This window comes from Thermobia domestica, chromosome 15 (genome assembly GCF_964235325.1).
Source record: "Thermobia domestica chromosome 15, izTheDome1.hap1.1, whole genome shotgun sequence".
Taxonomy (NCBI): domain Eukaryota; kingdom Metazoa; phylum Arthropoda; class Insecta; order Zygentoma; family Lepismatidae; genus Thermobia; species Thermobia domestica.
The window spans coordinates 101,409,851-101,481,939 of record NC_137468.1 but is presented as its reverse complement, the minus strand read 5'-3'; positions in this window follow the sequence as shown (position 1 = coordinate 101,481,939).

Genomic DNA, 72,089 nt, shown 5'->3' with positions numbered 1-72,089 from the left:
TCATAGTACCGCACTAAAACAGGCATGAGTTTGGTTGCTTTACAATTGGAAGCATCACAAGCAACAACAACGAAAGGAGCCTTTTTAACAATATTACTTAAAATATTTTTTGACCACACTCCCACCACATTTGTTAACAAAGCCTCCGTTTCCATTCTTGCAGATGCAAATTTTTTATTCACTGTTGATTTCAAAAGTTTGCTAGTGCAGTCCATGCTTCTAAAAGAGTGGTTATGTATAACATTACGGTATGACCACACAAATTTTAGTCGAATTAAATCTAAAAAAACTAACTAACTCTATGGCCTATGGAACCCGGAGGTTCAGTGCCGCGTTCACAAAAGCTCTCCACTGACTTCTATCCTTAGCTAATTGGATCCAGTTTCTACTTTGTATTCCTATCTCTGCGAGATCCATCTTAATATTATCCTCCCATCTGCGCCTAGGTCTTCCTAATGGTCGTTTTCCTATGGGTCTACCAGTCAAGACTTTGAAAGCGTTTCTACTTTCTTCCATTCTAGCTACATGACCTGCCCACCTAAGCCTCCTAGACTTGATGACCCTAACAATGTTGGGTAAACCGTATAAACTATGTAGTTCCTCGTTATGAAGCTTCCGCCATTCCCCATTCTCGTTCCTCTTGGGTCCGAATATTCTTCTCAGGATCCTGTTCTCAAATACTTTCAGTCTATGTTCTTCCCTCAGAGTAAGCGACCATGTTTCGCAACCATACAGAACAACATGCATGATTATCGTTTTATATATTTTAAGCTTCAAATTCCTCGACAGAATTCGCGACGACAAGAGATTTTGAACCGAATAGTAACACGAATTCCCTGCTTTTAGTCGACATTTAATTTCTTCGTGAATATGATTTTCGTCTGTTAATATTGATCCTAAATATTTGAAAGTATCCACTTTTATCAAAAGTAGTATTTAATATTTTAACGCATCCACAATTTGCCGTATTACGGTCCCGACGCACTTCCATGTATTTAGTTTTCTCTGCATTTACTTGTAAATCTAACTCATCTGAAAATTCTGTGATGAAAAAACTATCCAACTTACCTGCTTCGGAAGTTGATGGGCATGCAGTGTGCGACTTAGATCTTATATGCTGTTCTATATCATATTTCCCTTCATTTTATATATATATATAACTCCTTCTTGCACACCGTGCACTATGCTTTATAAACATCGTTACTGCGGGCCCTTTTAATGCAAGGATAGCTTATTTCAAACGCTTGATTATACTGACATTTTCCTCACGACATTGTTAATAAAATAAATCCTTCCAATCCCTCGAATAATATAATTGATTGAGTGTACGTACGCATGTTAGTTAGAATAATAATCACTGCGTGATTCCCACTACCAAGAACTGACTCACTTTGAAGGGAAACCAAAACCCCGTGCCATGAACTGTAGGAATACTAGATATAAATTCCGAAAATATAAATCATTCCAGGTACTCAATGAATTTAATTAACAATTTAATAATTAAAACGTTTTAAGTTTGGATAAATCTATCACTTTAATTTTGCCGTCTTTACTATAGTTTTAGTACTAACTAATAAAAACAGTTTTTTTTTTTTTAAAAAAAAAAAAAAAATCTGGCAGCCCTAGAATGCAACGAGGACGAGAAACGCAGCACAGCGCAGCGGGTCTGCTGCTACGAAGTATTAAACAGTGTTGTCTACGTCCAAGTTTTTACAGGGGAAAAAATGCGATTTTCAATGGGAAAATGCATTAAACGTTAAATGAAATTGAAAATACCACAAAAGAGTGTAATTCGATATTTTTGGGAAGAAAAAAGAGTATAGAGTATATGAACCTCGAAAAGAGTATAATACTCTTAAAAAGAGCATGTCTGGTCACCCTACCTCTCAGTAGCAGTGACGTACGTATGTACATCATGATGCTTGCAGCAACTAATATCAGTGACGTACCTGCGTGTGTCACGAATTCTCTCCAAGAATCCACTTTAGTTCTTACTTGGTATTGCAAAGCGAATGTGTCTCTAACACTTGGTATTACTGGACATCTTGATATGATAGTTCGTCATATTTAATATATTAACACCAAAAGAACGTGAATTTACGTTAAAAATGTTTGTTCTCATGATGTTGAAGCTCTTGTATTTCGGGCAAAAGTAGTGAATAAGAGCCTGGAGCTTAAAGGGTTAATGGTAGGTCCAGTGGTCGAAGTGAGACGGTATGCGGTGGTAAGCCATACCGCCTCTGGTTTTTCAGTAATGAGGACATAGTCTAAAGTCTCTGTTTTTTCAGTGATCAAGACAATATTTAAATAGCCGGTATGTTGAGTTAAAATCACCATAAAACATACCGCCCTAGCTTTTTTTTTCCACTTCGAACACTGGGTTGGTCTTATTATGGCATAACGACCCATTTCATTGATGAAAGTTGGATTCTTCGCCCTCTTGCCATTGACTTTGCTCTATCGTTTGCTCAGCCGCCTGGAAAGGACATATAGTGCGGTATGGCATGCCATCAAAACCGCTCCTGTAGGATTTCCTTGCTGAAACTGCTTTTTTTGAATGTTTTTCGACATTTTTGGACACCCTGGTCCTAAACCAACCCAAAATATCCGAAACATCAATTTCAGCAAGCAAATTCTACAGGATGACATACCATACCACACTAAGGTGGTCCAAAACAAAACTAACGGTGGTTGGGCGTCCAAAAGGATTATTTGATTCCTTTTGATGTATACAACGAACGAACAAAATTTCAGTACAATTAAGTCATATTTACAGGTCGCTCCATTATGTTATTTTTTTTTTTTTTTTCAGTTGTCAATGTTTTTAGAAAAAATGTCACTATTTGTATTCTCAATTTACAAAAACGCTTTCTCCAAGTAGAGCAGGAAAATTTGTATGATGGTTTTCAACCAATCGAAGAATGATCTGCTTCTGTTCCTCATCTTTTGCCAAGGCTTCATTATACTTTTGGATGAGTCTTATACATCATTCAGCTACATCGTTCACCACAGCCGTTTGTTTTGATAATTCGCAAAATTTTTTGGAAAAAAAAAAAAATATTATCTCGCCGATGTTGTGGAGTTTGTTAGAGAACAGTGTGAGACCTTTCTTTGCCTTTTTCCATTAGGACATCACATATCGACAGTGTTCTCTCTGTTACTAGATCCTCAAAATTAAGTTCTTTGGGTTTCTTTGTCAGCTTTAATTGTCGTGGAATGTTCGGTAACGTTGGCTGTTGCAGGCTTTAGACCATCTTTTCCTTTGTTTTTCTGATACTCTGTCATCAAAAAGTGCTAATCCTTTTAAATGTTCAGACAGAAAGCAGAAATGTCTTGAAAATGATGTACATGTATTACTGGAAGTAGATTCGTCTAGTAAGTTTTCAGAACTGACAAAAAATTAATGCCATTGAGTAAGGCTCGGTTGGCAAGTGGAGCTTCATGAACTATTACTTCTTCTGTCGCCATCTAGTGATCATATTGAAAGCTTCGAACTTATATTTATCCAGTTATTAGCACAGTGACTGTATTAAATTACATTGTAGTATTGACACCTATAATATAGTATACAGGAATATAATGGGGAATATGTCCATTACCCACCTAATACTTTTAGAGTGCAACATACATTTACCGTAAACAACGAATTAACGAGTATATATGGAGGTGGGCATACGCTGTATTTTTGTAAACGGTCTAACGTATACCTTCTATAAACTCGAGCATTAGATCATTCGTAATACTACATGAACAAAAAGTTTTAAAATGGAGCGACCTGTAAATATTGAGCAATATGGCTGAAGTTTAGCAGGTAAGTAGCTTACGACTAGACGAACAAAATAAGCCATGTGAAGGATTATTTTGAACAAGTTGATTTTTTGCATTTGATTTTGAACCACCCTAATATCACACTAATAGCGAAGTTGTTCATTTACTATATTATGCTCTATGGAATAGATTGTAAAGTTCAAGGAATTACTGTGGACAATGCAGCTGTGAACTCTTCTCTTATGCAAAAGCTGAAACTTTTGTTTCCTAACTTTGACAGTGAAAACCTGAATTTTAGATACAAGGCTCACATATTCAACCTCGCGGTGCAAGATTTACTGAGAACTTTGAATCAGAACTATAAAGAAGATTATGAAAGTCCAAGTGGAATGTAGAAGATAACGACATGATTCGGAGTACAGTAATAATTCTTTCTTACTCTGATAGTTCTAATGTCCTTGAACAATCCTGCCGAAAAGTCATGGTCGGCCTTTTTCGATATGAATAGTTGTTAATTTCACAAATATGTTCCTAAGTACCGAAGTTAGCATCATGTGTTGTAGTCAAACTCTAAATACGATGCTAGAAACGACTCTGCATGGAGCCCATAGTGTTTTGTTTGATATTATAGACTTATTTTTGTTGTTTGCGGTTCAAATCAGTGGAAAAGCAGCTAGTGAATTCACCCCATCTTATGAAATTATGTTAATTATACTTTCGTATTAAAAGAACATATGGAACGTTGAGTACGTTTCCTTTTAGAATTTCCAATGGAGTCTATCGCTTTCGGTTGACACCTCTCTCAAGAGTAAGGGGGAAAGAACAAATTCACCTAATATAAAACAAAACATGTGCTCTATTGAAAGCTTAAAAATTATTACTTCTTGCTCTGATTGAAATTAGTGAAAAGCAAGGCGATAAACATATATAATTTAAGAAAAAAGAAAACAAGTAAATTTTTATGCTTATAAACAAATGGATCGAGTTACACTGCAATAAACTTCTGCAAGATAATGTACGGCAGGCATGTTAAACTTCGTATCTCAAGTGGGTCAAATAGTTGGTGTACAATAGTGCTGGCTGCAAGAATAATAGCCATTTTCGTACGTAAGACGTAGGGAAATTAGGGTAGTAGATGGATACCTATTGTTCCTTTCCAGACACTTGACATTTCTTTTTTTCCTCCTATCAGTTATCGGATGTCTGAAAAAATGCTATCTGGAGCGATTTTCAGAACAGAGGTCACATAAATGTCAGTTAACCTGAATCTCGCTGCAGACTTGTTCTTTTTCACACTTTAAATTATATCTATTTTTTTTTGGTTATTTTCTAGGGAAAACGAAGAGCCGTAGAAAAATGATGATGTTGTTGTTGATTTTAGATTAGCGTCCCGTTCAGCAGCGAGGCTATATGAGCCATGGACCTACTGATTAACGTGGATCCGAACCACATGAGCTTCCGCCGGGAATCGAACTTATAAATGTGTTCATGTGTTCGGATTCCACGTTAATCAGTTCATGTGCTATAGAATTACTTTAATACGAGAGATTCGCATTTAAAATCAAAAGGAAAATCAGATAAATCTTTTGATAGTTACTAGTTTCAATTATTTAATTTTCCTTTCAAATCTTACATGATCCATGATAATACATAATTTTTATCCAGCCCATTACTACTGGCCTAGATGTAGTGGATATCTTACATGTCAAATCATACCGTAGAGTTACAGTTCGATCCCGGATGTTGTGAACTTCCAGTGAATAACATATTTGCTATATTTTTTTTCTAAAGAAACATTCTCGTTTCTTCGTGCTAGTTAAAAATCCTTTTAAGTAGTAGCTACGTGCGTAAAGTAGTAATTTATATGTATCACCGATAGGAATACTTCAAGTGTTCAAGCATTTCCGAAAATTCCACGTCAAAGAGGAAAGGGGAAAGTCATGCCTAAATTTTCGACTCTTTATTAAAAAATGACCAACATGCAGTCTCACTTGGGTTAGAGGTATAAATATAAACTTAAGTTAAAAAGAAATGTAAACGTGGTCATCGTCTTTGAAACCAACTTCTAAATGGCAGAATGGTCAGATTCTACAATATTAGAAGTTTCTTTATTCACAAAATGCTCAATGTGAGCATTCGCTCGCAGATACGAAATTCGGTATATTTAAGTGTTAAATAGAAATAAAAATAAGGTAGAAGTGTTTAAGCGTTTCTGTAAATTCTGCTTTTAAAGGAAATAAGATGCATTTCTACAATTTCAAAAATCGGTTTTGTATTTATTAAATTTTGCGATCCTTTCCATGCGATGGGCATTTCTGATAGTAGTAGTATAATTTATTGTGCACTATTTTGCAATACTAATGTTTTGTACTAATACATTGACTTTTACTGTTATGAATGAAGTGGATAACTCGGGTTTGTGTTTGAATGTGAACAGTTAATAGAAATCTATTTTTAGTCGTTTATTTGAAGCTGTACTACTCCGTATGATACAATATTTTGGAGAAGATTGTTATATTTTTTCTTGTGTCGTACTGTACATTCAACTGCAAAAGAATACTGTATATTGCATGAACCATTACCATCGGAAAGCATTTCAGCGTTTCCATTTCGAAACTTCACGATGCAGAAACTGCATATGGGTTAAATTGAGTGTATTGATGTTAATGTAAAGTATTTTCTTCTCGTTACAGGTAAGTGTATGATAAAAGGATCACTATCCTTGACAGGATCTGTTAGAAGATTTTCATGTAGTCATATTAACTATTTTGAAGTACGTTAAGGTGAGTTCTGATTGATGTTTCCTATGTACTTTTAAAGTATCCATTTATTAATTGAGGAGTTTGATGCAATAAGGGCGTAAGTCTGAAATATGCATTTGGAGAAAAATGATGTTGAAAATTTAAGTAGTTTTTTTCTTACATAAAACAATGTAATATGCAGCATTTTATTCCCATATTGAGTTGACATTTTGACAGGAGGCTAAACAAGCATGGTAAAAGCCACTTATGCGTTTGATGTAATAAGGGCGTAAGCGAGTTTACGCCCTTATTACATCAAACTCCTCAACTTCACCCTAATATTGGAACTTATCTACCCATTTTTTACCCATGAAACAGAAATTCATATTCTAAGCGAGATCGTTATTAAATATTCTGTTTTCACTTTAATATTCTAAATAAACTAGTGCTTTTCAATCTTCCTCAGCCCAATGTATATTTATGCAGTCCACACAATAGGTCCCATGAGATTTTGGTGCGTATTAGATTGATCAGTATCTGGATTGTAAAGAGTTTGAAGTATAATATGACAATTCTTGCTTGGTTGCACAACTATTCGTGATATTTTAATACACCAAATAATGCACTTTAAGTCAGGTTACTATATTGCTGCTATTCCAAACCGGGACACTTTGTTGAGAGAAAATTTTTCAAGCCGGAACACATTGGGGAGAAGGTAATTCCAAACCGATACTTTTGGTAGGAGGTAAACCTTTGAAACCGGATACTGTGGTCGGAGATTTGCTTTCACTTCTTCCATCGATAGAAAATACCTAACCAGCAAAAGAGCAATTTTTATTTCATTCCTGTCGAATGGTTTGGAAAGTAACATGCATCTTAGATCAAAATATTGTTCTGTACAGTAGTACATCAACTGTGTGCCGTGACGTAGCACACTTTACTATTATTCGAGTGTATTATATTTTTAAAAAAATAATAAAATGAAATATTTCAGTTTAACGTCCAACGATTATCCATGCTTTTTTAGGTTAGGGTAGGGTGACCAACCGTCCCGTAAAAGCGGGATTGTCCCATTTTTTCACTACCTTTCCCGGTGTCCCGAAAAATTCTCCCGGGACGCCAAAAGGTCCTGTATTTACGTAAATTTACATTGGGTACAAAAAAACCTTTCGAATCGCTAAAATTTCCTAATTTATATTATTATTTTCTAAGCTATGTAATTATCTGGAATATGACTAATTGCTGAGCAACGTCATTACGACGTTTGCGATGTTGGATGTGGTGGCTGCACTGTTTTCTCTCCTAAGCCTCCCCACTCCGCAGACGACAGTGCAAGGTTCTAAAAGTCTTATGAAGAACAAGTCTAACCTGTTTTTACTCTCTGTTTCGGGCGGTGGAAGATTGAGGCGCTGTCATCAATACAGTACAGTGTTTTCGTGATTTGACTAACAAGGAGAAGGCAGACTTCCGTAAATGAACTTCGGAGCCATTTTTTGCGAGGTGGTAGTGCACATTCATAGAATTAATATTACAAACTGGGAGAGTGCAATGCCCAAAAATAACGGAGAAAAATGGTCTTAAAGTTTTCTACTCGCCGCATGTATCGTACGACGCGCATGTTTATCAAGTATATACTGGCATGGCAGAGTGAGGAAAATCTGTGACTCATATGGAAAGAGTCCCGGGTTCGATTCACGTTCGAGTCAGAGTTGTTTTGTTTTTTCTTCAACCAATAAAGTAGCCATTTGTAACTATAAATAAAATATTAATTCAGCATATGTTTATAATGAATAAAACAATAGAAATTTTCAAATCACTTGTAAAATCTTTCAATGTTCAAAAAGGAACAAAATTTAATCTATTCCATAAATATAGGGGTAAAAGTAAAGGAAAATGCGGGGGGACGCCATCCTCCACCTTCAAAAATATGTACCGCGTAACCTCAGTTCCTAAGAAATTACGGTGTGAGGTCATGCGCTACCTACTGCCCCACTACCTTTAGCGATCCACTTTTACCCCTGCGTAAATATACTGATACCACGAGTTATATTATGGTTACGACAGTCGTTTTGTAATAAATGTTCTTGACACTTCGTGTCTACATCTATTGATAGGGTGTGAATTACGAAAGAGTTGAGAGGGAAATCCCCTTTGCTAATGGTGGATATGGATATAACCAAAGAAGATTTTCCCCTCATTTCCCTTGTAATTTGCACAGTGTCAACAGATGTAAAGTGTCAACAAGCGTGAAGAACATTTTTTTTTACACAACGACTGCGGTAACAATAATATTTACGGAATAGATTAAATTTTGTTCCTAGTTAACATGGAACATTGAAAGATTTTACAAGTGATTTGAAAATTTCTATTGTTTTATTCATTATAAACATATGACGAATTTATATTTTCTTATAGTTACAAATGGTTACTTTATTGGTTGAAGCAAAAAAGTAAAACAACTCTAATTCGAACGGGAATCGAACCCGGAACCCTTTGCATATGAGTCGCAAATTCTCTTCACTCTGCCACGCCATCGCTTGATAACGTTGCTCGTCGTACGATATATGAGACGAGTAAAACCCTTTAAGACGGTTTTTCCCCGTTATTTTTGGCCATTGCGCTCTCCCAGTTTGTAATATTAACTCTTTAAATGTGTACTACCACCTCGCAGAAAATGACCCAGAAGTTCATTTACCAAAGTCTGCCTTCTCCTTGTAAGGTGTAACGCCCTACGAAAAGGGAACAAAGGTACAGAACTGTGAAAGTAAAAAGAAAACTAGTTGTAAGTGAAATAATGTTTAAAAGAAAGAAAATCCAAATAAAATGAGTTGGAATCCGATGCTGATAGTAATTATAAATCCTGTTGGTGACAGATTTGAGCGCTCATATATTTTTAGTAATGTTTTCAAATATTTCATTTTTTATTAGCTGCTGATAATTACTTGTTATCTAATTACTTCCACAACCTTTTCAATACGTTTTAAAACGAAAAAGTGTTAATTTGTCCTTTTTTGGTGAGAGAGGCAAAAAAAAAAAAAAAAAAAAAAAAAAAGAGAGAGGGAGAACAGAGAGGCTAAAAAATATATTTAGGGGAGCAACCTATCCAGAAATAAAATTTGTCCCGTTTTTTCTAGTTGACGATTAGGTCACCCTAGGTTAGGAGAGACGAGTGATTAAAGGAAGTAAATCATACTGGAAGAATTTGTGAAATGAGAATGTGAGGGTAAACGGGAGTACCTCTAGAAAACCCACGGACATGATGTTGTCCACCAATAACTTACTTGGCCGGGGATTGAACTACGGATCCCACACACCAGAAATAAGCGCCCTACTACTGACCCACTGTGTCCTCTATATTATAAGTTAAAACGACATTTCGTCACCGCGCCTCGAAGAACCGCTATGTGACATTTTTGTCTAAAATGAGTTATGTTGTGCAAATAAACCTGAAAGCTTCAAGCAGCGTCCCTTATAACGTGATAAATGAATATTCAATTGTTTTGCCACAACAATGAAAAAATAATAGGAGATTAAAGGCTTCAGGTACGTATTGATTAATGTATACAAATACTCTTATGTTCTTATAAAGGTGCAAAAGGTAAACCGACATGTGGTACGTAAACACAGAAATAGTAATATAATATTGTTGAAGCAAACTAACGCAGAAACAATTTTATTATATTTTTCAAGTGTTTTCGTGTATATTCGGCAAAATTTTTAAAAGCTCGAAATGTATTTTGCTTCTCCTGAAAAGTTGTGGTTATAAAACATAGTGATTCTTCGAGACGCAGCGACGATTTGTAGCTGTAATTGTTAAAGTATGTAATTGAAACAAAACGTAAAATGGTGAGACACCAGGACAACAGCCTTCAAATCGAGACAATCCTGGTTATGGCCAGAACCGGTTCCTGGTAAAACCGGTTTCCGGCTCTGAACGGATCCGGTTCTAGAAGATCCGGTTCCGGGACGGTTTTTCGGATCCAGTCCGGAACCGGTTTTCGGATCCATGCCTGGAACCGGTTCCTGAACGGTTCTGAAAACCGGATCAGCAAGAACCGGTTCCGCCGGAATCGGAACTTTGTGGCCATTCCTACGCTAAGCCCGAGCTGCTGGCAGGCTGTGAACAGTGTGCTAGATGAAATGGTGGAAGCGACAAGCAGGCGCTCAAGCGGCGGCCGCTTGTCTCATTTGGCTAAACAAACTGGGTAACTGGCAAACTTGTTTGGCTAAAGACCCACTGGTGGAACAAACTTTTTTTCTGGGGAGCACAAGTGGGTCTGGGAGGGGAGGGCACAAGCGCGTGGTCCTCTTCGCAGTGTTTTGAAGGTGAACTTTGTGCCTCCATTACGGCTCTTGGGGGCTTTCGAATCCAGGTCTGGAACCGGTTCCTAAGATCCGGTTCTGGAAACGGTTCCTAAGATCCGGTTCTAGAACCGGGTTTTCGGATCCAGGTCTGGAACCTGTTCCTAAGATCCGGTTCTGGAACCAGGTTTTTGGATCCAGGTCTGGAACCGGTTCCTAAGACCCGGTTCTAAAAACCGGATCTTCAAGAACCAGTTCCTCGCGGAACCGGTTCCGCCGGAACCGGACCTTTGTGGCCATCCCTAGTCAAAACAGGACGTAACGCGCCAGTGGTGCTATTCAGCCGGTTCGCACCGGTTCTCTAGAACCGGTTGTTAAAATATTTCGAGTTAGCAGAACCGTTTGTTATACCCAGACATAAACACACACACTCATAACCTAACCAAGAGTGTAAGAAAGAAGCCAAACAAATTAGTGAAAACACTTCTGTACTCTTCCCACTCGCTTGTATTGTTGTAAAAACAAACAACTGAGTTGTATCAATTCAACGGGCAAACAGAAATTTCAATGGGCTGATAGAAATTTGAATATGAATTCTGGGACACTGGGATCTCTGAGTGTAGTAAATGTGATACGTATCTAAGGGGTCGTCCACATATTATACCTACGTAACGCGTCAAAAGGGGAGACGGTATCGGCCTCGCGTTACGAAGTATGACACGAAGGAGGAGGGGGTTAATGTCTTCGTTACGTAACGTGCTTTTTCTGTAATCTTCATTTTTATTCCCAGGTGTATACGCAACCTTTTGAACATATAATTTTATTCAGTTCTTTTCATTTCTATAAATAAAATATTTATATTGTTTTGGAAATTGAGAACATACAGTTTGTATAAATTGAATCATGCAGAAGGGATTTGAAGACGCTACTAGACATCAGCATGACTGCTGACGAACCCTGCGTTTATTACAATACAATAAAGCTCTGTTTTGTGGCTATCGCCGCAATGCATTTACGATACACGCTTTTCTGGAGTTAGTTGTCAACGATCGTAACTACCGCTCGAAAATGCCCTCGCGTTCCCACTCGTATCGCTATTTCAGAGAATAGATTTTAAATTTTTGATTTGAATCGTTACGCACTCTATTCTTCCAAGGGGTTTCGCATCTGAAACAGAAGAAACTCTCTTTCGCGAAATAATATTTTCCGCTACAGAACGATCCCAGCAAAATAAGAATTCACCGAATTAAAAAACCGAATTCGTCCGATATTCATCTCATACTGAGTTTTTTACCTTTAGATTTGAGTTTCCCAAGAGAAACCGACTTTATTCGCATTCTGGCACTGATTTAGGACAAGAATAATTTAAAAGGGTGTAAACTGGAGTTCAAAGAAGATGGCCCGAAAACTTGTTCACAAACGAGATCTCTCTGCTCTTTCACATGTACAACCACATCGAGTCTGTGATCTACAGGAAAGAGAACTTTTTTTGTATCTCGGTACTGGGAAACTTCAAATACAGGAGCATCCTGGATTCCAGAAAAAAGCAGTCAATGTCAATTCTCTATACTCTGTTTCACCTCTATCTTCCTCCAGCACTTCCTCATTGCCAATTATCCGTGACCTAAGAGGTTGGGTGCGATCTTCTTGGGAAAACAGTATGAAATTTCAAAAAATTAAGACTGGTTAATAAACAACCTTATGGGGTTAAAATATTACGGTACTATCATTGTCTAATACTTTGATTTGTTGGCGAAAAAACTCTACAAATACATTCAAAATACAAGCATTTTGTAATGAAAAGTTCTGTCATTAAAATTACTTTTTTATTGTGATAACCCCCAAAATAAACAACACTGGTGAAAAAACAAAAATTAAATAGCGTTACGTAACAAAGGGGGAGGGATTCAGCCTTCATTATGAAGTGTGACAGAGGAGAGGGAGGGGTTAAAATTGATCAAAAATAGCGTTTCATAATATGTCAACGGCCCCTAATGCCTGTTACGTGTACTACCTATCTGCAACACGTTTTTAAATGACTCCAATGTTTTCATTAGTTCTCGAGGTATGAAACTTCGAATCAATGTGTACAAAATAAAGTGACTTTTCATCGATTTCGATTGATTACTTATCATGACCAATACTATCATTCTTCAAAATATGACACTTTCCTGGTAGGACACTATATATATATATATATATATATATATATATATATATATATATATATATATATATATGTGTGTGTGTGTGTGTGTGTGTATATATACCGTATATTAGAGAGAGAGAGAGAGAACCGGTTGTTAAAAAATTAGAATAGCACCACTGATGATAACCCTAAGTACATAAAATTCATCAGCTGTTTCAAGGAATAACAACCTTCTATTACCACGGATAATATGATATATTGATATCACGGGTAACGTGATAATTAATTACGGATACAGATGGAGAAAGTGATAATTAATGTTGTTAAAAAATAGTTAATAATATTTTATCCATATTCGTAAATTACCTCAATAGCACAGTAAAAAAGAGTATGATTTTTATTAATCCTCTTTTAACCTATATGCAAAAAAACTAGGGTTAAAATGTTACTTATAAATAAACACAATAACTATACAATTGCCCATGGCTGTCTTATTTTATTATAATAACTATAATACAATGTGAATAAACCCCTCACAATGCTATTTTAAGCCAAATACATCTATTAACAATTATATAGATCATCCACAATAAATAAAATACTCGTGAGTTAAAAACCTTAAATATACTATAGCATATGCATAAACAATAACTAGCTTATTAAAATACAATACCTTAGCCAGTCACATAAAAAACTCATAAGCAATATGCTTGCAACAAAACATTATAACAGCTGTCATTGCAACCTTTGCAATAATTAAAATTAATCGCAATAATTAAAATAATGGTAATAAATTATGCTTATTAAATCATTAAAATACCTGTAAAAATAATTAAAAAACAATTAAAAAGGTAATCGATCCGGGTTAATCATAACCTACGGTTATGAGAATTTAATTGATATGTGCTGCTCTGCCATAATTATATGTAGAAGTCTAATAAAAACCATATAATATGCAACTTACACTTTTAAATTTATTAATGTCACTCAAAAACAATAACAATATGTTTGCGTTTCTACAGTGATCAATACAATTATACCACCTGCCCAATACTGTTCAACTTAATAAAGCGAGTCAAAACAAAACAAAACTCCGACCAAGCGGCCGAGTCTCAATTACTAAATAAAATTAAATACCCTAGTTTAAGAGCCATAAGTTTTTTATATACACCTCATTTGTTATTTTCCTTTCTCATGTCCTTCAAAACCAGTGCATTCTAAACTATAAAATAATAGTTTTCGTAACGTATGCGGGAAAACACTGCTTTTACATTTTTTACAAATATAATGTTTTTGTTATATAATTGTTTGGGTTTTCTGGTGTCCTTCTTCAAGTATGTAACTATACCAATAATAACTTATTTGTATTACTTGGTATTTCCAAGGTAACACTGTTACAAACTAAAATAATATTGCAGTCTAATTTTCGAAATTATAAAAATTTCGATCAAGTCCGTAATACCATAGTAATACAGCATTTTGTATTTTACACTGTAACCTATATTATAGTCAATAGAGCACATTAAGTACGTTAAAGCATATTCTTTCCAAAAACGTACTATTATCAATTAATCCATTGATAAGTTTATATAGAAACATTTGCTGGGCTACAATCCTTCTGTTTGTTAATGTGACATAGTGAAATTCCTTTAATAACCACATATACGAAATTTTTCTCTGATATGATGAAACTGAATTTTTTTTGAAATATAAGTATCTTAAAAATTTATTTTGTGTTGCTTCAATTTCATTTTTTTGTGACTTAATATTTGGTGACCATACTATTGACGCATACTCTAATTTGTTTCAAACTATTGAATTATATAATATTCCAATAACTGGATATTTTGAGTATATCATGAGTATGTCATATGTCATGAGTAGAAGCCAGAATTTCCTCTAAATGTATATTTTCTTTTGTAGCTCAAAATTATTTATCTTAGATGTAATAATCCTTCAAAATTTAGTGTCTATTTCAGCATTTTAAACTTAATAATCATAAAACCTCTGTTTCTCTATGTAGGTTCGAATATCAAGAACGAACAGTAGATTTTAAAGATTCTAAAACATAAAACTAAGTAATTTGGTAAAATCTCTTCTAAAAATTTAATTGAAATCTCTCTTATCTATAACTACAATCAATTACTAAAATAAAGTAAATGAATCTGTAGTAAAGAAGCTAGAGAAAGTGTGACTATTCCAAGAATCCTAATATATAGTGTATAGTCACGGTCAATAGCATGACTAGGCCGACAAACTAACATATTCTGTCAATAAATAAATAATGGATTAGTTTAAAACTTCCCCTTTCTTGTTGTCTTTAAATTTATAACATAAAACCAAACATTTTTGCTTTACATTTACCATGCAAGTTACAAACTGAAGGATAGTTACTCACTAGCGTCGTTTACATAGGGCGGACCGAGGACCGTCAGGGGCTTTGTGCACAGAAGGTTCTTGCTTTTTAGAGTGCTATTCTAATTATTTAAAAACATTTATGTACAAATAATATGTCATTCAATAAAATTCTGAAGTTTAGAAAATCTGAGATTAGTCAAACCGATGACAGTTCTAAGTAGCCCATCTGCAGGACACCAACATCTGCATCATGACTAAAAATGTTGCTTCCATCTGAATGTTCTGTGTAAGGGTTATGGTGGCTTAGTGGTAGAGCACTTACCTCTGGTGTGTGGGCTACCTGGTTCTATCCTTGGCCAAGTAAGTTTGTGGTGGATAACATCGTGTCCGTGGGTTTCCTCAGGGTACTCCAGTTCCCCCCCCACACACATTCTCCTTTCTCCCATTCTTCCATCATCATTCACTTGCCTTAATCATCCGTCTCCATTAGTCTACAAAGCATAATCGTGAAACGTTAAACTGAATGATTTCATTTTTAAAATGTTCTGTGTATTAGTGAGTTCCATTGCCCATTAAATTATCCTGTTGTATTCTTGTAGTTTAGTATCCATCAGCAAAGTTCTCTGTGATGTCTTCAACACTCGTTCTACGCTACGAGGAAAATAGAACATTACGAGGGTTAGCTGCACATTTCAGAGAGGCTCTGTTTCTAGCTTAACACAACTTAGCATTCAGGGGTCATCGCGAAAATTTGAACCATGATTTTACCTCTTCTTTGTCAAATATATTTGATGCAACTTTACGCCAAAAAACAAATAACGAAATTAATGATCTATCTCAGAAAAAATTGTTAAATGAATTTATAAAACTCATGACAAACAAAAACAAGCAAACAAAGAAAAAAAACAACAAGCTGTTAAGAAACAAGTGTTACTCTATTATTTTCGATTGAGATATAACTCGTGTTGAGGCTCTTTGTGATATCGCCATTTGTAAACAAAGACACCACTGAAATGGGGAATAATTCTGCATTAGATTCTCAATATTATCACAAGCGATTTTCTGTTCTCGACACTTTTACTTTTTTATATTGTATCATGCGAAGGTCTCCGTGAGGCTCCCTTGCCCTAGGCTCTGCAAAAGCTACGGTCGCCTATGTATCTTGGATTCTGGTCCAAAATTTATAATAAGAAAAGGGTCATCTGACATTATGTTTTTCGGTAGATTTTTCACTACAAATATACATCTGACGTTATTTCTAACTTATCTCTAATCATTTAATATTTATGACCATCATAATATATGCGTATTAACTTACAACTGTCTTTCCAAACTTACAAGGCACCTTTGTCTCGTATTGTATGTTTTAAATGTATTTAAAACTTGAGGTGGTTTGGGGCTCAATTTAATATTATTTGATTTACCTAACTTTTCTTATGGGTTACCTTGGTCTGATCTGGTATTGTAGGGTGAGACACAAAAAATATCCGAAGTTGAAAAATAAGGAATACTCTACTAAATATACTATGTATTATATATAATATGCGCGCGCGCGTGTGTGTGTGTGTGTGTGTGTGATATGCATACATGGGGAATTAATAATGCTGTTATATTCTGAAACAAGACTGCTATGTAGGAGTCCGGCCTTTCTGAAAAGTCATGGACCCTTAGAAAAACTTGCTGACTACACCACTGCAAATCGTTCACCTACGCCACTTCGGAATATTGATTCAGAATGTTTCTTTCGGGAGCAGCTCTTTCTCGCAAGAACAAAAAAAGGTTAACAGGCATATAACTCGTATCCTTTACATAACCATGTTTGTTTCTCACGAAGTATATGTATTGTTTAACTGCATATGGAAATACCAATAAAATAGTTCCAAGAAGAGCGTTCACTCCTCGTTTTATCCATAATAACGTACCCTTTGATCTATCGGAACATAAATATATGGATACCACACATCGTTGTTACTTCTATATGTAAAAACGTACTCAACGCCTTTAACGTCTTCGATTGACGTTAGCAGGATATCATAACATTTCGAAAGCTTGTTAAGAACAGAAACTTAAAGTAATTGTATTAAGTATGATTCATTGTCTTCTCGTCTAATTAGCATACAATTTCATCATGTCTTAATGTACATCATCATTGAAACTTTTCATTATCATAACTCGTGCACCATATAATTTTAACTTGGCTAACAACCTTTTCAGAAACTCATTAACTTTAAGAAGGCAGGGGGTAACCATAACCGACTGAAGTCGTTTGCTTGCGGTGTAACCATGAAATGGTTCTGCGTCACAGCGGTTCTTTGAAGTGAATCAGTTGGTGCCAGCGTTATTAGGTATTTTTTTTTTCTTTTCAGTTTCTCCTCATCTTCCGCCTGGGTTTCTTTCTACGATTCAAAGGAGAAACAAATGTTCTTGGCAAAGGAAAATCAAATTAAAAAAAAAAAAAGTCGCAGAAAGAAACTTTTACTGAGCTGTTTGAAGAGAACAGGTGAAACTTATCGTGCGTAGGAGTGAAATAACATTTTCTCTCGGAACCATTTGCGTGATAGCGAATTAGTGATCCATAATTGGGAACAGTAGGAAAAAAAAAAAATACGAATTTCCTCCAAGTCAAAACCAACATAAAAACAATAGGGTTCGGGATGTTGATTGAATTTTAAAGCATATTTTCAAAATTTTCAGTATACCGATGGAAAACAGAATGTGCAACGTACATTTTTTAATACATTTCAAATGTTGCAAAAGTTCTGCAAGCTAGTCAAGTGGCTGCCGCGTATGCCTTTAGTGCATATAGTCCCGAGTTTTATTCTCGGTGAGCGAGTACAAGAAATTTAATTTAACGGTGTCGTACCACTTGCGACAGTCCTATTAGCGACAGAAACTGTTAACTGTCCTATGAGCGACCGATTCGATCTTTCAATTGCCCTATGAGTCATCGATTCGTTCATACTAAGACAATGGAAGAAGATAAGGTTCTCTCTTCTTTAACTTGTTTTATGCTGATGTGATTTAGAACCCAACAAAATGTACTATGAAAAATTGCGCTCTACCTGAATTCAACACGTGAGAATGCTCTCATTACATTAACAATATTTTATACGTTTTTCCTAATATTATATTTTTGAATTAATTTCTATAAATACACTGACTATATCAAGGGGAAAACTAACTAAATATTTAGAGTAGCTCTGCCTTTGTCTATGATTCTAATTTAATAAAAAAATTAATGTTAAAATGATACGGAGCATAAGTTTAGACTGAATATGTTTATGGCATAAGCAAGAAAATTTTCTAGGGCGGGGCATCTTCATGGTTGCCGTATCACGTGTGGTATTTAATATACGTGGTTTACTATATTACGTATACATTTTCGTGAGCCAGGGGGGCGATCCCTACCTTCAAATCGGGCGCCCATGGAAAGCGTGTGTTCACAATTTTAGGATATCAAAGAAATCTACAAACACGGTGTATTCGAAGAAATTATTACACAAGTTACAAATCTCTCGCAGGACTTAACAGTTCGTCTAGTTATAAGGCAGTGGCGGCTAATGTTAGTGTTGCAGCGTTGCGCAACGACCAAAGTATTTCAAGAAAAAAATATTATTAGCAATAGTAGTAAAGAACAGAAAAAATACTTTCTAATACTCCATATATACTTTAAATAACATATTTTTTTTTTACTTCTCTAACTGTCAGTTTCGTTAATCCGTTTTAAAAAGCGAAAAATAATCCGTCACAGAGTCTCTAATTTATATTGTGTTGCAGCGAGCATGCAACGACCAGATTCCTTCAGCGCGGGAATTGGAGCAAATGTTAAGTCTCCTTTCCCCTATCTCAGAAGTTAAAGGGTCTGGTCGTTGCAGTGCTTCTGCAACACAGCACGGTTTCCAGTGAACGAGAAGGTTTTTCGCGCTAAATAAGATTTCTAAATTTTATTTCACTAGCAGTTAACAAATGGAATTTGTTTTTATGCATTCATATTTTTATATTACGGTACTTATACTGAAGCAAATCAATATAATGACAATTAAAAAAAAAGTGATAGCAGAATTACAAAATAAAAAAGAAAATATATAGTAGAGCAGAAATCAAATGAAAGTAGATCCGCATTTACAAGTTAATTCTTAGCTTATATAGATAATGAAAATTTCTTCTACAGTAATTTGTGAACAAAATATTAATAAGTCAATATGCAGAATCCCCCCCCCCCTCTGTGGATAGTATTTTAGTATATACATATTTCTTTTATAAAATAAGTATATTTTATACTCTTGATAGAACTGTATGGTGGGGAACGCCACATTGAATTTGGGACTAGTTAGCAATGCTCAGAGGCGTAGCCACGAGGGGGGTCCACCGGGTCCGGACCTCCCCAAAATTTCGAAACTCTACTAGCATTTGTAGACTTTCTTAACGAACTATACTTGTTTAACAGAGAAATGATTGATGTAAGCTAAATATTTTATTTTACGCCTCATCATGTACTCTTTCATTATAGAAATAATCGTTCTATCATTTTTTCTAAAAATGTAGGTGACAGTAATTAAGAATTTACTTATCTTTTCGGGTACAGTAAAAGACAGGTTCGTTATTACGTAGACGTATTGGACCTTCCTCAAATACTTTTGACCCCTCCCAGCTAACAAGTTGTTCCTATATCTGGTGGGTTTCAAGGTTGCTTTCCAGAGCGTTGATAAACATTGTTTCGCCTCATGTGGAAATATATTGTGTTCATCGTGCATTGCGTAACAACCAAGACGGATGATTTGGAATGTAGTTCTTTTTTTCTTTTACGCACAAGTGTGTGTGTTGATATATGAATAGGGTTGCCAACTCTGTAAAATAAAAAAAAAAAAACGACACTTCCTCAAAATTCTCTGTGATATAGGTCTCAGCGTGAAGTATCTCTGTTCGGACCTATCCATGGAAAGGAAATGTACTATCGTGAACGAAAGTGCATTAACACATATATTCTGTATGTCCTTAGAACATTCACTAATAAGCTTTATAGATACATTGTGCTATAAATGAGAAACTGAAATTGATCAATCGGCATTGATCAATTTATTGTATTTACCAGTAACTACCATTCCTTTAAAATTATCGAAACAGATGAACAAAAGTATAATAATCTTTACGTTACAATTTTGGATTTGGAAAATGAAATTCACTCTTTAAACATATAGTCTCTACTTCAACTATAGGAAATTGCTTAAGAAGTCCTTTTCCACTCTGAATAAATGTATAAAATTCCTTGAAAGTAAATTTCAAATTTTCCCTGATACAGTCCCTGTCATCTCTAAAATTTTCTAAACAGGTGAACAAAGTATATTAATCGTTGATACATGGTGAAAGAAAACAGTTTTGAGTTTACAGAATGACACTTTTCAATATCTATACTTCGAACTAGATACAAATTTAAAAAAAAAAAAAAACGGTTATAAAGGGGCTGGTGAGAAGTTTGTACCCGTCACCGGCTTTAATCAAAATAACATCAATTTTTCCGGCCAGGCCAATGAAAAGCCGGCCAGTTTACAGCCCTATGTATGAATATGTGACATTCGCAATTTATATACTAGTATCTCTTTTGTATCAGCTGTTTTAGTTATTAGTTATTAGATTTAATTTTATTGTGTGTGCTTTAATTCTGTACATAACCTACAAATTCTGAATGAATTGCATATCATGACTTCTGTAAATAACTTACAAAAAAAAAAAAAAAAAAAAAAAATGCCCAGCTTTCAACTGAGGAAAAACTAACAATTAAGGCTTAGACAAAACAAACAAAGTGCAATTTAGGAGAGTGTTCAAAAAAAAAAAAAAAGTTTAAGTTTACAGGACACCTTATGGCAGTAATGTTGTATGCACTAGGTACATTTCCACAATTTATTTGAAATTTTCCTAGATAAATTGTGAATAAAGCGTGTTCAATGTACATTTTTTTTTATAACATTAATATCTGCTACGAACTCTCTTTAGTCTACACTGAAGAGGAATTCGGATCACTGTCAGGGACTGAGTTTGCTAGAATGAATTGTTCACAAAAATCTAGAAAAAATATTTAGTGAATCTACAAAGCTTCTGCAATTAATATTAACTGTATCTATGGCGTCAGTAAAAGAAGAAAAGTTCTTTTTCACATCAAAGAGAATTGACACTTTCAAGAAATTGAATGTCCCAAGAAAGGTTATCACCATTGGTTATGCTTTCCATCGAAAAATACCTGACAATAAGAATACTAGAGTTCAACCAGCATGTATTAGGCAGATTTGTTCCAATCAAAGAGAGAAGAATGAACTTACTAATTAAATAAGGTGATTAATCGGATTAAATGTTCTGCATTTTTTAATTTTTAAAAACAGATTTTTATTTAATTTAACATGTCACATAGCATTTGCATCTAAATTTATGCTGATTAGTCAATGAGTCCACTTTATATCTTCTGTCTCCGGTCGTTCGTACTGCAACACCCGAAACCACAAAGCACCGGCCGCCACTGTTATAAGGGATTATTTCAGATTGCTATACGACAAGCTTTTATGTATAAGTCAAAACAAGGGAGGAAAGCAAATTAAGCATTTATTTTACGTTTTAGTAGCTTACAATAGGGGGGAAGGTAGTTTAAAGAGTTTGTTTACTTTTTGGATTGTTTAGAGTGAACTGCATTGTAATTGGTGGGGTTGGTTGGGAATAGCCAATCGGATGTAAGGTACCTCAAAAGCTGTCTTTTATCATTGATTTTTTTTTCATTTTATTCAGTGTCTTTGGAAGTCTAAAAAGTAGATAGTTGGCGAAATTGTTACACGTTTAAGTTTTTCAAAATAAAATATATTACTGTGCTTAGTGAGTAATTAGATTTGAACAGAGAAAACAGAGCTTTGGAAGAAAAGGGATATTCAACTGGATTCTCTATAATTACATATGAATATACTTTTCATGGAAATATCCCTTTTGTCTCGTTAAGTTATTTGATATGTTTTATGTCAAATCTAACTCTAAAATAAGTTTTATTTGCACTCACAGTAGAGGAAAAATATATTTGAAGAACAGTATCACTGGCACGTATATTTTTCATAGCAAGGTTGTTCGGACGCTAATAACGCCAGAGGCAAACATATTTTACGAGAGGGAATCATATCATCTTTCATCGTCTCAATGTAAATGAATCGGTCCCTCATAGGACACATGACAGTTTCTGTCGCTAATAGAACTATCGCTTCTGGGACTAATTCAATTTAACAATCGATCACTTTCATTAATAATTTGATGATGGGCTCTGCAAAGGCTAAGGCCACATGTGTAGTTACTAGAGATGGGCAAAACTGTTTTTTATAAAAAAAAACGGAAACCGGTATCTAGAAATTCGAAAAATCGACATTTCACCGAAACCGGTTTCGGTTTTCTCCAAAAATCGGTTCAGTTTTCCACCGAAACCGGTTTCAGTTTTCTCTAAAACCGGTTCGGTTTTCACCGAAACTGATTTCGGTGAAAACTTTTGAAAAAAAATATTTCTGTCAAAACGGAATCGGTTTCCGGAGAACAACGAAATAGAATTAATTTTCTATTTTTCTAACTCTGGTCAGAAATAGAATTAATTTTGAAGAAAAAAACGAAATCGGTTTTGAAGAAAACCGAAACCGGATCTGATGAGAATTTGGAGAAAACCGGTTTCGGTGAAATACCGTTTCTTTGAAAATTGTCAAAACCTGGTTTGGGTTTTCCTAAAAACCGAAAAACCGGTTTTTGTGCTCACCACTAGTAGTTACTTCAATATTACAGCAAATGTTAAAATTAATTAGCATAAATGGGTCATTCAGAACACAAGGGATTAAAGTTCAATTACCTAAGCTGTGGGAAAACGAGTCATAAGGTTTGCACGTTTCGTTAAAAAGTGGAAATTGAACACTGTTTTTTAAAACATTATAATAGTTATTTACAAAATCTGGTCATGAATCTTTTAAGCTCTGAAAGGATCATCAGGTGGAAATGTTAAATATGTAATATGTCCAAAATGACCAAAAATCGACTTCATTCCTTTGTGTACTGAACTTCCCCAAATGTTTATTTCTTCCAGCATACTAGCAACAACTCTGCAATCAACATTAGGTCTATCTGTCTCCTCCGAATTATTATGTCAGTTATTGTGTTTCTTTCTTTCTTTCTTTTTCTTTCTTTTTTCTTTTTCTTTCTTTCTTTTCTTTTTCTTTTTTCTTTTTTTTTGTATACGAAGTAACAATAATTTTTCGAAATACTATTCATACATTAGTGAAGAATGCAATAACCTTCTGTCGAAACGTTCACAGTCTTTTCTATCTGGAACTCCAGGAATACCATACTATGTAGCATTATTCAAGTCAAAGGAAGCATGTAGTATTATTCAAGCATATATTATTTGCTTGCTCTTGTTTGGTTTTTGCTTGTTTATATATGGCTATATTAGGTCAATAAAAATATGCATTATCTACTTAGAAGACATTGGTCATCAAAATGTCAAGATGTTTTAAAAAATATGTAAGAAATAATTCTGATATACTTTCAGTCGTAAGAGAGTAAACACATCCAAATATTTCCATTCTCTTTTGAATATGGCACTAATCCAACTTTTCTCAAAACTGTGGCCCTCGAAGTGTGTTCTTGCGGTCCTAGTAGATTGAGCATTAGTCTTAAAAAATGGAAGAAAGAAATAAAATGCAAGTGAACTGCGTATCACACATTATATACAGTTGAAAATCTCAAACAGGTATAAATTGAACAAATAATATATTATACAAGTTAGTAAAATAAAAATTTGTACATATTCCATTGCTTATACATATTTATTAGGGTCTATATTTTTGACAGTCTTCAATTATTAAAAACAAATATGTGCAACTTCTTCTATTAGATAATACAAATACAAAACTAAGGAAATTTTAATGATTGCTAGTTTAAAAATGAAAATATACTAGAATAGTGGGATATGGTCAAACCGTTTTAAGAAATGATAAATTTTCTTTTCGAATTTGACAAGAGTAGGATGATCCGTAGAATATTCTGACACTAATAGTGGCCAGCACTTCAAAAATTTTGTGAAATGATGCATAATTCTATGCGTTCGTAGTTGATTTTGAAAGATAGAAAGAACAATCAATAGGAACGCGATAAGAAATGGTAGCTTTGGTTCCTTAACCATAAAGAAATTCTCCATTATCTAGGTATTATCAAATTATTACGTGGTGTACTTTCAGAGACAAGGCTGAAACATGGACATGATTTCGCAAGGTTATACATTATCGTAGAAATCGCTGCAACAAGAAAATTGAAATAATAACAATAAATGAAAGGGTTTTAAGGCTTTTTAACTGTTTCTTCTAAATTAATTTTCAGTCAAAAGAACATACTACTTAAGATTCATCAACGCTGAGCCTCAGTGATGGTGTAACTTTTTATTTTGTGCAACTGACTTTATCTTCTACATCACTTATCTGTCTCGTAATTGGGGAACTTGAGCAATTACATGTATCCCAGTTATAATCTTTCTCAATAAATCTTCCACCAACAGAGAGAGATTTGGTTGAAATCCAGCCTGACGTAACAAAGCTCTTCTCGGCAGAAACTTTTAAGGAACAGTTAACAAGTAGAACTTTAGTTGTTTAGCGAAGCCATCAGTTAATTTGAAATAAACTTATTAGTTGTAGATGCTGTCTGCATTCCATGTCTGATTTTTAATATTTGTTTGTTTATTTATTCAGAAAAACGCAAGAAACTTATATCTAGTTAGAACATTCCTTTAAGGTAATGATCGCCAAACTGTCGATCGCGAGCTACTAGTAGCTCGCGGGGACATTTTCGGTCTCCGCGTAAAGTTGGGGCATTTTCAGTTCCCGCGTAATGTAAGTTTATAAGCAATGTATGATTTTTTAAAATTAAAAAGTTGGTAGTTCTTTTGGTTGGTAGCTCACAGTAGAATTTAAAAACGGTACGGTAGCTCAAAAGCTTCATAAGTTTAGCGACCACTGCTTTAAGGTTATGCAAAGCGAATGGTAGCTCAGTGGTGGAGTGCCCACGCCGCATGTAAGTAGTGACTGCCTCGATCCCAGGGTATGTGATACATGTAAATGTGCTGTTTTTCCTCGAGGTTCTTCCGTTTCATTTCACATTCTCATTCCCCAATTCATTCATACTTATTCACTTTCATTATTCATTATCCGCCTTCTTAGCCTAAAGGAAATAACTATGGGACGTTAAACTAGGAAGTACCGTAGAAAAAGCGGGATAGTGTTGCTACTGTGGTATACTCGAGCAGTCTGACGCTTTAAGCTCACAGTCGTCAGACGAAATACATCGTAGGTTCGAGTCAACCTGGAGTAGTGTTACCCATGAGACGGGAAATAAGACTCTCTCGTCTCATACCGTTAGTGGTGCTATTCAGCCGGTTCGCACCAGTTCGCTAGAACCGGTTGTTAAAATATTTCGAGTTCACAGAACCATTTGTCAACAGTACGAGAGAAACATAACAGTAAATTTTACCTAGTTATACCAATAAATTTTAGTGCAACTATCTTTGTTTTTAGAGATTCTTACAGCTACAGGGTTAAACATAAGATGTCAAGAGCAAGGTATAAGGTATAAGCTCAGAGCAAGGTATAAGCGTTTATGTTTTAATTCAAATCTTTAGATATCAAGAATAAGAAATGAATCACATGAGTGTAGTACTGAGGGTTATTTATATCTCAAACGCAGTGTATATACCGTTATCAGCAATTGCCGATTCATTGCTGGATGAAGACCTTCCCAATACTTTTTGACAACCGTCTACCCTGGATAGTTTGTTTCCCAGATATTCGCAGTGCTGCCTAATTTCGTCACACCACGTTGTATTATGATGCTGTGTAGGTTTCTACTTGACACTTGTGGTATCCATTAAAATTTTGCTTTTATCTATCTTGTATGGTTTGTTTCCTGAGAGAGTTATATCCATCTATCTACCTACCCATCTACTATCTCTCTAAAAAAAAATTAGAATAACACCACTGCGTATCGTAAATTTTTGTTCAATTCTCGTTTCGTTTGGAAGTTTTTCTCGACTCGTCTCGTCTCCTTTTGGAAATGCACATACTAAATTTATGTCCCGATCTTAGTCTTTAGACTAAATTCATGCGTTAATTTTCTCACAATCCTTCCAAGTTACGAAAGGTCCACGAAATATATGATGTAACAACATTTAAATCAAATTTATTATTCGAGTATGTTGTGTAATGACTTACATACTTGTAAAAGTTGATAAAACGTTCTTTATTGTGTTTGTAAAATCATTTTATCAATTTAGAGTTTTCTGTTTTAATAAAAAAACATATAACACTAAAAGAATGTTCGAGATGTAAGACTTGAGTAAACTAGTGAAGCACACGAGACTCGAGAAATTTCTCATCTCGATTTTCGTGTTTTCTCGAATTTGAAAATGCACTTCTCGTCTCGTTTTCGATACAAGATGATAAGTTTCTCGTCTCGTGGTCAACACTGATCTGAAAAGCATGAATTTTTAATCGTTCTCGATGTTTCTATGTTCGTGCCTCTGTCGAGAATGGTAATCAAGAAAAGTACGAGAAAGAGAAATGTAGTAAGAAAAAAATTTAAAAGTATGGTCTTGTATGTTAGGGTTTGGATCATGAGGCTCAATCCATCAGAAGCTCGAGTCCCTCTGAAAAGCATGGTAGTTTTTTTTATAATAACTGACGTCGATGTTTCTGTAAATGAAATCTTTGAGCTTTATGTCAAACGGTTATGCCGTGTGGGCTAAAGGGGACAGAGATGATGAGCAATGTTTGAGAAATGGTAGGATGAAGAAAATGGGAGGAAACTGGAGAACCCGAGACTATCCCATTACACTTTGTCTGTCCACCACAAAGTTCACTTGGGGCGAGCTGGAATCGAATCAGGGACTCCACACACCAGAGGTGAACGCTCTACCACTAAATCACCGCGGTCCCCTCGATTTTTTCTGTGTTCGTGTGTCTGTCGTGTCCGGTAGTCATGAAAATTAAACGAACGTTATATTGGAGTAAGGAAAAAAATTTAAGATTAAAATTAGGATTAAAATTTTAGTGTTGGATAACATCATGTTGGTAGGTTTTTTCGACATTCTCTGGTTTCCTCTCACAATTCCATCCCAGCAATTCTTTCGTATCGTTTACTTTCATTTATCATCTGTCTCCTTTAACCTACAGAGTATAATCATGGAACGTAAAACTAAAAATTTTTGTTTTTTAAGATTATGAAACATGCATTATACAAAGAAAATACGCAAATATAATGTGACGAATACTGCTAAGACAACATTTGAATTATGCATGAACAGGTATTTCTCCCGTCTAATCTCGTGTGTCACAGATGTTACATAATGAGAACATCCAGGAAGAGGTTATCTGGAAAGAAAGGGGGTCATACCCCACTTAAAAATTAATTCTATAATGTTATTGACTTTTAACGAAAAAAATATCCAAAAATTAGACATGTCCAGTTGATAGTTCAAATCGAGAGAAACAAAGTGATAGAAGTAAATGTAAATCCTCATTCGTAGTATCAATATACAAATGTCTATCGTCAATAAAAGAATGCGATACATTACTGGGAGAATATTTTATGTGTACGTGTAATAAGCCTTTATATCTACAATATAATAGGCTTATATCTGTATTATTCAGAGGATGTTCAATAAGTTTTGCACGGTTAGATATAATATTTTTATTGATTGCAATATGATGATGAGAACATACTTTGATCCTTCGGCTTCAAAATGGTAATAATTGTTGGTTCCTAGAGGTGAATAAGAATGGACACTGAAGTAGACATCAGGACCCAATAACGGCCGGGAATGGGATTCCTGTTCAAAACCGGCGATGAATTGAATCAGCCACATCAATTCATAGGAAGTTGCTTCTTGTTTATGGGAATCACACATTGGACCGCACCAGTATCCATCACTAGTTGCAGTGGTTTTAAAAAATACTAGCTTTCCAGATCAGACCAGAAAATTATGGCTTCCTTTTTGTGGATTTTCTTAGACTTCTTGGATCACGGCTTCACAATTAACAAGGAGCATTATTGTTTGTCACCGGATAAGGCACGACATGCTCTACAAATCAAATGACTGAACTGCAAGGTAAGGTCACCAAACTCCATCATGACAATACCAAGCCTCATACAGTCATAATGACAAAGCAGAAAATCATGAAAATGAGATGGGAAGTAGTCCCTCAGCCTTCTCATAGTCCGGACTTGGCTCCATCGGCTTTCTCCTTGTTTGGTCATCTGAAGGCCCACCTGTGAGGTAAAGCATTCGACAGTGACAAGGCTCTCATTTCGTGTGTAAAACAATGGTGTAAAAGTCAGACTTCTAGGGATGCGCACGAGACAAGATTTGTGGCTGTCTCGTCTCGAAAATGTGTCGACTCGAAAAATGTATATTTCACTATTGGAAGAGCACTGTCTCGACTCGAATTTTGTCAGGATAATCCTGTCTCGACTCGTCTCGTGCGCATCCCTACAGACTTCTGAATTTTACCAAAATGCATCCAAGGCATAGAAAGAATGCATCTCAGCAGATGGAGCCTACATTGAGTGATATGGTCTTGTAGCCAAAGAATCAAAGTATGTTCAGTTAAAGTTTCATCATCATATTTCAACATAATAATAATATTATAATCATTTGTGCAAAACTTATTAAACGCCCCTTATATTAGATACATAATCACTGCACATGGAACTGTTGATAATACACTAAATAGAAATGATCTTGAAAATACACACGTATCTCCATTGTTCATAATTGAAATGCCATTGAATAATGAAATGACTTTTTTTTTTTAATTTTAACGTTCCACGGCCCTTTATGCTAAAGGAGACGTATGATTAATGAAAGTAAATGATTGTGAAATTAAATTTTTGCGTTGTAGCACCGGGAATCGAATCCGGGACCACGTATATCAAAGGCACATGCGCTAGCGACTAGACCAGCGGGCAGAGCACCAGTAAAGAATGTGCATAAAATCGTAAAGAACAAGTTCGATCGTATTATGTAAGTCGACCAAACTCTTACGCTGTTAGTGAGTGCATGACAATACAAATGAAAAGAGAGTTAGGCAACTCGGACACTGTTAATAGCCAATGAAACGCAAAACCAAAATACAATAACTCCCATACACGTAGTTTTCGAAAAAGTCGAGAAAAACCTTTTTTGTATACCTAAAAGTTGATGCTGTACGATAACCTGATGTTGAAGAAGCTAGATGAAACGCTTATCAAACTTCATTTTATGACAATATGAAGTATGTAGTCAGATGATTAATGAGACGTATCTCAAAATTATGATTAGCTCTCAAACTTCAGTTTGTTTGTAACATATCGTATCAATCGATAAATAACATCGAACTGAATTCGAGAAAATTGAGATTTTTTTTTTTTTTTATCGTTCTCAATGTTTGCCATAATGATCTATAGGATTAGTCCCAGAATTAATGCGTCACATTATTTTCTGACGAGACTATCCATCATAGAGCCTTTGGGAACACAGCGTGCTGAGCGGCAGTTGAATCCGAGCTCCCAGAAGTCACGGCACGCGATAGAGTGAACTCCTGTTTAAAAGTAACGTCGAAGTCACGATGGAAAAATTCTTGGAGCAGCGGTACGATATCAAATTTTGCGTCAAACTGGACAAGACCTCAGGTGACACTTATCGGATAATTCAAAAGTCCTTTTGTGATGACTCTTTGACCAAACCTCGCTCGAACAGATGGCACAAGATTCTAAAAAAGCCGAGAGAACGTTACCGATGAAGCTCTTCTAGACGCCCAGCTGCAGCACGCGGTTACGATATTGTGGCCTGACTGCTCGAGTTACTGAATAGATTGAGTGTTCTTTTGCTAGGTGACACACTAAACATTTCGAAAAGTGTTATTCACCGGATCCTGACCGAAGAGTTGCAGATGTGGAAATTGTGCGCGAAACTCGTTCCAAGAGTTCTCACGGACGATCAGAAAAACAATCGAATGGTTGTTTGTGAAGAAGTTGTGCAGTATTGTGAAGAAAGCTCTAGTTTCTTGGACAATTTAATAACTGGTGATGAAATATGGATATTTGAATATGACCGTGCAACGAAAAGGCAGAGCGCTGAATGGCAGACAGCGCAGTCCCCTCGGCGGAAAAAGTCAAGAATGAGCAAATCGAAAATCAAACCAACATTCATTTTAATAGCTTGCCTTTTTTGATGCTAAAGAAGTGGTCCGCCCTGAGTTTGTTCCACCTGGGCAGACAATCAACGTCAAATTTTATGTAGAAATCCTCAAAAGACTGAAACAAAATATCAACCGTGTCAGGAGCGAGATCAAGCCTTCGTGGAAGCTTCACTATGACAACGCTCCCAGCCACACCGACTTTGTCATATGCGACTACCTAACATAGGTCGAGGTTCCTCTACCGCTCTACAGTCCGGAGTTGGCCCCGCTAGACTTCTTTCTGTTCCCGAAAATTTTAAAAAAGATAAATCCCTGAAAAGACGTCATTTGGGCACCATTTTCAGCATCAAAACGACTTCAGTAATGCTTTTAAAGGGTATCCTCGTTGAAGACTTCCAGGAAACACAACACATCGAAATCTCACTGGCAAAAACGTATTGACGCAGGAAGGTCAGTCATACTTTGAAGATTTTTAAGTGATTGATTGTACCAATCTAATCAATAAACACTAAAAAAGAAATTCTGACGTATTACTTCTGGGGCAAACCTGTAAAATCAGTGATGACTTAAAGTTTTTATTTTGCGAGTATCGGTTATTTATTTATTTATTATATAACTTAAGTAAAAAAAAAAATAAACTGTTAAGTAGCAGATTGTACCTAATGTTGTTTATCATCTCTAATGTTGTAATACGTATACTTTTAACGATAACACACATACTACTTGTGAAGAACACCCATTTTTCGCCTTTCATTTTGCTTCCTTTCTATTCTTTAGTATAGAGTGGACTGAAGTGGTCAAATTATAGAGGATAAATTAATATTGTGTGAAACAGTAAATTCCACACCTAATGCAATACGACATTTCCTATAACTACAAACTTCCATAATTAAAAATTTAACAACTGATCCCATAATAATAATTATTAAACAGCTTCTAAAAATTCAAATTTGTAATAACCAAAAACGTGAAGAGTTATTAATACAATCAAAAGACAGAAACATACTTCTGCTCAGATATTTATTTATTGAAAAAGTTATACTCAATTTGCTCTTTAATAGAAAATACATCTTCATTTAAAGTCATACTTTGTGTCTGAAGTTTCAGTCTTTATTATCTGTTATTTCTTCAAGTGTTTGTGTGTGTACATATAATTGCGGTATTTTACACCTTCTTTGAATTCAACAACAGAAGAAAAAAAGTTTCCGGAACCAAACTGAACGTGATTATATAGAGATCCAGAGTTCTTGATAGCTGTTCAACCGATTTAGATCGTAGTTTAATTTACCATTGAACCAGAAGTGACATGTGTTCTTCAGAGAAATCCACTTTTAAAAGTCCATTACGAAGAATCTCTTACAGCTGTTGTTCCTCAACTGACCGTTGATTGGCTGTCAATCTCTTCATTGTAAGAAATTGATTCCCGTGGATATCTTTATTGGATTCTAGGGAATAATGGTGTTTCAGATTGATACGACGTTTGAAACAGTGATCTTTAGCAGAAGTTCGTAATTCACTTCCACTGTGTAACTATCGTCACCTATTTTTCAATAATGGAAGTTTCAATAGTAATTTAATTTTATTTGAACAAAATTCAGCATTTGAACATTGAAATACATGATATACAGGGTGGTACGTTAAGGAATGGACGCGATTTCCTAAGAACACAACAAAAAAGTCTATGTTAATATACGCATGATATTTTACGCATGATATATGAGGAAACTTAATGGAATTTACGTTTAGGACCATCTCAAGGCTCTTATTTATTCGCCATCTGACGAGGACGTTCACGATCTGAAAAAATGCAGCATCATAGGAGGCTGAAACTGCAACACTTTTCAATATGCACGCATCTTGATGAGTCATATTCATGCCTGTCTCTTCGTAGACAGTGGCCATTTTGAACACTTTCTCAAACAACCTTGTGCCCAGTGTGAGACCATGTCCTTGCCTCTTTTCGAGAGGTGTGTGTCATTTCCAACGGTGCATTAAATAAATATTACTCTTAGTGTTCGTTGTCATTATTCCATCTGCGCCCTTAAGTATGACGTGGAACAAACTTGATGCCGTCTTAGCTGAGCGAATGAAATTCAGGGTGTGACGCGACGTTGCCATGTGGTAAAGGGACGTGACTAAGCAGACGCACTACATCACGACCAGGTAAGTATCTACCACATAGACTGACAAACAAGTGGCAACGCCGCAGCCCTTTCATTTGCTGACAGCGTTTAAAGAAAACTTAGAGCGTCGCCTTCAAATGCCATCAAATTTGTGTCAAGCTTTAGCCTATAGTATGCTGTTGACTGTTTCCTCAGTTTTCAGCCTCAGGATATCAGTGTGTCTCTCAGGCTCACTGATGGTCTGTTCACCTCTATCTCTACACCCTGCGGCATAGTGATGGAGATTTCATAAGTCTGGGGCTAGAATCCCAATCTCAATCTCGTCTCTATAATCTCAAAATAAATTACGTGAAATTAAAAGTGCAAAGTAATATCATATTATAGCCTAACATTTCCTCTCTTTCTTTTTCTTTCTTTTTTAAACCTCATTCTTGACTAGAATTATTGTAGGCCGCAAACTCTTTCGTAGCTAACTTGCTAAGGGTCATGCTTTCTGTGCATAAGTTCGTAAGTTCAATCCTTATTGGCTGTGTCAAGCCTGAGATGAAATCCGAATAATGATTCAGATCCCACTTTAAGTAATATATTCTCGGTGCTGAATAGAGACATTGAACTCTAATCAATCAACTAACTCTAATACTCTGCATTACATTTCCACAGTTCTAACCAATTCTCTGGCTTAATCTTATGATCTTGCTCTCTCCTATTCTGGAATTCCTGATTTTATTCTCTTCCAACTTGAACATTTGTATCCTTAGTTTCAGAAGGAAGTTGCTACGTAGTAATACCTATACGAGCGATTGCAGTAAAACAATGAAACCTTTTTAAACGTGTTTTTCCCCGAAGAATTCCTTAACTATGTGAAAAAATTGAAACCGTGTATGTTGCTTTACTCAATTCAGTTTTGGAATACGTTCACAACATGGTCTTTGAGTAATTAAAATGAATATAAAGGGAATAAATTTTATTGAATCTCAACTCAAACTATGTGCTGTTTAAAACACTTTCGATATAGCAAGTAATCAGTAAGGCCCGGATTTTTATGTAGTACAAAGTACCGAAATATGTACATAAATATGTAACAAAAATCAATGAAATATGTAAGAAATATGTTAAAAATATGAAAATATGTAAAAATATTTTTTCTTGTTTATTTTGTGTCTGTGTTATTTTCTTAGCTAATAAATATACTGTAACATATTTATGTAATAAAAGCTTAACAAGTGTAAATAACTTCCTACAGATACGTACAAATTTTCAAGAGAAACAAATGAAAATATGTATCAAGGAAGTAAAAAATCACATTATTGAACATAAAAAAATATTGAATTTTTTCTACCTTCTCGCTAAGGTTTTCAATCCACCCGAAATTACTTGCAATGTACGCTAGTGAGCATTGAACAACAGGATTTTTGAACGCACTTTGAGAATCACGCACTGCTGCACTGGATTCTACAGAAAATGTGGTGACAACTGACTACAGCATCAAAATTTTCATTGTAGAAGTTAACAGCCTGTATCCAGGTGCCCCACCGTGTCAGTTCAGGCTGCGGTGGTAGCGACATATTTGGTAGCATATTGTTGTAGCACTGCACACGGCCAGGAGTTTTCACAAAAACTTTGTCAGTAGAAGACACAAGCTTATTGACTTCGGGGAAGTTGATCCGCACTTCCTCTGCTATACAATGTAATCCATGGACCAAGCAGCAAATATGAATGAGGTTTGGGTAGAACACTTTAACAGAACACAGCTCTTAACATGTACGCCGCAGGATCAGAACACATCAGAAGCACTTTTCCTGCAGGAACACTTTCTGGCGACAACACTTTCACTCCATAATTTACGAAACGTGCAACTGTGGAATGGTTTGTTTCGCCCAAAACTTTTGAACAGATCAGAAATGGTCGTGATGGAGAATCAGGGTCAAGCTTTCCTACCACCAGATTAGCAACTAAACATCCTAATACGTCTGTAGTTTCATTCACCGTAAATCATATATGCGAAGCACCAATTTTAGCTCGAATGTGTTTGATGGTATCTTCATAGCACACATCCAAATAATTCTTGCGGATAGTAGATTCGTCAGGAATGTGTCTCTTCCAATATTTTTCCAAAAAGGACGCGAACTGTGGGGCTTGCAATTTGTACCACGGTAGTTCTGCTGGTATGAACGCATTGGCAAGGTCTTTGTAAAATTCACTACTGTTTTCAGATGCTGGCTTTGTTTGGGTTAAAAGTTTTTGCTTTGTGGCACGCTGTAACACCTTGTTTTTCATGTGAATAGCTGTTTTCATGTTCTGATCCAATTGCGACTTCATTGAACAGCCCACTTTCTTATCGAACACTTTACAAAATACAATTTTACCATCTGTGGTATAAGCGTCATCCATAGCTACCCACGATTTCAATTTTGACGCCAAAGAGGAAGCCATCATTGAAAACAAGAAACTGACTCGGTCACAAGCTGCACACTAACAAACCGGTCGCGAAACTGAATCCTTTTTCCCTTTGTTTGAAGGAAGAAGTGGCGGAGTAGCCATCGAGTCATACAAAAGCGATTTTTTAATCGACTTAAGAAACAAGTGATAAAGCATAGCCGCTCCAATCACCCCCTCTCACCGCCTCCCCCACCCCCACCCGTAGACGTTGCACATACAAAAAAAAGTGAGAAAGCCAGCCAACTGTGTGCGTTTTAGTTTATTTTGTCGGCACACATCCGAGTGGCGTCTGCTTGCAAAGGCGATAAGCACAAAAATCCTTATATTGTTTTGGGTTTTCTTTCTTTATATATAAAAAACATTTTTTTCAGGATTGGAAGCGATAACTAACGACGTTTCTTTGCATATTGTAGAGTGTACGATTTGTTTTAACCCAGCTTTCCCGCAATGCAAATCGGTTGAACAAAGTGAGATAAAAAATATACATAATTAAATAAAATACTTTTTGAGTTATTATTCCATATAGAGGCCTATTTTTATTTGCGTATTATTTAAAGAAAATTAGCGAAAAGGAGCAAGGAAACTGAATTTATGTAAAAATATGTACAGTAGAGGGAAAATATGAAAAAATATGTAACGATTCAAAATATGAAAAAATATGTAACGTGATTTTGGTTTATATGGCTCTTTACTTCGTAATTTGCGAATATTTCATATTTTCACCAGCGTACATACAAAGGAAAAAATATGTAAAAACATTAAAATCCGGGCCTTAGTGATCAGTGGTGACATTTGTTCCCTTTCTCCCGTGTATAGCATCCAAAATTCATCGTTCCACTGTCTTATATAAGGCTTAACTTATAATAAATTTTGCGTTTTAAAAAAATCAGTAATTTTTGTTAATATTCGACACGAGACTGAGACTTTCGAGATTAAGCTTATTCTCATCTCGAATTACAAGTGTCTGTTTCGATCTCGTTTCGTCTCAAGTAAGTCTCTGGATATGTTGAATCTCAGACTTGTCTCCATTTATATATGTCCATCTTGATCTCGGTTTAAACTCGAAAATTTCGAGACGAGCAATAGTTGATTGATGTAAACAAAACCTTATGATGTGGGATTCGTGACAATAAGTAAGTAGTTTGTGTAGTATGCCATAAGAAGTGGTTTTATAAATATTTGAAATGCCAGAAGTATTTCCCAGAAGAACCTTTCTTCTTGAGAATAGATTGATTCTTCATTAGTCTTCCATAAAATTAACTGTAGCTCTTTGTGAAATTTACCCTCGTACCAGCAACATAGATTCATTGCTCAACAAACAAGCAACAGCTAAAACCTCTGCTGCCTTGCGAACAGTGCCTTTGTGAACTATAGATCATGTTTAATGTAGGGAATTTCAGTTCAATTCTTGCCTTTTTGTTGTTATTACAGCCCGGATTTATATGCAAAATGCATGTTTATATTAGCATGCAGAAACGTATGGAAAATATTTTTGTCTTTCCGACTGACTTGTAAGGATTCGTTTGAGACGCATATGATAGCACATACAAGTGCATATTTTGAGTGAATTTCAATTTGTATGCATATTTCGTAAACTTTGCAGGATACTGCGTATTTCCGAATTTTATTGCTGCATATTAGCATATTTCAGACTATATCACAAGAAAGTAGGTTACATTTAAAGTGAATTGAATCACTTTGTAAAATAATGTACAATAAAACGTTGTATAGAATAATAGAGACTTATCTTGCACACGGTCTTCATCGTGCAGCAGAAATAATCAGATACCAATATCCGAAAGTAAACGTGCTTGTATCAAATGTAAAGAAAGTATTTGTGAAAGCTCTAACGAGCGTACGTATTTTTCGCGAAGTTGCAAAAAATGTTCCGCTACCTCCGCAACCAGTTTTAACCCGATGTGGTTCGTGGCTAGAAGCTCTGTCGTATTATGCAGAAAACTTAAATTAAATGAAGACAGTTGTAAACTCACTAAACCCTGACGACGCAACCGCTATTTATGTGTTACAAAAATGTTTCTCTACATGTGGAATTGAGAACAAAATTAAGTACATATACAACCACTTCTCGAGAATACCTGAAATTATCAGACCGTTGGAATGCCGTAACAATGCTTTGCAGCATTCACTCTCCTTGTTGGGTGAATTAGCGCAGACTTCGTCCAGTGAATCTCACGGTGCTGCGAAAATAGCGACAAATAAACTTAGCCACGCATTAGGCAAACATCCCGGGTACAAAACAATCTGTGACATTGCAAATATAGTTAATAGTGAAAGCATGGAATTGGAAGATGACCTAACACAGGACATGTGGTATTTCTCACATGCATCAGTGACTTCTGCTAATGTAGAAATGAACTTTCCGATCTACAAAACGGTTTTCACTGATAAACACTGAAAACCTAAGGAATATGGTCATAGGTCAAGCAACAGAGGTCATTAAGGTGATATATTTTTATAAGATATTGAAATTTTATTTTCTTAGTGTATATTTCAGTGCATTATGTTAACATTTTTAATGCATAATTTAGTGCATTTTTTAAAAATATTTTTCGTGCATATTTGCATGCATATTTCGGGGTTTGTTTGTGCATGAAAATCCAGGTTCTAGTTTTTATTAATTATTAATACCTTTACAAGGTGTAAAGGCACTGGGTTCGTTATTTACTTCTTTCACTTCTTTTTCCATTTACTGACGGAACGGCCGGGACACGCCTCTAAAACGGGACGTCTGCCCTATGTAACATATTCTTTGCTTGAAAGATGTAATTTGCGCTTTAAAAACGATAAACACTTGATTTAAGTGACCTAACTAAATGTTCTAATACAGCTTGTAAAATTTCATAGTACAAAATTTATAAAATGCAATTAAATTTTCCTTTCAAATACATTTGTTGTCTAGAACCTTATGCCCCACCCTGTATAGTATTTTTAAAATTCACCTTCTCTTTATGAAAGACTTCGTCGTAGTAGCTCCAGTAAGAAGCGGAGATAATAATTAAGCGCTTTCGAAGTAAACAACATTTACATTGCAAATTTGTGTAAGCTAGTGTTTCATGTGTTTTCATAACAATTTATGCATAAGTAAAGCTCATCGCCTTCAGCTTTGTATTGACACTGAAGAAACGTGACAGTCGAGAGACGCAAATATTTAACGTGTAACATTTTGGTTAGATAGTGAAGAACATCAACCATTTCACATTTCAATTCATTTATGTATTTCTTTAACAGCTACTCGAGGATAAACTTAGTAACGCGGTGATTTTTAGTAGTACTTTATCATCGTCATTCTCACATCTTGGATAGAAAGCTTTTTCTTTCAGTTTAACGTCCCACTATTATATCCTTTAGGCTAAGGGAGACAAAGCAAGTCAATGATGATGAAAGAATTAGTGGAATGAAAAAGTGGGAGAAAACGGGAGTACCTCCGAGAAAACTCACGGGCACTATGTTGTCCACTACAAACTTACTTGACGGGGGATCGAACCAGGGACCAGAGGTAAGCTCTCTATAACTGAGCCACCGTGACCCCATCTTGGATAAATTACTTGCTATAAATTAAGAAACTTACATGCACTTTTGTCCTCAAATCTCTCAGTTTAAACCCAGGAAGCTAATTTCGTCCATTAACTACATTAATTTTGCCCTTGTTACTTTATTTGGGAGATGCCGATCATATATTCCATCGTATTATTTAGTCATCTATATATAGGTTTATATAACAAACAAATTCTGTTCGTGTAGCTTTATTGTCCACCTTTATTAATTTTCCCTGAATGATCAAGGACAGTAATCGCACAGTCAAGCAAAGTCATTCAATCTGAATCAAACTCGGCATGATATTAAACTTTGACTTGCTACATAAACGTATGAAATATTATGAAGCATAGGCATCTGGTTCCCGAGTTATGGGATGATAAAATTTCAGATTTATACGTACTGAAATTTTTACCTAAACGATTTTAGTAAAGGTTTGCTTAAAAATAAAAATAAAATTTATATGTTACTCGTTTTCCATAATCATAAGGTATTTGTTTCATCACAGGCAAACAACCTTTCAATTCACATACCACTTAAGATTTATTAATATATATAACTAGCTGAAATATCCATTCTTCGCATGGACCAGATAAAATATTGAACAAATTGAACAACGAAAAGAAAAAAAAATCGGCCATTTTCTACTACTTTTACATATCCCGGTAAACGTCCCCTGAGACCCCCTGGTTCGATTTTTTTAAAAAATGCCTATGACCCCAACCGATTGGGGCTGTATTTGGAAGTCAATGCCTGTGGGAGTATTTCCACGTACAGATTATCTGTTACGAGTTCCAATTTAGTAATATACCTCTCACCTTAAATTATATGAGTACTTATGTTATGAACCTTGTGTAAAATCACTACATATTAACTTATGAACCACTACATATAACCTCGTATCCATTATCAACTTCATTAAATCTCCTATCTTGGGTACCACATCCACACTTCTACGACAACTAAGTACATACGTATCCTTCTAAATTTTTCTATTTTCGGTCACTTCATACAAATGCTGAATTATCAAAGTCGTTATAAAAAATATCAAGACCAAAACCATAGGCTAGTATTCGCAAAAGTAATTTTCTCTCTCTCTCTCTCTCTCTCTCTCTCTCTCTATATATATATATATATATATATATATATATATATATATATATATATATATATATATATATATATATATATGAGAGAGAGAGAGAGAGAAAAGTTCATGTGGACCTATGGCGAAAAGTGCATAGTTTCAAAGCTAGGGCTGTCCAAAATCGCGAAAAAGCTAGATTTCAATAGACCCTATTTCGAACTCGAGAAACTGTGGATGGTGGTTCTAACCAGCGTAAAGGAAGCCACGCATACACAATCCAAAAGTACATGTTTCATCAATTAGCAATAGGTGTAGAGGGTATTCCCTACAAAGTGTAATTCTCAGATGTTTTCAATAGAGTGTTCAGATATACCTTGATTTCAAGAAGGGTCCGAAGTAGGCAGGAGGTAAACCTAGACAACACCGGACATCCAATGCTTCGGAGGGAAGGCGGAAGTGTTAGGAACCGGCAGATCCATGTTTCTTTGTGTTCGGAATAACGTGTGATGATTTGTATTTCGTCACGGTATATTTCACGTTTTCTTTACTTATAAGCGTGAAAGAAAACATCGCACCATGCGTTTTCCCAAGTACGAGAGACCGTGCTGCTGACGATCCTTAACACTTCCGACATCGCGCCTAAGCATTCCGTGTTCACTGCTATCAAGGTTTATCGTTTGCCTACTTTGGATCAATCATAAAGTCAGAGGATATCTCAAAATTCGGTTAATGGCATGTCTGGGAATTTCACCCTGCAAGGAATAATCTATACAACCATTGAATATTAATGAAATATGCATTTTTGGGTTGCGTATGCGTGACTTCCTTTAGGCTGATAAGGACCACCATCCACAGTCTCTCGAATTCGAAATAGGGCCTCTTGAAATTTGGCTTTTTCGCGATTTTGGACAGCCCTAGCTCTGAAACTATGCACTTTTCACCATAGGTCCATATGAACTTTTTCTCTTACTTTGATGTGAGGAATCACCTCTTAAAGTTTCTTGATATAGTTCATTAACACCCTATATATATAATTTTTAAAGATAAAGTATATTTCTATAAATCACCTTACATTACCTAGGTAATATGTCACGTATTCATTGACGTTTCAAAAAACATATTACGCGTAGGTTTACAGCATTTGTTTCAACAATAAAAGCTTTGGAAAAGTTATTTACAAAGGCTAAAAAATGAAAAATGTAATCAAAAAATACAATGATGAAGTGTGTGGTCCTCGTTTCAATCCACACATTTTTGCCATCGCGTAGCCAACAATTAAATTACATGGCGAAAGAAGTCTGAAGAATGCATATTGCAGCATCCGATTATCAGAGAAATCTTCCCTCTCAAGTAGTGCTTCAAATGCCGGAAGAGCTGGTAGTCAATGGGAGAGAGATCAGGATAATACGGCGACTGAGGAAAGGTTTCATACTGCAATTCATTAAGAGTCTGCAATTTCCTTTGAATGGCATTTGCTCTTGTCCTTCATGCAACATATCATAACTTTTGACAGTTTCTGGATGATTTCAGGCAATGTTGCTGTGCATTTCATGGTGTTCAGCAACGTAACGATCAGCAGTGTTATTTTCGATTTGACGGAGAAAGACATGATAAATCAACTCGAACATAAATCGCCCTATGATGAACTTGATTTAGGGGTTCTGAAAACGGTCCTGAACTTCGATCAGCTACTGGCCTGACCGTCCTGTCCTACGATCGCTCCATCGGTCCATTTTTCATCAAAAGTGACAATCAGATGAAGGGAACTTTTCCGTACCTCCACACGGCATTCTTGTTGGGCGGTGTCAATTCATGTAGCAAACACAAGTCCAATTTTTTCACTTTATCGATTGCACGGAGCCGTTCAGGAACAAGTGTTTCTGAACAGTTAATGCAACCATGGTTTTGTTGGTGCCTACCGATTTTATTTGCAACGCTGTCTCACCGGAACGGAATTTAATAAACGTCGAATAGTAAGTTCGTTCGCCATTCTTGACCCAAATGGACTGTTAATGAATTGCTGTGCAGAATGTTCATCCCCGCCCAGAATCGCCCAGTTTCGAGTCGCAAAGACGAACCTGTTCAATAACTCACTGTTTCTGATTGTCTGGGTACCCCAGCCTGTTTGCTGGATGTACAGAGTTTGTGATTAGAAGCGTGACTTAAGTCCATCTCTGGGGTTTATTGCTGAGATATGTCGAAGTGAACAATTCATTCGCACTAACCAAATAGAAGGAAACGTGTCTCGTGTGACCCTCTAATAAACTAATATTTTCACATTTTTAAAATTGTAACACATTATGAATCCTCGCTTCGCTAAGGACTAAAGGTGCTACAAATGAATGTACACTATAATTTGTTACAAGTAATATATATGTATTATACATGACATTGTATTCAATATTTACAACGCTAAATTCATATATCTTGCATATCTCAATACTTTATACATTCGATTACCCAAACGTATAAAAGATTACCTTCTTTGAAATTTGAAACAAAGGTAGAATCTCGACACGGTTAATTCATCTCACTGCCTCACTGACTCTGAGATAAAAGAAACACTGAAATTAACTTCGTGACAATTGAATGCTTATATCAATACAACTTTCAAAGATTAAAAGCATAATACCAACTAGTGTAGTTCTTATTGCTAACATTTGATTAATATGGCTGAAAAATGCAATGACAAGATGGAAATGAAATTGACGCGATATTTTATCTTTAAAAAACGCTTCCGTCCCCGATATGACCAGCAAGTTGTTTTCCTCTTTTGCAATGGCAAATAGAGGGAAGGAGTGAGGAAGAAGAAAAGTTGTTTTGATTGCTTATCGACTTACATGGAATGAATAATTCAGTCTTTAAGCCTAATGTAAATGAACATCAAACATTTAAGTTACGTTTCTATTGTAATATATGCATAAGACAACTATTTCGTCTGTTGTAAAGCACTTGAACTCAGACACCCAGTCACGAAGTTCAGTTTTAGCTCTAGGTGTGTTTCAATCTTTATATATTTTCAAATTCAAAATCAATCATCAATGCCCCACTACGCGCACTAAGTCACTACTCATAGTATCCCTTTAACTGAGTTTATATATATATAGTGAAACTATTATGAAAAATGAAAATTAAAAACAGACTATTTACATTCTACTTACCTTGAAACATAAAGATCCTTGTTTCCATTACCCTGTGAGGCATGGTTTAAAAGATAAAATTTCATATTTTGCTTCTTCTTACTCATATTTCTATCTCAACATTCTTCTTCTCCTTCTTCTTAAATATTCTCTCAACTTTATATTACATTTCTCATAGGACAGTTTCTTCTCAGATAACGTCCGAGCTTGTTCCTTGTTTTCTTATTCTCTCTCTCGCTCTCATTTTCTTTCTTTGTCCTTAGCTTCCTCATTATTTTTGAGTCCCTCTCATCTCATCATCTTCGCTCTTATTCATAGCCACATTTCCAACGATTCCAGACAGGATATGAAGTATATTTCAAGTATGCATTGCCTGTAATATCTTGGCAATTCTGCAACAGCTAAACTATTCGAATACACAAGATGAAAAGTCATGTCCCTCACACTATTCACATAGTATAGCCTAAGAATTCTTTCTTAATGTTACAGTATCAATGAGATCGCAAGAATTGGTGATGAGCACCTGCCGGTTTCAAAATGGAAGACGGTTGTCACTAGTGTTGTAAAATTTCTGGAAATTTTGAACCTGCTTTTAAAAAACTGTTTTTCCCGGTTTTTTCCGGAAAAATTGGGAAAATAACAAAAATCTTTGTATTAGATTAGTTTTGCTAAGAATGGAACCGTTTTTTCTCTCGAACGCGTGAAAAAGGTAAGTCGACAAATTTTAATATTGTGAATACTTAAAAAAAGAAGCATTCGAAAATAAAACTGTTGTAATTATTCTTGAAAATTAATAGTCATCACTCATTTCCTTTATGTGTCTTTTAGTCGTTTACTCCTGTTTGTGCATTAATTACAAAACTTTTTCAATTGCATACACATCTATCATTATGAAGCGTTTCTGTTCCAACAAATAGGGCTGTTGAATGAAACTGAGTTCTTAATGTGTTCTTTGATCTGGTGAAATTTTGTCATTTTAACCAAACTACTTCTTAAAAGAAAGAGCAGTAGGCAAATTTTACTAATACTCATGCACTAAGACATGTAATTACTATTATTTAATATTCAAATACAGACTTTAATATAAACTTTATGTATACAATTTTGTATGTAAACAAATACCTGTTTTCTAGTGCAACAAATTATCTGCATATATAAAAATGGAAATGACTACTCTTCTCTTAACAACTCTTGAACCACCAGACTGATCTCGATAAAAATTTTCAACATAGATTAGGTTCGGACCTGGGATGGATTTTACCATTTACTTTGAAGATGCAACTTGGAGAAAAGAAGTACGGATATATAGTACTGAAAATTAGTGTCGAATCCATAGTGTCGAACTTAGTGTCGAATCCATAGTTTTTGGGGTTGCTGAGATGAACAGTGATATTTCCGATGAAGCTTAAATTCAAATTCAGCACTGCAACTTGCGGGAATATACACCTATATAAAATGATCGGAAATGACTGATATTAAGGTCAAATCCATAGTTCGTGGGGTTGCTGAGATGGACAGTAACACTTCCGATGCTGTTTAAATAACAATTCAGGCCCGCAATTTAGGGGAGGGGAAGGAGAAATATATAAATATGATTGAAAATAGTCGATATTAGTGTGAATCCACAGTTTTCAGGGTCGCTGAGATGAACAGTGACATTTTTGACGCAGTTTAAATCCAAATTAACGCCGAAACTTTTGGGAGGGGGAAGGGGTGATATATTTAAATAAATGATCGAGAATGACTGGTATTAGTTCCTAATCCATAGTTTTGGGGGTCGCTGAGATGAACAGTAACACTTCCGATGCCGTTTAAATACAAATTCAGGCCCGCAACTTGGGTAGGAAGAGATATAAAAACGATTGAAAATGGCCGATATTAGTGACTAATCCATAGTTTTTTGGGTCGCTGAAATGAACAGTAACACTTCCGATACCGTTTAAATCAAAATTCATCCTCGTAACTTGGGGGTGGGGGGAGGATATATAAATGATCGAAAATGGCCGATATTAATGTCGAATCCGTAGTTTTCGGGGTGGCTGATGCTAGTGTCGAATTCATAGTTCTTGGGGTCTCTAAGTTCTTCGTGACAGTTTTGGTTCCCTTTATACCCAAAATGAAACGTATTCTCCCCGTATGAAGAACGGGTATTCTGCTAGTCTTCAATAATAACGAACGGAAGTTTCACATGTTAAATTCTTTAATATATTTGTCGCTGCTCAAATGTACCCACTTGTGCGGTGTATATTAGGGTGGAGTGAAAAGAGGCCAAACAAAATTTTTTTTCGAAATTCGATTTTGGATTGGGGGCAAAAGTTGCATCATATCGTAGTACTTTACCATGCAAAATTTCAATTCTTTAAAATAATTTTTAGCCGGAGCGCAATGGGCCTTCAGTTTGATAGGTTTTATAAATGAGTGAAAAGAGCCTAAATTTTTATTTTTTTTTAAAATTCGAATTCGGTTATCGCCGAAAAGTTGCATCATATTGTAGTACTTTACCACCGGAAATTTCAATTCTCTAAAATATTCTTTAGCAGAAGTGCAATGGGCCTTAAGTTTGATAGATTTTGTAAATAAATACACGTTTATTGTTCATTAGTATAATTATTAGGCAGCTCTTCGCTTGAAGGAAACTGTAATTTGAAGGTATTATGACTTCTTGTCGTGTCCAGTTAGTTGTCTAAAGCTATCGAAGTTCATATTGTTTGTTACAGGCTACATCAACCCAGAACTCACCACATGGAGGTGGCTACCGTCGAGTTCCATCCCTCTTACCCAAGAGTATGAGATTGAATGTTTCATAGATTTCATTCACGTCTTCAAGCAAAATACTGCGATTTTATCTGTAAAGTAGTCATGTATTTTCTTGTTAAATTTGGAACGAATAAAGAAATCTCTCCTGGCTCACATACTGACGAAGAACCTTCACTAAGTATTTTCACTAATCTTTCCACTGCGTGGGTATAACGTGGAAACTCAGGGATATCAATATTTGTACTTTCTCAAGAACAAATTCTCGCAATTTGTCATCTGTGATATGAGTCAGTATTGGTGGTTCTTTTGTTCCACCCATTTTAGTTTATCATTTCTGTGTAATTACTAGCCTCGAAGTTTAACTCTGGCACTTGGAAGGAAGGAGCTTCACGTTTACATTGTTTTCTGGATTGGATGATTTTATCGCTTGCAAGGATTCGCGTAGCTGGTCTGAGGCTAGTCACCAATCATGGCAATAAGAATATTTTCAGAATTCGCATTTCTGGAAATTACTTTATTGAAAAAAGTCTTGTATGTTTAGCTCCGTATCTGGCAAGAGGTTTCAGCTTTATGCTGAACCACACTGGTACATATACTTTTACTACGAATTTAACGAGAGTTTAGAGCTCCTCTGAAGAATTTGGCATTGTTATATATAGACGCGAAAGTCTACAAGCCATTGTTAACCAGCGAGTATGCGCAAGTTTCCTACGTTTCTTATCTGCTAGGTTTTTATCACAGCCTCCTCTTACGACAGATTGACATATTTCATACAAATATCTTTGATCATAACTGAGATGACGCACGTTTAGGTATGTAGGGAGTTCTGAAGAAATCTTTCTGAAGCTGCACACTGGATGCGTCTCAATTCACCAATGATCTACCAATAGGACCAGACAAAGTACCAGTAGTCACATCATCGTTTTCTTTCAGTAAATGATGTAGTAGTAGTTCAATGATGTGCAATAAACGTATACATCACTGCAAGGGTCTCTCTAAATGGTTTTCGAGCACTCTAATCATCATACTTTTGACCCAACATTAGTATTAGTACCATCGCAGCCGATATCTACCATATCTCATACGTCCACATTATTTTCTTGTAATTCCCGGCAGATGAAACTAGCAGTATTCTTTGCTAATGCTGAAACGGTCAAAGAAGCATGGCTGAGAAATGTTCTTCAAGGACACAATAATGATCTTTCCTCTTCATATCTCTATGACTTCCGGAGCCGGACATTGCGAGTGTTTGGTCTTTCTTCCCATCAAAATAGATGGTACAAGGTTTCTCTTTATTAACAGTCACTTCAGTTCTTACACTTTTACGATTTTTCACAATCTCTCTTTGTATTTTACTTCTATCAATAATGTTTTGCAGCTGTTCTGGCCGTACAATATTAAAATCTTCCAAAACTTCAGTAGCAATAGCTGCAATTTTTCTTCCAGTCAAGCCGCTTTACTCCTTCACTTTTGCTAATGTTGGGAGGAATTTTCTCATTTCTATGCATCTAATCTGATTGCTTTCTTGTCTTTAAATGATACTTCCAACTAAAATCAGGATCTCCTTCAGCTTTAGCGTGTTCTTTATTGCCTTCGTTTTTTTGTTTCCAAAGATGACGAGGAGTCTAAAGATTCAATAATGTAACTGGTACTGTTTTGTTTGATAGTTTGACCGCTAGTTGCTTTTTGGCTTTCCTTTCTTCTCTTTTCTTTGTCCAAGTAACATCAATACCACCGATTACCATTTTTCTACTTATCCTTTGGTCTGATAAAATACTCTCTCCGATTCAGGCATTTTGAGTGTCCTGTGCAACGACACACCGTGAAATCTAAACACTTGCAAGTTGCTATATCAAATGGTTTATTGCCCTGCTTCTTCAATTCTTGTAATTTATTTCTTCATTCATGCTCCCTCTTACTGCCAATTTTAAAAATATTTTCAGTTTCCTGTGGTAACTGTTGGTCACTATTGATACACAGCCGAGCGAAACAACAGGAATAGAAACAAGTTACCAAATTCTCAGCTGGTTCTTTACTTCCGCCCCCTTCAGCTGCTGACGCGTAAATATATAACATGCCATAAAGTCTTCGTAAGTTGGAAACGTTCTCCAGTTGCGACCTTTGGCACTACGAAACATCTCTTGTGCTCTTGACATATTCTACCTGGTTGATTTTGCCACCTTTCTTCTTTATAGCACAAAACAAAAACACCAGATGTTAGGCTGTAGTACAGCGTAACTACAAAAGCGCAAAACTAATCAAATTACTAACGTAGCAACACGGCCGCTAACCAGTCACGTGCCCCGAGCACAGGTACAACACACTAATAACAATCGTCAAGCTGCCAAACAGTTGCAATAGACTTTAGCACCTGAACGAGCGCGCGCCCTGATTTCGTTCTGTACCCTCTTATCTCCACCCATCAAACTATTATACTAGTGACTTAGTACTGCCAACAAGTTCATTATACCAGAAAAAGTCTGTTACTAAATAGCAAAAAAACTTCTTTATGGCAAACTAGCAAATTGCTTATAGTTGATCACTTTTCGTCTAATTATTCCCAAATTTCAGGGCCATTGCGCCCCGGCTAAAAATACTTTTAGTGAATTAAAAGTTATTGTTGTTATCTACTGATACAGGATGCATCTTTTGCACCCTATCAACACTAAAACTTACAGTCTGCTTCCAGCGAAGATTTGCCAAATAGTTACATAGTAAATGGAAATTGATTTACAAAATCGCAAACTTAAGGCCCCTTGCGCCCCGGCTAAAAATTATTTCAGAGATTTGAAATTTTCTATGGTAAAGTATTATGATATGATGCAACTTTTGCCCCCTATCCAAATTGACATTTCGAAAAAAAATTTTTTCGCTCCACCCTAGTGTATATATGTAAATAAGATCATCTCTGTTTTTGAGTTGTTCGAAAAATATACAAATAATATAGAGGGATTTTCATCAGAAATCAGAAAACTAAAAAATAAAATTAAAAGTGTATATTTCCTGCTAGCGAAAGACGTTGTATATATGCTGCAGACACTTTACGGCAAATAAGATTAGCATCAGATGAAGAAATGGTTTTTAAATTATATTTTCTTGGTTTTGCCAATATTTCCGAACTTAAGATTTTTTCTAATGGGTTCAAAATTTCCGGAAATTTTACACAGCACAAGGAAGATACGTATCTCCATAAAATACATATTTGATTTTAACATACTGGTATTAACTAAAATGATTGTGGCCGTTATTTTAACACTTCCCTGCCATAAAACGGTAACTTTGTAAGATTACATAAGATAATTTAAATGAGTCTATATTAATTAATCTAACTAGGATTATATTTTAGTATCTTTTGTAGCCATAACTCCATTCTATCACGGCAACTTTAAAGGAACTTTGCAAATATATTTGTTGCCACAAAATTCCCCTATTGTAATACAAGAAACGTTACTATTCAATGCAAGAAACATATCTACTCAATGATCTTAACTGTAAACTAGTAAATATATAATAGTTTTCATTTTAAAAGCATAAAATATTCGAAAATTTCAATTTTTCCCAATTTTTCCATTTTTTCCAATCTTGGGAAAAAAACGGTAAAAAACTGTTTTTTTAACCCAAAATTTCCGGTTTTTTCCCAGGCCTTTACAACACTAGTTGTCACATTGGATGATTTGCAATGACGATATTGGGCCAATTATTGTACTTTCCGTTATATTTCTTGCAAGGGATATACCGAACTTTTGCCAGTGCCAAGAAAGCTTCTTGTATAAGGAATCATTATTTTCAGCCGATGCGGTGTAACGCTCCACTAGCCTTAGTTGGTTCAAATACATTTTTTTCATCACATCATAATGTTGATAGCGTCACACATCGAAGTCAATCGCCCTTCGAAGTATAAACGTACATTAATCGTGGCCCAGTGTTATTCAATAATACTTACCATTAGTTTTCTCGCGTGATGATTGTTATAAGTCACAAAACAAACACGAGGCAACATAAGCGAAGTAATTCGGGTCTCCACCAATATCAAGTTCCAGACACTAATACACTAGACTAAGAATAAAGCAATCCAACTCCGTCTACACACACATCGTTACCTCTGAGCCGAATAACGTAAATTAGGTTTCACAACATTACATGTGAAACATGTGTCATGATATAAAGCAGGAAATGAGAATCCATGTCATTCGCTTTCACGAATTACATGTAAAAAGACCTCATAATTTCTGCGCATTTGAAATGTTAAAACGAAGTCTACAACACATCTTCTTTGGCCCATGATAATCCTGCAGGGAAGAATAGGATGGAATTCCAATGAATATGCTCCAATGCAGATTGTTGTATTAGAACTGAGATGTCGGGCGATATTCCATAATACTGGTGGTGCGATACAACACAACCGATGGTGGCGGCACGGTTCCTCATGTGGTAAGAACACTTTGAAAATTGGTCGGATATCACCCAACAGCCTTCTGCATCTGTGTTCGTAAAATTTGTCCTAACAAATTTTAACTTGTCAGTAAACTGCACTTTCCAAACTTGTCAGGGAGTTACGGATACTGCAAGATAGTAGAATTGTTAATTGAATATTTATGAAATATAAGGTGTACAAAATCGTTACAACTGTTTTGGATAAACCCGCATATCTTACTTCTTTTCAGTAAACTATACTTATTTTAAAATGTAGGGGAAAATATGAAAAATCTCTGAAAAGTTTGTTTAAAACTTGGTCTTGATATGTTGACAGTGTCTCCCTTCTTCTCTGTAGGGCAGACATACACTCATGTCCAAAATTATTGTCGCATGTCTATAAATATGTTGTTGTAGGAATATAATTTGATAACGAATTTGCCAAGTATTTCTTATAATGTTAGTATGTGTATAATCGGTGAAGACATGTATGTGGCAAATTTCATGTCAAAAGAGCAGTAAATAAGAACAATAAAACTAAAATAAAACTTTCTTGTCTACTTAGCAACATTTTGTTTTACTCACTCTAATTTTCGTATTTATAATTCTTTTCCTATGAAATTTACCACAAATATACATTTTCGGATTATACACATAGTAATAGTATTAAAAGTACTCTGCAAAATCATTATCAAATTATATTCTCACAAAAAGACTGTTATAGATATGCGACAATCATTTTGGACATGAGTGTACATCCAAGACTGATTTCTAAAAGTTCATGAAAGGTCGAAACTTCGTCGAAACTTTGTTCGAATTTTTCCAGTTTTCGTCCACTTTGAACAGTCGAAAATAAAGATAATTATTAATAATATCTACTTTTGGCATTATTTTCATCATTCAGAAAGTAATTCTCGCAACATTTACACAGAGCTACTGTAACAATGGATTATAATTAATAACAGGTAAAAATCAAGAGTCCTTAAGCATATATACTTAAAATTAAATTTCCAATCTTAATTTGTATCTTACTGTGCTCATCATCCTGAATCGTACAGCTGGACTAGCTTATAGTTGAATAGAATTAGTCGCACAGAGAAAAAAAAATGCAATGAATCAGCATATTCAGTATTGTTAAATGCAGGTATTATTTGTTTTTATGCCACCCCTGTTATGTTAGAAATTAACTCCTTTTATACCTTTTCTTGATCACACGCCACTCTCACCTATTTGACATTGAAAATACAGAATATAAGTCTGACTACATTTCCTTCCATTTCAGATTTTGCAACAACATAATGGGTTTCTCACTAATTGGTACTTTAATTAAAGATATTGTTTTTTTTTTCAAAATACCTAGTATTAATTAACAAGATAATCATTCCATGTATCCATGTGTCTAATGCCACTGAGTTGTGTTGGCGTTGCGAAACATACAGGCGTGACCTGCTTAATCCAAACCGTAATTCCGAGTTATAATTATTATTGAAAACACAGGAATCAGACCGTGTTTCCAACGAAACAAATTAAGTACGTATTAGAAACGAACTGACATAAAACAACTTTGACTGAAACATGGTTGATTGGAACTAATCAACTGTCATCCTTCCCACAATTAATATCAAAAGAATAGTTATGAAAGATATTATGGTATAGGTATTGTCTAATTTGTGTAACTTCAAACATGAAAATATATATATATATATATATATATATATATATATATATATATATATATATATATATATATATATATATATATATATATATATATATATATATATATATAGGGTGTTTCAAAACAACACCAACAACGTTTGGGAGGTGATTCCTGACACCAAGACAAGACAAAAAGTATAGACCAAGATGGGTGCAGAAATCCGTCATTTCGGAGTTATGGGTTGCCGAAAAAAAAAAGAATTTTAAAGGCCCATACCTCCAATATTATGGGACCTACCTTAGTTGGGTCAGGACTTCACTTAGAAACCAGAATGTGTCCTATCCAACTATTCATGTTTTAGAATCCTGCAGTACTTCCGCAACAATTTTTATAGAGGTATATATAGTTGGTGAGTACTTCAAATTATATGCCTTCTATAAAAATTGCTGTATGGTAATTATCATGGAATTAGTAAGTGTTGGCAGTGTACGAGTAATTATGAATCCACGTGTAGAACACTATTGATGTTCTTGTTTGCATATTACCATTGTTTTAACGCAAGGTTTATTTCTTGTTCCTTCTTCTCTCCATGTGGTTTACAGAGAACAGGAGTAATGAATCGAGGCGTTACAGAGAATTTAGTTGGAAATGGCTGATCTAGACTACAGATATTCAAATCCTGTTATTGGATAGCGGGTCACAGCTCGAGTGAGTGCGAGCCTCATTGAGGATAGAGTACTCTAACCATTAGAGAGTCCAAGCTCAATGAGGTTCATGAGGGCAAAAGTGAGCTTACGCGAGTATCAATGAGAATAGCGAGTCTGAGTGCGAGATTCAGCGCCCACTAAATCTAGCGTGGACCTCATTGAGAATACTGAGTCCGAACTCGATCGAGTGCGAGCCTATTATAGTGTGCGCCTCATTGAGAGTTGTGAGTGCTAGCCTGATTGAGAATAATGAGCCCGAACTCAAACGATTGCCAACCTGAGATAACGTGAACCTCATTGAAAATAGCGAATACAAGCCTTATTGAGGATAGTGAGCCCGAGCTCGATCGAGTACGAGCCTATTATAATGTGCGCGTCAATGAGAGTAGTGAGTACGAGCCTTATTGAGGATAGTGAGCCTGAGATCGATCGAGTCTGAACCTATTATAGTGTGCGCCTCATTGAGAGTAGTGAGCGTGAGCCTCATTGTGGTTAGGGAACTTGAATCCTGATAATCCCGAGTGGGCTTCGATTTGTAAAATTACCACTTCTGTTATAGACCGCTTAATTGTCTCACTATGGTACATTGAATAAACAGCGAAAATTCTATATTACCACCTTAAATAGATCATAGTCTACACATAAGTCACGCGCAGTAATCATTCGTGACGTTACACTCAATAGAATCATTCATTGATGAGAACAAAAGATTATACTGAAGATTAGCTTCTCCAAGCGGATTAAGCCTTGATCTACTTGAATTTTCCCTTGTCACTATAGTACTTTTGTTCTATCGTGTTTTAGATTTCTACTAAATTTTGATAGCATCATCTTGAAAATTCTTAGTACACTTAACTTGCGTGGGAAAAGGATAACACTTTAGTGACAGCATTGTAATACGCGATTTAATCAACGTTTATTTCTTGAAGAGAAATGAACGCGTGAAGGTTTCAAGAGAGCAAATGGATTCGGTAGGTGGCAACATTCATGCTGTAGTAATGCAGATAATTTGTGTCTTGAACTTGAGTACTATTTCTGAAATTGGAAGGATTTGTATTCACGGAAACTTGGCGTCATTAGATTAAATTTATGAATGCGTGCAGGACTGCGATTCAAAGTAGCAAATGAAAGCCAGCAACTTCTTACTATTCAAGAAGTGATATTTTCTGGCATCTTATGTGTCACGGAAGCTCGAAATGCAAATTTTGCTGCATAACAAGAAATGGATCTTTCTTCTCACGTTACTGGATCTTTCACTGAAGAATAAATTACTTAAAGTAATAGTTCTGACTTGAGATTAATTGTGAAATTAATAAAATCATGAATATAGTAACGAGGGAATAATGTATCAGATGAAGCATATATCTTAATCAATAGAGTACTAAGAATTTTGTTTAAATGAGATGGGAACCATATTTATTTCGTTTGATAATAAATATAGGCTATGAAGTATTACTGCTAAAATCTCATAGTTATGTATCGGATCTTAGGAGAAGACAGATTGAAAGACAGTCAAATAGGGTTCTTTGTTTTTTATGTCGAAGCCCAGCAACTTTTTCTAAAACAACAAAAAGTTTATTCTGTAAAGAATCAACGGTCTCGAAATCATTGAAGCTTCTGCTGAAGTGAAGAAGTAATGAAATCAAACATGTTAAAGTGAAGCTATTCTTAAATGACTGATTTAAATTTTATTTTGGAAAAGAAGTTAACGATTTTTGGAGATTGAAAGGCAGTGAATCAACGTTTCTCGTGCGAGATAGCGCGACTTAGTCGGGCGCTCTGGTTTCGGAAAGACTCATTTAAGGCAACTTTTGAAATTATTCGTTAGGAAGATCTAACGATTTTAATGAATTAAAGTGAAATTATAATTTTCGGACACCAGAAAAGATTTAGCTAACAGTAAGTCTTGCCTTCGGAAGAACTCAGTATAAACGATTTAGGGGAAAGCTGAGAAGAAAATGTTCCATGTTACCTATCAAACACAGGTATTTCATATTGTAGTACTTGTAGTAATTATAAAAACCATTGAGCAGCTTCAAGAAAATTTCTCTCATAAACGTTGTACAAATACGAAATATTAGATATGGTAATAGAGGGTGATTGTTTTCCGTGCCAAACTCGAAAGAAAATAAATATTTAAGCAAGTTGTGAACAAAAGAATATGTACTTATTGCTCATAACAACTGTATTTGAGGAAATGTGGAGGTAAGAAGGCACCAGCAAAATAGCACCATTAGTGAGACAACTTGCAGGCACTTTCGTCGTGTCCAACTTTGCCTGGACAGTGATGGCGAACGTTTCCAGCATCTCTTCTACATGCTTCTCGGGAATGAGATATGTAGTCATATGCGCATGTTCAAAATCCAATAAATTGTATTTGAGATATTCGCATGTTTTGGAGGGTCTAGTACCGAAAAAGTCACCTTGTAGTTTAATTTATTGTAGCTTATCTGCCATTGAGAAACAATTCAATTTGATGGTATTGCTTGAAAATATTAACGGCAGCGTAGATTCGTAATTAGTGTTGTTTTCCTGCAGCCGGGTGGTTCCTGGCTCAAACCCGCAGCTGGTGATCTAACTTAAGTATCTCCATAGTTTTCCTTAATTCCATCAGGAAAATAAAAATGACTTTGGTAGTTTTCTTTTATTCCCTTTTCCATAGTTGTTATTGCTGTTATTAATTCTTTCAGTGTTAATGCCAAGCTGTATATTTGAAGCAGGGGAGTCATTTGGGGAAGTGTCCCCTCTGAGTTTGAGAAACACAAAATTTTTAATAAACTATATTCTAATATACTATCGAAAAATGTGAAACACTTATGTTGGTGGACAACTTTCTACCTGGCAAAATCTGAAATGTCACTACCACTGAAATTTACAAATAAGCGAAACTGGTATTTTGAACATACATAATTCCGTCAAACAAGGTAGTGTAAATCATTTTATCTTGTTAATATTGTAAAATACGATCGACGTTTACTAGCAAAACGTTACCATGGGCATTTTTAATAATAAAATTCACTACTAAACATTTTTTGAACTATATACGTTTAATACTACTACTACTACTAACACTAACACTAATAATAATAATAATAATAATAATAATAATAATAATAATAATAATAATAATAATAATAATAATATGTTTAAATACATTACTTTTTATATGTCTATATTCTTACTCATGCAGCACAAACACAAATGACATGTTTAACTTTTACCAGAATTTTTTTTTCTTTTATCATGAACACATGTCTGAGAAGGCGTTGCGCCATGCATGTTTTCGGATGTTATTGGCAATCATGAATTCTCATGATTCTATGTTTAGTTACCTGTTTTTGTAACAGAAAAAGGCAGTATAAAATATTACATGCAGTTTTTGCAAATCAATAATATGATATGGTATAAAATTACAATTTTGTGTATCGAAATAGGAGCATTTCTAGTACGTTTATTGTAAATTTACAAGAAAACATCAACTTTTGTAATTTCGTCTTTAAAAATGTATCTCAACTTACAAACTGAAGAATGAAATGTTTTTACATAAGAATTTTGTAATTTGGAATACAGTTTTTTTTTTTTTTTAATGTAGACATGAAGTGCGTAGAGAGTTAACTAGAAAATCTCTAGCAAAGGATCTTTGGATAGACTTAGAAGTATATATAGGTCTGCTTTCGTGTGTAAGCTGTGTGAGTATATTATAAAATAATATATAAAGGAAAAGTGTCAGTTAATCCTGACAGGATTTGAATATCACAAATGTGATTCACTGACGGGGCTTTTGTTTCTGCGGCGTTAAACCATTCCTCAAACTATATCGCAATGGTTTTATAGGTAGAGACTAAATGACGGTCCGGGCGAGTTTTTTCCCTTCACCAATTTTATTACAAAGTTCTAATTACAAATGTCTTTGATTACAAAGAGTGAATAGTGTATTTTTTCCTTAATGACCAGATGAAGGGATATCGATGTTTTGCGGGTTACAATGATATTGTATATATGATATTTGTGAATTACTTCCATTTCTAATTGTAGCTATTTTGGGCAACGGTGCTTAAAAGAACACAATCTGTTGTGAAGAAGAAGAAAAAAGATAGAAAATATACGTTGAGATAGATAGATAATGATGTACTAGTAGTACAGTAACCAGGTGTAGTTGCTTGTTTCGTGTTGCTATGACAACTGAAAGATATTCATGGAGACTTAAGAATAAAAGGTAGTTGTGATGTGTCTAATTTCAAAGTTATGCAATCGCGAATTCTTGCAATTATGTATATAAATTAAAGTATTTGATTGTGGTGACTTATCTTATTATTCGAACTGTGGGCAATAAATGTAACGGGGAAAAATAAATTAACGGTAATCTAAAATATTGAACGTTACATTATTAGATGGTGTTTTCCGTCCAGAAATACCTTGAGAATTGGTTGAAGTAAAGTAAGCAATCTCATAAATAACCGTTAACACGGAGTATACTTTATAAAGAAGTAAAAGGAAAATTTATCGGAACCTTAAAATGGATATACCCAGAGACGAAAGTATTAATGATGAAGTTGGTGATGTTGAAACACTAGGATCTGATACATCAACGAATGCGGCTGACCTTATAAAACAGCTAGGCCAATCCTTCTCACAGCAAATGAATACTAAATTTGAGCAACTGACACAGCAAACACAACAAATGGATACTAAATTTAAACAAAAGTTTCAACAAATGGATACTCAGTTTCAACAGATGGATGCTAAGTTTCAGCAGATGGATACTATGTTTCAGCAAATGGACAGCAAATTTGAACAAATTACACAATCCATGACACAGCAAATGGATAATAAATTAGAGCAAATAATACAGCAAATAAACACTAAACTAGAACGAACAGACTGTAGGATGAAACAAATTTTGCACAGATTTACAATTGTACAAAGTTTGGTGGAAGTGGTTGAAACTCAAGTTAATGAGCATAGCAATCAGATTAGAAAATTACAGGAAGAAATAAATACTATCAAGGAAAAGATTAGCACAGTAAATGGTAATCCTGATCCGATCATCAACATAGACCATGTGCCAAATGAACCCAGACTAGCTATAGAAGAAAGTGATATATCTGAAAGCTATTCTGAGAGGGATCATAGTGCCTCTAGTATCGGGAAAGAAGAGAGAAGACCGCAATCATCACATCCCAGGAAAACCAAATATGTAAAGTCTGAACATTTGAAACAGTCTAATTTCGCTAAATCTGAAATGATGATTATTATAAGATCTGTAACTAAATTTAGTGGAAGGTCGGAAGACATACCAGCAAGTACATTTTTGGAAAAGTTCGAAGAACAATGCGACTTAATTGGTGTAGACAAATCCAAATTTCTTAAAATTTTGCCACACGTTTTACTACCACCTTGCTCTGTTTGGTTCAAAGCGATCAGGAGAAGTTTGCGTAATTATTTAGATTTCAAGAACGCTCTGCTTAGAAATTTTGAAAATGATTTTATGTTGGCAAACCGAGACGCTTTGGTTCGAAACAGGCGTTATGATCCAGAAATGATAAGTCTTACTGATTTTGTGATTTCAGTCTATAATGAGTTGAAATTAATTAATCCATACCAACAGGAATCACGAGTTATAGCATCAATCCGGATATTGTTACCTTTAAGGTTGCAGCAAATACTGATTTCTGCACAATGTATTAATTTTAATAATCTAATTATGATAGTGCAAAATTTTGAAAATCAATCAATGATGCAAGGTAATACTAATCGAAACCAAGCTAATAACCGAAACCAAGCCAATCATATTCCGATCCGAAATATCAATGTGGGGGAAGAGTGTAATCCTAATGTAAGAAGTAATGATAGATTCAATTTTAATGGTAACAGAACCGAATCCAATTTCAGAAGAAATAGAAATAGTAATCGTACAACATTTAGAAATCAGGCAAACAGTATATCTAAGTTTTATCGAACAGGATTTTGTAGTAATTTCATAGGTGGCAGAAATTCTCAAAATAGAAATCAAAGAACTGGAGGAATTCATAATATACAGAACGGTATTCAAGATTGTGCCATTCAATGCAATCTAACCGAATCATTTGGTAATGGCAATTTAAACTAAAAGCGATGCATCATTAAAAAGAATTTATAAGTTTTGCGATTTATATGCAGGACCTTATTTGTGTACTAAACAAATTAACCCTAAAGTTTTTGAATTAATGGATGTAAAGACCGGTAAACTTTTGGGTTTCCGTAATGTTAATGAGTTGAAATTATGGCGTCCGTCAAAATATACCAAAGATAAATGGATGCAGTTAATTAAAATGTTAGTTCCTTAAGAAGTTTTATCTAAGATTAACATAGATAATGTCGAGTTTCCAGATTGATTCTTAATATAATAATTTCTTTATTTGTATTATTACTGGTTATGATATTCCTGGTTCTTGTTTTGTTTCACTTTGAGTATTGTTATGATTTCTTTGTAATTCGCTTCACTTATCAATATTGTGCTTTCAAAATCTTTTATAATCATCTTAATTATGCCCAAATGGAAGAAATAAGTTACGTAGTATTTCAATATTCTTTAATTTAATTTGTCAATGAACTCGAATAATATTGAGTTAAAAAATCTATTTTAGAACCTAAATAATTAGCAAAATGATCGCATTTTGAATAAGTCCTCTTCGTCGATAATTTTATAGAAATGTTTATTAAATGAATGTAAAATATTATTAAGACGAAATTAACATATATATGTATTATAATTTATATATATGGGGCTATTCGGAAAGTAAGGTAACCAAGTATGTAAAATATGTAACGGTCCAGGATTCTTTCTTCAATTGTAACGAATTTAAGAAGTCCTAGTCGGGACCCGTATATACACCGGTATTGTATATCTGATATCTGTGAATTACTTCCATTTCTATAATTGTAGCTATTTTGGGTAACGGTGCTTAAAAGTGCACAATCTGTTGTGAAGAAGAAGAAAAACGGTAGAAAATATATGTTGAGATAGATAGATAATGATGTACTAATAGTACAGTAATCAGATGTAGTTGCTTGTTTCGTGTTGCTATGACTACTGAAAGATATTCATGGAGATTTAAGAATAAAAGGTAGTTGTGATGTATATTTGATGTGTCTAATTTCAGTTATGTAATCGCGAATTCTTGCAATTATGTGTATAAATTAAAGTGTTTGATTGTGGTGATATCTTATTATTCGAACTGTCGGCAATAAATGTAACGGAAAGAAAAAAGAAATTAACGGTAATCTAAAATGTTGAACGTTACAGGGTGCCCCTTCCGCTCATAGCAGCATCCAGAACACTGGCAAGGTTTATAGGTGAGATTGTGGATAACCTCCTCAGCTCACAACAGTGTCGCAAGGTTTCAGTTGAAGATGGGATCCCTAGTCCAGTGCGACATAAAGTATAGCAAAGGTGTACTCCTAGTCCAATGCGACCTCAGAGCAGGTGATGGTTAGTTGATCAGTTGGTCGACTGATGCCAGGTCCCTCCGTAATTGCGCTTTTGTCCTCTTCGGGTCCTTTCGTGAGGTCCGTCACCTTTCGGCTTCCTTCGGTGTTTTCCGTGTTGACTTCTCGTCTGCTTCATTGTTTGTAATCAATAACACGTGTTGTATTGTTGTATTAACATGTGCTTCTGTTATGATGTGGGGATCCTTACAATATAGTTACAGGTAGTTTCAGTTTCATATTAAGCAAAGATTGGAAACTACTAACACACGCTCTTATGAAAGGTTCATGAAAAACATGGAAATCTATAATTAATTAATATAAATCGATATTTCCAAAGTTTTCAGATCAATAAATTACAAATAAATAGATTTAACTTGTATTATTCGAGCCAGATCGACGACTCAAGAAATAAACCAAACCAAACTGAATCGACTCGTCTTCGAGTTAAGGCAAGGTGCTTCCATTGATAACCCTAACTCAAACACGATCCAGGATTTGTGATTTCATCTTTGTAAATTTGATCGCCTTTAGCCTACTGGACCATGCAATTCGACGAACCAGTTGACTTATTTGTTACTAGCTCCGAAGATTAAAAAATAATTTGTTTACGTTTGTTTAATACTCAAATGTCCCCACAGAAGACACAGTGTTATGAGTAAAGTAACTTATTCATAGCCTACTAGTTGATATGCTGGCTCTCCGCACGAGAATAATAGGTTTATGGAAAATGTTTGAACCTTCTTTCCCACCAGAAGATTCGCATTTCAATGAAAGTGTAATGATAAAATCTCATCAGATATTCTGTTTGTGGCATAAATGTTTAAACTCGTACTTCCGTTAGGATACATCCTTTAGTCAAAGGATATGCTAGAAAACCAGTTTGAGGTTGGTTCTATGTTCCAAAATTCATTTAAATCAAGTCAGCTGCTTTCCCATCCGTGGTGAAATCACAAACAACAGACAATGTTTCAAACACGCTACAATACGTTTCCGTTTATTTTTAATGAGAAATAAATAAATATATATATATATATATATATATATATATATATATATATATATATATATATATATATATATATATATATATATAAATATATAGGGCTATCAAGTTTCATCTACTAACTTGGCGTGCTCATGAAATACTATGTGTTTCGCATAAATTATGGTTCCTGCTCCCTCCCTGAGGATATGCATTTTAATCAAAGGAAAATGATAAAATTAAAAGAGTCTAAAGTAGATGAAACTATATTCAAAAATATTGTAAATGGTTCAGCTGTATTCTGTGTTCGATCACATGTAAAATTGATTTAATTTTCATATAGGGTAAAGTCAGGTCAGATTGTGCTGTGGCCAGATGTGGAGAATGAAAGGGAATGACAAATTGTAACGAAAGAATTGAAAACTTTGCAAACAGAGTCATCAGATATATTCATGTTGTTAGGTTAAAATTACTTAGTTGCATATAATTTACTACAACAGTAGTCTACTCAAATCAATACTTCGTATATCCACTTTAATCTTGTTTATTCTTTATCTATACCTTTATGCTAACTTCATATAAATCTCATTCGTATCTTCAATCCAATTAAATCATATTTCTCATCAGTGTAATATATTTTGTAATCTTGAACCTTAAATCATAACATCAATAATCCATATCTTCATTACATCTTATTTCTTACTGTTTGCACATACTCATAATTATCTTTCTTAGCAACGGCTAGTGTCACATTTTAAAACCCTTTTTACCTACGTACTCTTATATCCCAACATTTATATCCCAACACATGTGTCGATAGAATCTGCTGACAGAAATGTGTTCCATGTTTCAAAGTAAATGCGTATATTTTCCCAAACGTTTGCTAGAAATTCATAGGAAAGTTCTGGTGTCTGATTGTCAAAAAGTGATGAGTATTTGGGTTAGTTCGTTGTCGAAATTAGCGTTGTACGTAGTTTACTGTCAATCTGGAAAATTCCACTCAAGCTACACGGGTTCGTTATTCTCTTCTCAAATAGGATAGTTCGCGCAATCATCAAGTAGGAGAGACAGACATTCATTGACTGCAATAATAGGAATGATAGCGCATGCAAAATAAGTAGCATATTGCTCGTGAACGTTATACGCGGGACCGGATTTAACATTTTGTCGTCCCTAGGCCCAAAGATGTTTACTGCCTCTCACCCTGACGTACTACATTTTAACAGAATAGAAAATTTAAAAAACAAACATATATAACATTACACGTATTTTTATTTCGACATTTTTGTATAAATTTTAATGAATTTTCATTTTGAAGCTGTTGCAAAGGGAGACTTGAATTGTTACAAATTTGCGTTTTTTAAAAAAAAAAAAACATAATAAAGTTACAGAGAATTGTTAGTTTTATTTTTACTTTGGAGCGACGGTAGAAGAGAAGAAAGCATGGTGGTCATGAAAATAATCGAATTTGAGATTTTAACGTACCCACACTTTTCATGGCTTTCATATGCCGAAAAAGTCAGTTTTGAGTGTATGTCCGTTCGTCCTGATGAAAAAGTAGTCTAGAGAACGTCTCCGCACGAAATGTTTATTTTAAGGTTTCATAAGATTCTCCAGGGGGAGAGGTTTGAATTTTTGCCTACTCCCAAAAACAAGGGTGCAAAATAAAATATGCAATTTTCTAGAAAACAGGTCTTCGATTTTGTTTATATTTCATACATCAATATTTTATTAACAACCCTACTGTGGTATAAATCACTTCTCTCGGAAGGCATATTTTACTCTGGGAGGAGAGTTTCTTCGGACAATTTTCTCAAAAACGATTCAGACTATTTTGTTCAGTTTTCAGAAATAAATGATTCATTAACAGCGTGACAATATCACTAACTCATTTGCTCTAAAAAAAAGAAAAAAGAAAAAAAGAAAAGAAAAAGAAAAAAACACGAAAGTGTAGTTTACTTTTTGGCGTGAGTTCTATTCGAACAATTTTCTCAAAATCAATTCAGGCGATTTTGCTCACATTTCATTAAATAAATGTTTTATTAATAACCTGATAATATGGAACAACTCACTTGTCCTGATAATATCCACAAAAGGTGGTTTAGTCCTAGCAGTGAGTTTCTTTTCCAGACTATTTTCTCCAAAACGACTTTGGGATTTTTTGTTATATTTCATAAATAATTGTTTATGGCATAATTCATTCGTTTTTAAAAAAATCGCAAGGCTTGGTTTACTCCTGGAGGGTGAGTTCTTTTCCAAACGATTTTCTCAAAAATGACTTCGGCGATTTTGATCATATTTCCTAAATAATGATTTTTTATTATGTGATAATATAATTCACTTGTCCTGAAAAATCCACAAGGAATATTTCAGTCTCAGGGGTCAGTTCTTTTGCAGACAATTTTATCAAAAATGATTTTGTTCATATTTCACAAATAAATATTTTATTAATAGCTCCATAGTGCTGCGTAACTCACTTCTCATGAAAATATCCCCATGAATAGTTTACTCTTGGGGTAGCTGACTTTTCTTTTCATTCGTTTATTTAATCACATTAACATCGGTACTATGAGAAAATAATTATAAACTGTACCACCAAAATAGCTCATCTTGAAATAGACAGTTACTTAACGGATAAAATCGCATTGAAACAAACATTTACCTCTACATTTACTCAGGCCTGTAGCAAGAACACTAATACAGGGAAAGCTTATATCATTTAGGGGAAGACTGACTTCAGTTCACTCCGCATGCATATGAGATACATTACATACCTTCCAACAAAGAACCGAACATTCAAGGGGTTGAAGGTACACTCATGTCCAAAATGATTGTCACATATCTATAACTGTCTTCTTGTAAGAATATAATTTGATAATGATTTTGCAGGGTACTTTTAATACCGATACTATGTGTATAATCCGGAAATGTATATTTGTGGTAAATTTCATAGGAAAAGAATTATAAATACGAAAATTAGAATGAGTAAAACAAAATGTTGCTAAATGGACAAGAAAGTTTTATTTTCGTTTTATTGTTCTTATTTACTGCTCTTTTGACATAAAACTTGTCACATATATGTCTTTTCCGATTATAGGCTACTAACATTATAAGAAATACCAGGCGAATTCGTTTTCAAATAATATTCCTACAACCAGAGTGCGAATTACCGGAGGAATAAGGGGGATTTTCCCCCTCAATCACATTTTGTTCCCCCCCAAAGAAACCAACTGAAATATCCCCATCAGGGATGCTCTCTTCCCCCCCCCCCAACCATGCTTAGTATAATGCCAAATTTCACTGACTTTTGTCATTTCTTGTAAGTTTAATCTGCTAGCCGTATTTTGAAATGAGTGATGTAAACTATTCAGTTTTGGTCATTTCTGATTTCCTCACTATTTTCACCGTTGCTTTTGAACTATATTATTATGACTACAGTTGTTACTGGCAACCGTATCCACATACCCTTCAGTTTGTCATCGTTAATGAATTTGAATGTTTTAATTCCGCATAACAAAGTCACATATGGATTTATAAATGCTCTTAGCGGTTTGCTAAGAAGAAGTAAACAAATAGCATCTTCCACATAATTGGCGAAGCCGGACGTGTCATATTGTGTCATGTTCATCCTCTACAGTTGTATCGATTATAATCTTGTTTTAATTTTTGGTATATTTCATTTTAGTTATAAGTTTGCATAATCTTCATAATATCCAATAAATAGAACAAGTGGACTTAATAGAACTTAAGCGGGTTATTATTGCCTGGACATCACTACCTTTTACAGTTTACGGAAATGAACTTTTGAAACTGTACTCAAAATCTGAGTTATATATTCTCTCGTGGCTACATGTTAACGTACATGCTGAGGATGCGTCCGCAATGAGTAGACACTTTCGTGAGTAAGCGCATAAGATTTATTTCAGCATTTGTGATTCTCCGTGTTTGTATAAGCCAGCGTTTCCCAACCGGTGTGCCGCGAATGGGCCGCTGGTGTGCCGCGAGGAAATCGAAACAAATTATTAATTCTATAGGAATCAAATTGCAAGACATAGGGGAAAATGTATATTTGTATTTCACATTACTATGAACCTCTACTATAAATCTACAATTTTAAGTTTCATATTGTGTTACTTTTCTGTACATTTTTAATGTTGGAAAACGTATTTATCATTGTTATGACCGTTATTGCTTCTTTATTGTTGCAGACTATTTCGTAACTTGAAATTTTAACATATCATTCAATAAATTCAACAAAGCAATTATGCATACAAATTACCTATATTTGTGTTTTAAAAGTACAGGAGATTTGTTTATTTATTCGTTATTTAGTGATCTTCCCTTTTAGTTAAAGGTTAGATACAGTTTTCCAAAGAGAAAGTGTATTTTTAAAAACCCGAGTCCTATATTTCATTGCAACTGTTTTCTATTTTAAAATTAAAATGAAAAATAAGCATAATGTTTTACCATGGGGGGAAATCAGTGATCGAGCTTTCTTCTCTGTAAGGAGATCGGTAATCGCTTAAAAATACCACGGTATTTTATATTTACGAATAATAATAGTAATTATATATATATATATATATATATATACAGTGGCGGCGTAAGGCAAACTGGGGCCCGGGGCCAGTGAAGTAGATCGGGGCCCCTTCTCGAACAATCATTATTTATGCATTGCTATTTTTGACATTCATTTGCATACTTGTTCTTTCTGTTTACTCCTCCTCCCCCTTTCCCGTTGGTGTGTGTGTGTGTGTTTGAACCATTTTAATTTGGAATATGTTAAATAAATGGGGGTGACATTCAGCATATATATCATATATATATACAGTATATATTCATTTTTAAACAAGGGGCATGACAGAAAAAGGATTAGGGATACAAGTGTAATGGAAACTACAACCTATGACAGAAATGACATAATCTTAAGAACAAACAAAACATAACAACAAAAAATCCAGAATTTATCCGACACCTAAGTTATACTATTCTAGGTTAAAAGCGTACTGTAATTAGATAGAATAGTTTAAGTAATGCTCTTAATAATACATTTAGAGACAAATTTACGTACAAAATGTAACAATGAGCTGATATTGAAAAATATGCCAATAATAATAGGTCTATAACCGATGCGATTTCTAAATGTAAGTTCTCAGTTTTCCTTAGAATTTTCTTGTTCGGTTCTTGCCTTTGGTGTTTGTCCTGTGCAATTTCTCATATGATAAGTTTATTCATAGTCTCTCACCTGAGTCTCTCACTTGTTTGAGTTTACGCTACATGGGTTTTATTTGATTAGATTTTTCTCATACAATTAGCCCCATTCACTTTAACATTCGTTTACTCTGCAGTGATAATACATGATACTTAAAAACTTTTTTTTTTTACCGAACTAGTAAATAATGGTTAGAATAGATTTCTTTCCTGCGTGTCTTCTTCATTTATCTTTTACTAGGTTTCTCCCCAGTGATAATATACGATCTATTTAGTGTCACTGGTTTTGCCGAAATATCAATAAATAGTTAAGCATTATAATATTTCTCTTCTGTTTCCAGATTTCACACTTGTTTTATGATTCCATTCCTTTGTATTTAATAATTCAGTCATATTTATATTCTGCCACTTATGACTGTTTCCATTACCACTTACTAACACACTTAGTATTAGAATATACTGTAACAAAAAATCCTGAATGTGATAGGGCTACATCATAGATTAAATATGTGAGCACAGAATTCTACTATGGGTTGTGTACCATCCTACTTTTCATTACCACCCATCACCAGTCAATTGACAGATCTTGACGGCTCTTTATTATTCATTTGGTACTTTTGTATTTTTATTGTCTTAAGTTGAAACATGAAACTACTTTCGGCAATAGTTCCACTACCTTATTAGTCTGTGTTCCATCAGCATTCAGAATGCTACCTTCCTTGCTTTAGTAGCTGCGAAAGGATCAACTATATTATCAAAATTCAAAGTAGATGCTATTCCATTATCGATAGAAAGAATGTCCAGATTCGTGTCTTTCTTGGCTCGTAGTGGAGCGTATGATCTTATCAGCTTAATTTTGCTGGAAGACCTTTCAAATAATGCGACAGATACTGGTAGTGTTATCAAAATCTGAAGAGCGGTTGCCAAACTTTTGTAAGCTTCAAGCCCTATTGAAAATACATATTTCACTATACCTTGTGGGGAAAAGTCAAGTTGTTCTTTAGGATTCTAAGCACACCTTAGTGAACCGATAATATATAAACAATTTTATGCCGTCCAGATCATTCGGTTAGAACAAAGCCAAATCAGAGCAACAAACATGCTTTTAACCTTTTCTCGTTCTCATCATTTAGCTGCTACACGAAATTGGCAAAGTAAGAAAATAGTTCAATTTTATTTCTATCTAAATATAGAAGGAAGCAATATAACATAGTTCACATTTTTTCTTTTGAACATTTGAACACTTGTTTTCTTATTGAACATCTTATTCACTCTAAATTTGTGGGCTGAAGTGTAAATTTGTATGCCAAGAGCAAAAAAGGAAAAACAGCTAAGCAAAAGAGTTTCGCTCGCTGAAAATTCGACTTGTAAAGGACAAAAGAAAAAAGACAAAAGGAAAACAAGCGAATCAGCAACTATGGCGTCTGCACCAAAGAGCTTTTAGTTAGGAACAGAATGCTAGTACCCTAATATAAAGGTAACCAAGAAAGTTCTGTCACTTTTTCACCAACCACACTGAACATTGATATGTCACCTAAGACGTACCTGGAAAATCAAAAGTAATCCCCATCAGCATCGATGACCTTCTGCCAACGTTCTGGAAGGCAATGGATTCTATCGCGGTAGAACCTGGTGGGCCGTGAAGCGAAGAAGGTATCAAGTGCATTTTGCACCTCTACTAGGGATTTGAACTGCGTCCTCTAAGGTGATTGTCCAAGGAATGGAACAAGTAATAATCGGACGACCCAATGTTCGGGGAGTGTGGCAGATGAAATACTGTTTTCCATCCAAAGTGTAAAATGGTGTCCTGGGTCATCCTAGCCACGTGGAGCTTAGCGTTGTCCTGTAACAAGCAGAAAACCTTTGCGATTCAGAAGTGCTTTCTCCCGAGTTTTGAGTTTTTCTTAAACACTGCTCAACTGGTGACAGTACACATTTGTATTGATGTTTTGACCAGCTGATAGCATTTCCCGATGCACGAACAGTCTACCAAAAACACAGGAGGACCTTCTTCTGGTGCAGTGCTGGTTTCGGCTGTTTTTGAACCGGTTTATGGAATGCTAACCAATGACGACGGCACCGTGGAGCTTCATACAGGACGCACTTCTCATCACACGTCAACATCCTATCCAGAAATGTATCTTTCCTCACACGAGAGAGCAAAGAAACACAGATGTCTGCTCGCGTTGCCTTCTGGCCCAGAGTCAAATCATGTGGCATCTATCGACTCAACTTGTAGTGCTTAACAAGTTGATGGAGGTGCTGCCGAATGGTTTCTCTACTCACACTGAATTGTAGTCCCAGTTCCTCACATGTCTGGCCACTGCTCGCCTCAATTGTTGCCTGAAGATCTTCATTTTGTACATGTGTTTAGTGATGAGCGCAAGAGTCTTGGTCTTGCAGTTTTTGCAAGAGTCTTGCATGCAAGACCAAGACCAAGACCAAGACCAAGACCAGGAATCCCGATGCAAGACCAAGACCAAGACCAAGGGTGCAAGACCAAGACCAAGACCAAGACCATACCTGCAAGACCAAGACCAAGACCAAGACTCTTGCGCAAGAGTCTTGCACAAGTACCGGCTCGGTGGTAGAGCAGTCACGTGTGGTTATACGGGTCCCTGGTTGGATCCTAGCTTGTGCCATGGGAACTTTTTGGTGGGCAAACACCGTGTACGTGGGTTTTCTCGGGGTTTTCCTGTGTCCTCCTACTTTCTTCATTCCATCATTTCATTCATTTCTAATTATTACCGTCTCCCTTAGCCTCGATGCATAACGTGGGACGTTAAACTAGATATTTCGTTTCGTTTCAAAACATATTAGTGGTGTTTTTCTTCCAAAACTAAAGAGAAATGCAGTATTGAACATTGGTAATACAGTATACCATAGGTGCCGATTACATGGGTATGACCTTGGCTCCGAAACTCAAGCATCCGTTGGGAATTTTTAATGTGTGCTCATAAAGTTAATATCGAAATAACATTGACAAAAACTTAGTACATGTGACCGCAAGTTTGATTTCATGGGCGGATGCTTATACATTGAATAATTGTTTATGAATATAACTTTTAGCATCCTTAGGTATACGACACATCGAGGATTGAGCGATATAACATTATACTACAACAATAAATCTATATTATAAAATTGAAAGTGACTACTTTTGTGACTCCTGATTTCTTGAACCGATCTCGATCAAATTTTCAACATATATGGAGTTTGGACCTGGGAGTGTTTTCATCATTTCACCTTGACGGTAAAGCTTAGGGGAGGGAAGAAGGGGGAGTTATAAAATAGTAAATAAAAGTTAATAACTTGAACCAAACGAGCAATCTCGATCAAATTTTTAACATGGATGAGGTTCAAGCCTAGAATGTTATGTGTCAATTCACTTTGACGGAGCAACTTAGGGGAGGAGGAGATGTACAAACATCAATATACATAAAAATAAAAGTGACTAAGTTTGTGACTTAATAACTCTTGAAACGATCTCAATCAAATTTTTAAAATGTATGAGGTTCTTTCCTTAAAAGTTTATTTAGAGTTTGTTTCACTTTGATGATAGAACCTAGGGGAGGAGGAGGGAAAGGGGATATATGTATATATATATATAAAATAAATAAAACTTAATAACTTTTGAAACACCCGATCGATCTTGATCAAATTTTCAACATAGATGAAGTTCAGGCCTGAAGCGATTTTTATCATTTTACTTTGACAGTGCAACGTAGGGGAGGGGAGGAGGGAGATATATGTAAAGAAATAAAAATATAAGTGACTGTCTTTGTGACTTCATTACTTTTGAACCAGGCGATCGATCTCAATTAAATTTTCAACATAGATGAGGATCGAACCTGAGATGGTTTCTGTCATATCACTTTGACAGTGCAGTTTAGGGAAGAGGGATAGGAAAGATATTTAAAAATGATCGAAAATGACCGATATTAAAATGGAATCCATAGTTTTGGGGGTCGCTGAGATAAACAATGATACTTCCGGTGCTGTTCAAATCAAAATTGAGCCCCGTAGCTTAGCGGAGGGGAGGGGAGATGTATAAAAATGATCGAAAATGACGAATATTAGTATCGAATCCATACTTTTCGAGGTCGCTAAGTTGAATACTGAGACATCCTATACCGTTTACGACCAAATTCAGCCTCGCAACTTGGGGGAGAGGGAGATACATAATGATGATCAAGAATGACCAAATATTTGTGCCGAATCCATAGTTTTCGGGGTCTCTGAGACGAACAGTGACACTTGTGATCCCGTTTAAATGCGAATTCAGCCCCGCAACTTAGGGAGGAGGAGGGGAGAGAAACAAAAAAATAATCGAAAATGACCGATATTAGAGAGCGCTTTACTAATTGTAAAAAAGTGACTGACTAACGAAATATATTATTATTATTATTATTATTATTATTATTATTATTATTATTATTATTATTATTATTATTATTATTATTATTATTATTATTATTAGACGTATTATTATCTTAGTTTAACCCAACGAAGTGGGTACTTGATGCTAGTAATCCATATTCACAAGTGAGACTTAAAATAACTTGGAGTTTGGTGCCGCTATTTTGTATTTTGTATACAGGTTAACAGTGTTTATATAAATTGAGTTTACATAAAAGACAGACAGTTGAGTCGTTTTCAATTTTCACTCAAATTATTCTAAAATATTAAGAGATTTGATTATAATAATTATTTTTTTTTTTAATTTTCTCTCCCTCTTTGCTTAATATTGCTAAACATATCATCATCTGCCATTATTGGCAGGTTATTTGCTTCAACAGACAAGGTTCGACATTCGGTGGTCCTTAGCTAGTCTCTTCGTCTTGACGTAGCAATTTTCTATTTTAATACCTTCCTTCAACTAGTCTGCTTTGCTTCCTCCCTCTCTTTCCTTCCACAATACTCTCTAGCACGCCCCTCATAATACAGTTCCTCCTAAGCCAATATCCTAACCAGTTCCTCTTCCTCCTCTTAACAATATCTAAAATTCTTCTTTTTTGCTCCTACTGCTAATATTTCTAACACCTTCTCATTCGTTTTCCGTTCAACACAGCCAATTCTCTCCTTTTTTTCTCCATGCCCATGTTTCGAAAATCTGCAAGTTTTTGATCGCTTTTGCGTAATATGAATGTTTCTGACCCATAGAGTACATATTGGAATCAGAAAAACAAAGTTTCAATATTTAATTGGAAGTTTGTTTAATACAAGGATTAGCACAAGGATTAGTGAAAAGAAAAATCTGAGATGCCTTTAGAATGTAAAAATAATTTGCAGTTCATGGCATTTCAATAATCTGTGCCGTCTAATTTTCTTTCATGCGTCTCAGGGGTAGCCTCCTCAGTTTGGAAACAAGTGGAATGTTGGATCTCTTAAAAAATATAAACAGATTACGAAACGTTGTGATTTAGGCATATCTTATAAGTAGTGAAGCGTGGGCACCCATTAAAAAAAAGTCATCACCTATGTTGTACACCATCATCATACTTACAAGATGTTAAATGATATTACATTTAGAAACATAATTGTATTTCCGTTACTACTGGTGCATTATAGAGTTTATTATCCCTTATATCCATAGTAAAATTTACCTATGAAAAGCTTGAGATTTCTTAAATGCAAGACTTGCAAGACTCTTGCATGCAAGACCAAGACCAAGACCAAGACTGGGTGTGCAAGACCAAGACCAAGACCAAGACCAAGGGTTCCAGTGCAAGACCAAGACCAAGACTGGATGTGCAAGACCAAGACCAAGACCAAGACCACCCCGGTCTTGGTCTTGGTCTTGCATTTGCTCATCACTACATGTGTTGGTCTTCCGGCACGTGGTGCGTCTTCCAGTGTTTCGTCACCGTCCTTAAACTTGTTAAACTTGTTCTGTCCCTTGTTCTGTCCATGTAGTCACGACACCTTCACCAAAGGCTTGGCATGTCTTCCGCCTCGTTGCAGCTGCGTTTGACTCCTGTTTGAACTCGTACAGCATATACG